This window comes from Abrus precatorius, unplaced genomic scaffold (assembly GCF_003935025.1).
Source record: "Abrus precatorius isolate BTA unplaced genomic scaffold, Abrus_2018 Scaffold6, whole genome shotgun sequence".
NCBI classification, from domain to species: Eukaryota; Viridiplantae; Streptophyta; class Magnoliopsida; order Fabales; family Fabaceae; genus Abrus; species Abrus precatorius.
Genome location: NW_020874406.1, coordinates 3,275,460 through 3,347,548, shown reverse-complemented (window position 1 = coordinate 3,347,548; position 72,089 = coordinate 3,275,460). Strand labels below are relative to the sequence as shown.

The following is a 72,089-nucleotide window of genomic DNA, read 5'->3' as shown; positions in this document are numbered from 1 at the left end:
GAATAGTTCTTTTCAACAAGGCATGAATGCATAAACAAGAATTCTGAAAAACATCAAAGTTTTTGTTATACCATACATTGCAAGCAATAAATCCAAATAGAGAAGGCTAGAAAGGATTCCTGGGAAAATTATGGTAAAAAATATTAAACATAATCCAATTATTTAAGCCAAGACTAAAAAAAATTGTCCATATGTCCGTGGGAAGGATTTTATTCTAAATCTGGCCAGCATACCGTAATCTCTAAGTACATGCATCATAGACTCAAGAGCCTTATTACATCTAGAACAAACAAAAGAGTTAGCCATCCTATGATTCATAAGCAACTTTTCAGAGGAAAATAGTAATTTTAGAGGGAACCTCCTATTTCCAAATAAATTAAAGGTCTGGTTCTCATAATTAATATTCTGGTTGTCTTTAGAAATCATGTTATAAGCAAAATTTATTGAAAATATATGATTACTAGTCAGCTTCTAGAAGACCTGATCCTACCCATTGGAAATAACAAGAGAATCTAACTAAGCAATCAAATCACAAATGGATCTAGGGAGAATCTACCTAATCTTCTCCCAATCCCAGTTGCCTTGGTTGGAAAAGAGAATCACAGGATCCTCCAAACTATTACTATTAATAGGCTAAATAGCAAACCTAGACATATTTTGATGGTTCTGAAGCCAATTATCTTGCTAGAACCTGGCAATCATCCCATTTTCCAAAATCCAACTAAGCCCTGAGTATAAGTCCATGGGAGAAGTAATGAGTCTCCAGTAGAGTTTCATTATAAAACATTATAAAAGCCTTATTAACTAGATAGATATCCCTAAAACTTAAACCCCCTTCACTTTTAGGTTTACAGATGGTCTTCTAACTGATTAAGTGATATTTTTTACTATTCAAAGATCCCCAAATAAAATTCTTGCAAATCTTATCAATTTCATTGCACACAAATTTAGGAAGAAAATTGGCTTGCATAAAATAGTTGGGACTACTCAAGATGCAGTACTAGGCAAGTATATTTCTCTCAGCCATAGATAAGGAGTTCATTTTCCAATTAGATAACTTCTTCCTAACCTTATCAATTATAAAGCTATAATCATGCCTAGTAGGATTAAGATGATTAATAGGTATATCAAGATACTTATCAAAAGAGGGAAAGCTCCTAATACCTAGTTTCCTACCAATATCCTTAATCAGGCCCAAATCACAGCCTTTAGAGAAATACACAGAAGATTTGTTCTTATTAGTTGAGAGGTCTGAGCTAGAACAGAATTGATTTAAGACCTTAGAAACAACATCAACATTCCTATTATCCGTTTTACTAACCAAAATAATATCATCCGCAAATAGGAGACGAGATATTTTAGGCCCTTTTTTAGTAAAGGAAAAAAGGTCCAATTGTCATCATTCACCTTATCTTAACACATAACAAAAAGGTAAGGGGAAATGGGGTCCCCTTGCCTAATTCCTCTATTAGGCTTAAAATTCTCAGTTATACTATTATTCCAATTAATAGACATAGAGGAGGAAGAAATACACTGACTAATGATGATAGAGAATCTAGAGCTAAAACCAATTACCTATAAAGTATCTTCTATAAAACTCTACTTAAGTCTATCATAGGCTTTTTCAAGGTCAATTCTAATAATCATGTAATTATTTTTGTGCTTAAATTTATTAAATGAATGGACAAGCTCATGCAGAATTATAGTATTGCCAATACCCTGCCTACCTGGAATAAAGCTGGTTTGATTGGCTGAGATAAAATAAGAAAAAGTTCTCCTAATTTTGTTGGCTAATAACTTGGTAATGATTTTATAACTAACATTACAAAGGAAAATAGGCCTAAACTGCTTAACATGCTTAAGGTATCAACTTTAGGAATCAAGGAAATAACAGTATCATTAACTTCAGATATCTTAGCAGGGTTTTTAAAAATATTCAAGATAAAATTAACAATAAATGGAGCAAGAAAATCTCATTGTTTTATTTTTAAAGAAAACAACATGAAACCCATCATGACCAGGGGATTTGAGGTTTTCTATACTGAATAAAGCAGCTTTAATCTCTTCAACTCTAGGATCAAAATTAATTAACACAGTATCAGAATCCTTGAGGGGAGGAAATATAGAGATAGTAAGGAAGGGCCTACTATAAGGACAAGGGTCAGAATATAGTTCCCTAAAATACCTAAAAAATATATCTTGGAGTTTAAAGGGATTAAACTCCCAATCACCCTTATCATCTCTCAGGGCTTTAATATGTTTATTTTGTCTCCTAATCACAACAACCTTATGGAAGAACTTATTGTTCCTATCGCTTAACTTAATCCAACTAAATTTATAATGATGAAACCAAAACATTTCTTCTAAGTCAAGAATACTCTGGTACTATGTCCAAAGAGTTTTCATAAGATAAACTAGGACGAGATTATTCTAGACAATAAGTTTGGAAGAGATACCCCTAAGTCTATTTAACAGTCTCCTTTTTTCCTTAAAACTATTACCAAAGACATTAAGGTTCCATTCAGAAATATTATTCCTAAACCTATTAATATTTTCAGACCAAGGTTTGGAACTAATCCAAGAAGTATAAACCTGATTATTAAAGTCATCATGAGTCATCCAAGGGACTAAGAATTTGAAAGGTTTATTATAATGCCAATTACAATCCTTACTCCTAATTTTCAACCAAAGAGTAGTATGATCATATTTTAAAATAGGAAGATGGATTACAGAGTTGTTTTGAAATAACATTCTCTAAGCATCATTAACTACAACTCTATTTATCCTTTCCGTAATATTACCCTTCTGCTAGGTAAAGGGATTCCCCTTGAAACCCAAATCTTGGAGCCCACAGTAATTAAGGCAATCAGCAAATTGGTTCAACAAGCTAAGGTTAACAGGTCTCCCACTAGATTTCTCTTTTTCAAACAAAGCGGAATTGAAGTCTCGAGCTAAACACCATGGCAATTTATTGTATTACTGAAATTGATAAAGGCCCAACACTGAGCTTTAAGGTTTTTCTGAGGACTAACATAAACAGATGTAAGTGATAAAACATATTTTATGTCTAGATTTCTAGTTTTATTTTCATTTATAAACACTTTTAATATACTATGTTTTTATAGTTTTTACCATTGTTTACTTATTGGAATAAATTAGGCCTATTACAAATAAATGCTTTAATTTCATATTTTTTGGTAATTCTGACCTCTGACTACTCTTTCAGCCATAACTTTTTCTACAGATATTATTTTTTGGCAGATTCTAGTTACACTGGATTCTACACATCTAGGGCTTTAAAATGTATATAGATTACTGGATTTGGAGTTGTTTTCGATTTTTTATGATTTTTAGAAGTTAAGACAGATTTACTGAATATTTTTGCAGGATTACATTTGGACCTTTGTTATTTAATAATTGCATTTGAGCTTTTAGATATTATTGAGGCCTGAATTTTGGCCAATTAGTTTACCCTAATCAGAACCTATAAATAAACTAATGAGATTCTGAATTAGGGTGTGCACGTTTGCGCATGCGATTTGATACTTTATTTAAGCTTTTGAGATTAGGCAGAAATAAGAATCCTTGTTTTTACTTTCTCTCGAACTCTCCCGTTCTTTTCTCATTCTTGCGTGGGTTAAGTGTTTCGATGGAAGGCTAAACCTCTCATTCAATCCGCGAAATCCAAACGTTGTAGTTCCGACTTGAGTTCTGCACTAATTGCTTTGAGTTTGTTCTATTTTTCTCTCTAATCTCAGAATTATTTATTGCGATTGTGATTAACTTTTCTGTTGCTAGATTTCAAATTAGGACTCAATTGATGCTCTAATTCGATAATTAATGCAAATTAGGTTAAATGATTATTTGATTTAATTCGTAACTCTATTCAATTAAGTTATTCAATTGAATTAATAATTGAATTGGGTGATTGTTCAAACGTGGATTTAAATCTTTAGATACTGTGATAGTCGGAGTTACACGTAATTGGTATTTTGTGAATTGATATTTCTTAATTCATTTTTTACTTACTTTAATTATGTTCGTAATTTAATTTGATTAATTGCAATTTTCAAAACCCCAAAAACCTTATTTGCATTTTTTAAAAGAAAACATAAAATTGAATTTGACTGAAAATGTGTCTCCGTAAATCAACCTAGGTTTGCCTCTATACTACAAAATCTTTAGAAAACCTAGTTGTTTTGATAGCGACTCGGCAATCGTCTATCAGTAAGCACCTAAACTTCCTAATTATTCCTAATTTTAAGATGAACAAAATACTTATTTTTATCTAGGACAATAACCTTGAATTTCCTAGTATTCTAGTAGCACCAAATACCACCCGAGAACCCTATAGCATTAACCTTAACAAATCCATTCAGGTTTAATTTTTTAATAACCAAATCAGCTTTATTTAGGATAATTCAAGGCTCAAAGACAGCAATCAATCCATATTATGAATTTTGATCAAATCATTAATGAGCCTAGGAAAAGTTTTCCTTCCCAGCACCCCTACAATTCTAGAAAAGGCAATTCATAACTTCAGGAGTTGATTTTGGCAGCATCCTCAGGATGTTAAGAAGAATCTATATCATCCTGTGCCAATTTACTTTGGATTCTATCAATGTCCAGTTGTATTATCCCATCAAGAGGTTTATCAGTTGGTTCCAAGAAGGGAGAATCTTGATTTTACCAAGGAAGCCCAAAATTTAGACCTATAAGGTCTAATACAGAATGACCTAAGTTCCTATCTTGCTACAAAGTTTTATGATAAGACCTCATTGACCAAAGGGTTTCCTTATCCTCTTGACTATAGTCCCTCTTTAGTTCTATCATATCAACCTTGACATGGCTTGGCTTCTCAAACTAAGAAGCTAAAGCTTTACCTTTATTAATCATTTTAAGGCTAGGTCTAGATTTAGGTCCCTTCTTAGAAAGGTCGGTTAGGTGTGAGTTAGGAAGAAATTTACTTGACTGCCTATTGTTATAATAGGCCTTAGGACTAGAATCCTTATTTTGAGAATGGTCAGAGGTAGTGTAAGTGGTCAACTTAGTTACCTGGTCCAACTCTTAATTAAAGGCTCCTAATATCTCAAATCTAGAACCTGATGACATTTATTTTTATTTTTTATTTTTGAGATATATCCCAATATTCAAGGCAGAGTTATGTTTTTGCCTAAATGATTTTTTAGATAACATCCAAGACCCATATAGATCTTCCTGAATAACTTGCTCCTTATTACTATTGTCTATAACCATGTCCTTACTCATGTTGGAAGTATTTTCCATTAAGTCATTCTTACCTAAAGAATTGATAGGCATGTTAGCCTCATGTCCCGTACTTCCCTGACAAGGCTTAATATTTTTCACACACTGTTCCTGATGATGGCCATATTTATCATAGTCAAAACATATCAAATGTAATCCCTCATATTCCACCTTGAATTCTTGGGCTAAGACTTTAAAAGTAGGGATTAGTTTCTTTTTAAGATCAATCTCTATACAAATTCTAGCGAACTTACCCTTAGATTCAAAGGCAGTATAGGGGTCCACTTTTAACATAGATCCTAAACAAGACCTAACCTACTAGAAGAATTTATTATTATATAGCTCAAACGGTAAGTTTGGAATACGAACCTAAACAACAATCTTCCTAATGTTATAATCTTTAGTCCTAAACAAGGGTCTCCACCTCTGAACTAACAGGTAATGGTCTAAAATCATTCAAGACCCCTCAAAAAGGGCCAATTTATAGTCTTCCATATTTTCAAACTTAACTAAAAAAAAATGTTATTAAGGTCCAACACTAAAAAGGTACCATTTTTTCCCCCAAATACTACTCAGTTTTTGGTTCAAATAGCTGAAACTTATAGATTTTCCTAGGAGTTTAACTGTTAGGGTGTACCTCTAGGGAGCACACCATCCCTCATAGTCATCTAAAATGATCTTGATTTTGGGGCACAAGTTTTGAATATCCTTAGAATTATCTTCATTCTCCTTAGATTCAGAGACTATATTGAAATCTTGTAACACTGATTTTATCATTTCATTATCATTTAAGATCTATATTACTTGACCCTAACACTTTATCTTTATATGAACAATAATAAGAGGATCTAGGGCTAGATAGCGCTTGGTTCGGCATCAGTTCCTTAGAACTAAGATCTTCTTGTATGCACCCCTCTAGCAGCTCAAACGACATAAATGATCATAGTTTCACCTTTTTAGTACTCTTCCATGAGATCCAACTCCTCCTTGAACCTCTTTTCCCCTTCATTTCACTCCATCCATCAAGACTTTGCAAGAATAAAGGCCTAGAACCAGTTTGCACCAATATTTGAGACTTCAAACACCTTCCAAGTCTTCCTCATACTCACGATTGCTTCAGAGGCTAGGACAAGAGCTCTAGTGACGCGAATTCTTTTCTTAAAATTGTGAGACTCTTCTTGAAAAAAACTCTAAAAGACTCAGTATTTATTATATTTCTTTAATTATTATCATCATTTTTATTTTTATAAATTGGGTACAACTCTTCACTCATATCGCAAATATTTACGTATCACTTATGCCCAAGAACTTATATCTGCGCTATTTTTCTTTTTTTCACATTATTTTTCATCAGCATCCAATACCCAATTTGTGTTGAAATTGTAATGAACATCGTAACTGCACCTTCACAAATGTTGCAGCTTCTTATGTTCACTTACAGATGCACACTTGATTTATTTTGTTATTTTCTTTATTCACTTAATTTATCACTTTTCTATTTTATTAAGCATAATAAACTAAGAGACGTCTTGACAAATTACTCTCAAGACTTTGAGAATAGTAAGATGAATGGAATAAAGTGATAAATTGGTGAGTAAAATGTGTGTGTGTGTGTGTTATTGAAGAGTGTGTACCATTGATATGATGCATGTGAATGCATTTTCTGATGCATAAAGAGGCTAGCAAAGTTGAAACAAAAAAAAATTATGCTTTTGTTAGTATGAATGTGTAAAAGAGATATATTTTGGAATTTTGTAATTTGATATATTGGGGCACATTAAGGTGAACAAAGATGTTCATGGCACATTTCGCTTAAATTTTATATATTAAATCAAGTTCTGATACAATCAAAATTTATTGAATTGTGATTTGGATCAAAGATAAGGATACACAAATTTAAATTTTAGAAGTTGGATTAAATTTGTTATTTTTAAACACTTGAAGTATTACGTAATGGAGGAATTTTGGACTTTTTATGAGTTCATATTTTAATTAATAAGGATAATAGCAAATAATAAAATACTATTGTCCAAAAATTTAGAAATCATTAGTTGATAAATTAATTCACTATTTAATCTCAATGTACCTCGCAAATAATATGATTACATTGTGGAAAATAAATTAAATAATATTTAAAAATATTAAGTATACATATATATAAAATAAATCTTTTTAGATTTTCATTGAAAAATAAAAAATTATTTTGTCAAACATTTCATTCTACTTTTGTACCAGATAGGATATTACTCGGTCTTACTTACAGAAAGAGGAAACTGAATACCTACTCGGCCTACGAAAGATGAGTACCTCACAAACCATATTAATTATAAATTAATTATCAGGATCAGGGCTAACCCACAAGGCCCATTAGCCATAATATCTCCTATAAAAAGAAGGTAAGAAGTACAGGTAAGGGGACTTTTTAATAAAATAATAGTATTCACTGCTTGGAGCCTAGACCTGACGAAGCATTGTACTGCCTTTTGCAGGTACCCTCCCCACGTCACGCAACGTCAGCAAGATACGGAAGGACATCACCCTATTCAGGCAGAGACTCGAAGACTGGTGTTTCTATAGAAGGAACATTTTGGCGTCCACTGTGGGGCACGGATTGCCTTGCTTTTTCAATCATCATGGTATTAACAAGAAGCCAACAAGAGGGGCAGATTTATCAAGGAGGAACTTCTCGTTAATAGGAAGGTGTGACACCCAATCAACCGATCCCTGAAGTTGTGGCCGCCAGGGGAGGCGATGAAAGCCTATTTTCTATAGTAAGACAGCTCCAGGCCGAGATGAAGGAAATGCAACAGGCCAGAGAGAAATATGCTCTTGAGATATCGGCCTTAAGAAGGGAGAACGCTAACTTGAGAGAGGAAATCAAAACCCATATACCCTCTCAGACTACCGTTCCGCTCAAGAGCAAGGAGAGTCTTCGGCATTACCAGAAAAACCCAAGGGAACTCTACCAAAATCTAGTTCGGACGGACCAGGGGTTGATAGTCATATTTTAGTACATCTTTCTCTCTATGTTTTTGGTTTAATTGTGCTTCATTAGTGCATTATTTTGATGTGTTAGTTTAGATTTGTGTTAGTAAGTAATTTAGGATTTAAATATAAATATTTCTTAATTTCTGCCATAATTTCTTATTTTGACACAGTTTCTTGCAAAGACCATATCTGGAGCTACACTACTCGGAATTGGACAAAATTGGTGTCCCTGGAAAGATAAGACAGAGATCTAAAACTTCTCTGTTGGGAAAAAAATCCCAGTTCGAGCATCTTCAAGTCACAAATTGCATCACAATGTTGCGGCCCTGCACTAAAATTTTCAGAATTTGATTGTATTGTTGATTTTACTTAGTTAGGTGTTTAGGAAAATCATTAGGGAGTTGGGCCTTAATTAAGCCCAATTATTTTATCTTTAAATAGAGGTTATGACTCTATGTACGAATCCTTATTTTTCTTTTCCTGCAATTTTTTTTAGAATTACAAGTCTTTATTTTAAATTCTTTCCTTTATTTTCGTCTCTCTACCTTCCATCTTTTCATATTTTTTGGTTTTGGCCGAAGCAAACATGATCATGAAGCAAGGCTAATCCATCAATCGGTTCAAGATTTCAAGAACAACATTGCGTTTGAGTTTCGGGTTAGGTTCTATCAAATTCGCACTTTTCCTCCTCTTTTCTGATTAGGATAATTACGTTTTTCATGATATTGATTTTTCGTTTGCATTCTAAACAGAGAATGAGAATTTCAGATTTGAAATAAATGAATTCTCCTAATTCAATAAATCAATTGTTCTAAATTTTGTTAGAGCATTGGATTTGTAATTGCAGTTCTTGTTTTGATGAAATTCATAATCTAGATTTAGATTTTGGGTTATTAATGTCGTATTGAATTAGTGTTGATTAAAAATTCGTTGGAATTATATTCGTGTAACAATGAGAATTGCGTTGTAGTAATTGAGATCTTGATTTGGTTGAATTTCATATTTCGTTTCGCTATAATTATTCCTTGTTCTTTTCTTTTCTGTTGTTTACAATTTAATTCAAAACAATCATTCTCTAAGATAATCTAAAATCACATGATGGAACCAGAAACAAAATGTATCTTATGTCTTTGTGAGATGACCTAAGTTTACTCCTTGTATTGCAAAATTTTTAAGAAAATCTAGTTTGTTTGATACCATTACGACGTGGTTATCAGGGGTCCAATTCAAAAAATTTAGATAAGAGAGAAACTTTCAAATCTCGACAAGAAAATAGAGAAAGAAGGAATAAGCTTGAGAGGCCGCCCAGGGGGCCCAAATATCCCTCCTACACTACACTCAACACTAACTGGTCCAGGGTACTTCATCAGGCCTTGGCAACAGAAATCCTGAGTATGCCCAGGCGCGCCAATACCCCCCTTGGACAGATAAGAGCAAATCTTGCCGGTATAATCGCAATAGAGGCCATACGACAGAGGAGTGCACGGCTTGAGAGATAAAATTGAAGATTTGATCAAGGACGGGCACCTTAGAGGATTTGTGCAGACAAACCCCACCGGTCATTCCGAAAGGGGGAGAGACCCCTACCCCAATTCATCAAGAAGGTACCATAATAAGCAACCCGAAAGGCAACAAAGTCGGTCAAGGGAACCTCCCACCACACGATACGATGAATGTGAGAAGTATCCTAAGAGGGTTATTAATACCATTGCTGGTGGGTTCGCAGGTGGAGGACCCACCCATTCGGCTAGAAAAAGACATTTGAGGCAAGTACGCTGTGTCAACAATGTGTCATTGGGTAGTGGAATCTGGATCTCGCCCATTACATTTACGGACGAAGACTTTCAGGGAATAGATCCAGTACAGGATGATCCCATGGTCATAAGTGTGGACATCCTTAACTGCACCATCCAGAACATACTAATTGGTCAAGGGAGCTCGGCCGACATCCTGTACTAGAATACATTCAAGTAGCTGGGCATTCCAGAAGAAGAACTCGGAGAATATCAAGAACCCCTAGTCAGTTTCTCCGGGGAACGAGTAAAGACTCGGGCATGTATCGACCTTTACACCTCATTCGAGTCAGAACACGAGGGAAAGCATATCAAGGTCACTTACCTAGTAGTACACGCGAATACCTCGTACAATATACTACTCGGCAAACCATCCCTTAACAAGTTGAAGGCCATTGTGTCTACTCCTCACTTGGCTATGAAATTTCCGTCAGAAATGGGCCAAATTGTTACAATCTATGCTGACTAAAAGACAGCGAGGGAATGCTATTTCTTAAGCCTTTGCCTCAAACCAATTCAAGACAGTAGATAGGATGTCAATATTGTATCCCCTCGGTTTGGGAAGGCCTTGGAGATTGAGCTGGATCCTAGGGTTGATGAGGGGTGTCGGGTTGAACCCAACGAAAATAAGCAACCTTTCTAGCTTAGACCCAAGCCTGAACAGGTTACTTATCTAGGGGTTGGTCTGTCTGTACAAGAGAAGTAAGACTTTCAGAAAATATTGCAACGTAATGCTGATTTGTTTGCCTGGTCAACTTCTGACATGCTGGGCATTGACTCTGCATTTCTCTGTCATCACTTATCAGTCTATAAGGGGGCCAAATCGATAGCACAGAAGAAGAGGAAGATCGGGGGCGATAGAGTGAAGGCAGTGAAGGAGGAAACTGGTAATTTGCTGCAAGTCGGCTTTATCCGAGAGGTCAGATATTCCACTTGGCTGGCCAATGTGGTCATGGTTAAAAAAGCAAATGGTAAATGGAGAATGTGCACAGACTTCACGGACCTTAACAAGGCATGCCCAAAGGACGCGTATCCTTTAAAAAATATTGATACCCTGGTGGATGGTGCAGCCGGCCACAGGATACTCAGTTTTTTGGATGCTTACTCTGGGTACAATCAGATCCGGATGTACTCCCCCAATGAAGAAAAGACAGCATTCATCACGGACTTGACAAATTTTTGTTATCAAGTCATGCCATTCGGCCTAAAGAATGTAGGGGCAACGTATCAGAGGCTGATGAATAAAATTTTTGAAAGACAAGTGGGAAAATGCATGGAAGTGTATGTAGACTACATGGTGGTTAAATATACTACCATGGAACAACATATTGCTCATTTAAAGGAGGTATTTGAGGAAGTCAGAAAACACTGGATGCGGTTTAACCCCGAAAAGTGCACGTTTGGGGTCGTCGGTGGCAAGTTTCTGGAGTATATGTTATCCGAAAGGGGAATCCAGGCAAACCCTGACAAGTGCCAAGCCGTAATCGAAATGACCAGTCCCTGGAATGTTAAGGAGGTCCAAAGACTTGTCAATCGTATTGCTGCTCTTGCTAGATTTTTGACCATAATGGCAGACAGGTCTCGGCCTTTCAATGACCTACTTAAAAAATCCCAAAAGTTTACTTAGACTGACGAATGTGAAACGACCTTCATCAAATATAAAAATATGTTAGTAGCACCGCCTGTGTTGACAAAGCCGAAGCTAGAAAAGGATATGATTATTTACTTGGCCGTGTCAGATAATGCCATCAGTTCGGTCTTACTACAAGAAACACCTGAACTGGCCCCTGTATACTTCATAAGCCGAACACTCCAAGGCCCCGAATCATGCTATTAGTTAATAGAAAAAGTAGTGTTGGCCCTAGTCCACACAACTCGTCGATTAAGACATTACTTCCAAAGCCATCGGGTGGTGGTATGTACAGATTGCCCAATGGCCAAAGTGTTGAGAAAACCAAAGTTGGTTGGTCGGTTGGTAACATGGACAATTGAGTTATCCCAATTTGATATCCATTTCAAAAACCAACGCCCTCTTAAAGTACAAATCCTTGCAGACTTCATCAATGAGTTCACGGCCTAGAAACACACCAGCTTCGACATGTGGAACCTGCATGTTGATGGATCATCAAACTGACTAGGTAGTGGAGCAAGAATTATACTTGAAGGGTCAAGCACCGTAACTATTGAACAATTTATTCGGTTCGGATTCAAAGCCTCCAACAATCAAGCTGAGTATGAAGCTCTGCTAGCGGGTCTCAAATTGGCAAAAGAAATTGGAGTAAAACGCATCACTTGCTGGAGCGATTCAAAGATAGTGGCAGAACAGGTCAATGGAACATATCAGGTGAAGGATACCATTATGCTCAAGTATTATCAAGAATTCAAAAATATAAAGGATGAATTTGATGAAGTACATGCTCGACACACACCGAGGACCATGAACGAATGAGCCGATAGGCTTGCCAGGCTTGTTAGTCAAAGGAAACCTGGGCAGCTACAAAGTGTGATTCAATAGGAAATCCCTCAACCTAGTATCACCAAACAAGATTGCATGGACATAGAAAATATGCCTCAAAAATCGGATAACTCTGATTATTCAGTATGTCACTAGCAGCAGCTTACCAAAGGATCCAGCTTCGGCTAAGAAAGTACGAATGCATGCAGCTAAGTACCTCCTTCTAGGCAACAAATTGTATAGAAGAGGAATTTCAACGCCTATGCTTAAATGTCTCAATGAAGATCAAGCTAGCTATGTCATGAGGGAAATTTATGAAGGTATCTGTGGCACCCATTCGGGTGGACATACCATGGCCACCAAGATACTTAGAGCCGGATACTTTTGGCCGACACTCGCCCAAGATTGACATTTGTGAAGAAATGCATCCTCTGTCAACAACATGAATCTCATTTACACCAACACGCTGACAACCTTCACCCCATTAGTTCTCCTTGGCCCTTTGCTATTTGGGGAATGGACCTTCTCGGTCCTTTTCCCTTGCCAAAAGAGCAAAGTAAATTCCTAATTGTCGCCATGGATTACTTCACCCAAGTGGATTGAAGCCGAACCACTTGCCACCATCACGGCCAATAATGTCCAAAAGTTCACTTGGAAAAACATTATTACACGTTTCGGTCTTCCTCATGCCTTAATTACAGATAACGGGCTACAGTTCACAAATCGTCGGTTTAATGAATTTCTAGAAGGGCTCCACATCAAACATAGGGTCACGTCTATTGAACATCCCCAGACTAATGGTCAGGCCGAGGCTGCCAACAAAGTCATCTTACATGAACTCAAAAGAAAATTGGGTTCGGCAAAAGGCGAGTGGGCGAAGAAGTTGCCCAAGATCATATGGGCTTATCGATGTACGCCCCAAACGACTACAAAAGAGACCCCTTTTTGGCTCACTTATGGAACTGATGCCATGGTGCCAGCGAGATTGGAGAACCATCATTTCGGAGGCAAAACTCTGAGGAATCGGCCAATGACTAATCCCTAGTTGTCAACCTGGATTTACTAGACGAAGTACGCGGTCACGTAGCAATAGTAACCGATGCTAGCAAAAGGATGATGGAAAGAAAGTTCAACTCCAAAGTCAACCCAAGATAATTTTATGTAGATGACTTAGTATGGCGAGTAACAAGGGAGGCACGACGGGACCGACGAGAAGGCAAGTTAGCTACAAACTAGGAGGGACCCTTTAGGGTAGCGGCGTGCCTTGATAATGGGTCGTACAAGCTGGAGACACTTGAAGGAAAGCTAATACTGAGGACTTGAAATGTCACGCATTTAAAACATTACTTTAGTTAAACACTTGTAATAATATGTAATCAGTGCACTCTTTTCCTCACCCAGGTTTTGTCTTCTTGAAAGAAAGTGAAAAGGGGTTTTCCTGGGAAGGTTTTTAATGAGGCACACATTATCAATAAAAACTCTTCTGAAGCTATTCGATTATTTTGGATTCTCATAATTATTAATTCTCTCCCGAGTACCCCTACTCGGTCAAGGATGAATCACTTATTAAATTTCCCTCCCAAGTACTTCTACTTGGCCAAGATTAAATTAAGTAATTCCCTCCCAAGTATCCCTACTCGATCAAGAATGAATCACTTATTAAATTTCCCTCCCAAGTATTTTTACTTGGCCAAGGTTGAGTTAATTAATTCCTTCTCGAGTACCCCTACTCAGTCAAGGATGAATGACTTGTTAAATTTCCCTCCCAAGTATTTCTACTTGGCCAAGGTTGAGTTAATTAAGTCCCTCCCGAGTACCCCCTACTCGGTCAAGGATGAATCACTTATTAAAATTCCCTCCCAAGTACTTCTACTTGGCCAAGGTTGAATTAAGTAATTCCCTCCCAAGTACCCCTACTCGGTCAAAGATGAATCACTTATTAAATTTCCCTCCCAAGTATTTCTACTTGGCCAAGGTTGAATTAATTAATTTCCTCCCGAGTACCCCTACTCGGCTAAGGATGAATAACTTGTTAAAAACCCAAGTACTTCTTATATCCCCTACCGCATACCCCTCCTCGGTCAAGGATTAGTTATTAGAAGAAATCGTTATAATAGTCAATCGATTATACCTAATGGGTTGACGTTAGGGTTGCTCATACAAATATTACTAGTCGGCTAATAATAAGAAGTAGTTTCAGAAAATGTTGATATGCATTGACCGATGAGCATTACAAAATATTAGGCACTATCAGCCCCTGGTAACAAAAAAAAAAACCCTATATCCCCCCTTCGGTGCCCTGATGGAGCGGGGCATCCTCTTCAGCCAGGTTCCTGTGCTGGCTTGGTGCCAAGGCGTCGGGTTCCACCTCCTCGTCCACTTCATCATATGGTAGGAACCTCCCACCAAAGAAGTCTCGCGTTAGGTCAAAACTAAAGCCCAAGGGTATCTGGCATAACTCCACAACCTGGCGAACAGCATGATTGAAACCGGCTTCGTGCTCTGCAACAATTTTTATATTACACTCATCGGTCAGAGCCATCAACTTTGTTTCAGACCTTTGCTTCTCTTTGTCCAATTCCAAGCCCTTCGCCTTCAATTCTGAACTCTTTGCCTTAAGTTCAGAATTTTTCGCCTCCAGCACCTCCTTAGCAGCCCGCAGCCGGTTACCCATGCTATAAAAGTGCTCTTTCAGCTGAGCCACTTCCTCCTCCAGTGACTTATTGGTCTCAACCAAGCTTGATCGGACCTCTTCGCTCTGGGTCAAGCTTGTTCAGCGGAGACGAGTCGGCCTTGGACCCTTTCTAGCTCTTGTAAGAGTTCCAATGCAAAGTGCAATACCACTGCCAGCGAGTCCTGTGGGTCTGGTTATTTATAAGGACTCAGGCCGATTCTGATAAGGAATCTGGACACCCTATTCGGTTGACCCAAAAACCTTCAGTAAAGAACGATTCTAAGATGGTGTCAGTCAGCATGACGGTGGGAGAAGAGGAACTTTCTCGACCACTTGACCCAGCATCACGAGTATGCTTGGGTTTCTTCTTCTTCTCTGACTCCTTCTCCTTGCCTTTGTCTTTTCTTTTCTTTGATCAACCTTCGGCAAGGGCACGGTCTTGAAGAGGAGAGCGGGCTTCAGTTACTGGGCGCAACTGATCTATTACAGGGTGTCGGTGGACATGGGCTGGAGTACCTTCAAGAGCTTTCAGCTTAAGACCATGCCGATACCCCAATCTGGCTCCTCTTTGTGACATTAACCCTGCAATACAAACAAGTTGAGTCAATATAACCTAATGTTTAGGCGAAACAAAAGCAAAAATATGAAACATACCGTTCAAATCCACTCGGGGTTGGGGGGACTTCAACAATAGAACTAAGGAGCGGGCAGGGAGCTCCCTAGGCAGAGTCTTTATATACACTAGAGCCGACAATTCCTCAGTCGATAACATTTCCTCGGGATAAACGTCATATCGATGAGGTACCCGGGTCCAGTGGAAAGGAAAGAGGGGTCAGTTTTCCTTGTCAAAAAAATATTTCTTACCTATAGGGTTCACGGTTACCTTAAAGTAATCAGTTTTGAAACCCTTAAAGGATGCAGTATAAGGTTTGAATAAGGGCAAATCGGCCTGCCTTATCAAAGACACCCACTTCGCCTTATCAGATGGACGCATACAAAAAAAATTGCAAAAACAAGCCTACCCTAGGTTCTATGTAATGAGATTTATAAAGGATCTGGAACGCTTGCATAGCTGCCTACCCATTTGGATGTAGTTGAGTAGGTGCAACGTTCAACATCCTCAACACTCCCATTTGGAAGTCGTCAAAAGGGAGTCTAACACCTAACTCCCTGAACATATACTCATATACATAGAAGGTGTCAACCCCCTCAACCTCTTCCCCTAAAAATACTAAGTCTGGGTGATCGGTCCCATCGCCCTGACAGGTGTTTATTGCTATAGGATACGAATCTGAACCCTCCCACAAGGATATGTCACAAGTATCTACAAAGGTTTGAAGACATTTATTCTTTTGGAATCACAAAAAGTAGGTGGCCACTCGCCATGCACCCATTCAGATCCAGGTATGGAACATGGGGGGAAAACAGGTCTCTCTCTTGGGGGGCTCGCATTCGGCAGAGGTTCATCCAACTCAATACCTTCTTGGGATGATTCGGCCTGGTCTTCATCCTCCCTAATACTAACCTCAGACCTATCCCTATTCGGTTGTGAAGAAACTTCCTCAAACCTATCATTCGTGAGGCTCTCATCCTTGGCAACAGTAGTCGACCTCACATGATTCGACAGGGAGTCCTCCCACACTAGTGAACTAGCCATGATGATAATAGGAAAAGAGAGGAGTGAAAGAAGCTAAGCGTACCTTTCGATTTGAAGAAATAACTATGCAAAAGCGAGAAAGGCAATGCACAAAAGATACTTTTCGGTGTAGAGCAAAAACGTGTGAATGGAAGGATGGTCCACCACATATTTATAGAATATAGGGCATCGGGCAAGCAAAGGGTCACACCTTCTCTGAACTGTTAGATCTTCCTTAGATCTGATGACTAGGAGCATGCACCCTTTCATTTCAAAGGCTCTATACATGAGGAAACCCTAGAGATTGAAAACCCTAATTCATTAAAGCTGACATCATCATTCTTTTTCTACTAAAACTGAATACTTGACATGAACATATCAAGAAAGCCGACTACCACGTCGTCCCTTGACCGAGAACTTCACCAATGATTCCAACCCTCTCGTCTTACATCCTCAGGCTCAGGGAGCTAGTGTACTGGATAGGACATTACTCGGTCTTACTTATAGAAAGAGCAAACCGAATACCTACTCAGCCTATAAAAGATGAGTACCTCACAAAGCATATTAATTATAAATTAATTATAATTAATAAATTAATTATCAGGATCGGGCTGACCCACAAGGCCCATTAGCCCATAGTATCTCCTATAAAAAGAAGGAAAGAAGTACAAGTAAGGGGACTTTTTAATAAAATAATAGTATTCACTGCTCGGAGCTTAGACCTGACTTCAACATTGGAGTGTCTTTTGCAAGTACCCTCTCCACGTCACGCAACGTCAGTAAGATACAGAAGGACATTACCTTATCCAAGCAGAGACTCGAAGACTAGTATTTCTATAGCAGGAACAACTTCTTTTTTTCATTTTATTTTTTAAAAAGAATAAAAATTAGAAAATGAATGCATAACGATTAATGATAATAATGTATCAATTACTCTATCGTTCGTACTTCACAAAATTAAATTTACAAATATTTCAAATAATTTTTTAAATTTAAATAAAAATAAAAATATCTTCTATAATGTATTGTAAAAATTCAAATCTAACATTTTAAATGTAAACTCTTTTATGATTTTATTTTTGAAGTAGTACAAATAATTGATTCGTTTGAAATTTTAAGATACCAATAATATATATTATATTTTATTATTTGTATGTTAAAAAATTACAAGAGTATCAATTGAGCAGCACTACTTAGTATCTTGTACATGTAAATTATTTAATATTTTATTTTATTTTAAAATACTAAATATTTTTCTATCATTTCTTAGAAAAAATAAAAAATAATTTTTAAATTCACTTACTAATTAAAGATAATGACGTATAAATTACTCTATTGTTTGCAAATTATACAATCATAAAATAAAAAAATTTATCTAATTTTTAGACAAAACTAAAAATAAAAAATAAATCTTTATCTTAATCATTTAACATCCTCAAAGGGCTTATTTTAATTTTCATACACCTTTTAATAAGGTTTTTATTCTCATACCTTTTAAAAAAAATTGTTCAGAACTATCTAACCTTGATTTTCATACAACATTAGAGTATATGTAGGACCAGTGATTTAATTAAGTATGTCAGGCATAATGATTTTAAAACTTATCTTTCTTCCCCTATTTAAAATGAACAAACAAATAAAGTATCGAATCTAAGAATAAAATAAAATATTTATTTTTGTATAATTTAAGGTAACAATTTTGACTAATCTGGTTAAGAAACCATTTTCTATATCTTTGTTTTCCTCTTTCTCATTTTCAATTTTGCCATTTTCTATATCTTTTTCCTATCTCGGCCCTCTCTGCTACACCAGTTTACCAAATTAGAAAAAGTTTACTCTCCTCGCATGAAAAGAGAAAACGTCAGCTTTCATTAAAGGAATACGATAATTTAGAGGAAGAAAATTGTTATACCAAAAGTTTGCATTACTGCATTTGTTTCATCAAGCTTTATAGATCTAGTTATTCCTCAAACTCTCCTTTTTGAAGTTGTATTTTGAACCTTTCAATACGGTGAAGGAAGGAAAAAAAAATGGGCATTTTGTGTGAAACTTGGTGTCTGAAGAATATCCACTTTGGAATCATTTGGTATGAGTTTTCATTTCAAAGCAGCGAGCATGAATTTTACCAACTTTTATGATCAGAATGAAATGTTTGCATATTCTCAGTGAGGGATGGAAATTGGCATAAAAAGTTTTATGTACTTGTATTACCAGAACGACAGGCTCTCATATTCTCACTAGGGCATAAGAACCAACATAAAAAGTTGATGACGACATTTATTTTGTGTCTTGAGGCTTTCAAACTGAATAACTGGGTGACTATGTTAAAAATGAGAAATATTAAAATTTGTTTTAGGCCTACAAAAATGGTGTCTCTGGGATTATAATATTATTTTAGTGAAATTATTATAATTCTATTCAAAATTTATCTTTAAATCTTTTGAATTGTAAAATTATTTATTAAATAATGTAATTAACTTTATTTAACATTTATTTCAATTGTGAATAAAATCAATCTATTTAGGAATGTTTAGAAGAGTTTAAGAGCAAGTTACGAAAATAGTTTTTGACTCTAATTTTTTTAATATAACTTGTAAAAAATATTTGTAATATTATTTTAATTAATTTCTTAATACAGTTTGTGTCATGTGACTTTATATGATAAAAATTATTGAATAAATACATAAATAAATTACTTATCCAAATACACTTGTAAATCTTTTAATTATTTTTTATCTTCAATAAAATGATATTAATTTATCTTTGAAAAACTTAATTAGTAGTATATAATATGATTACAACCCTTTATTTTCATGAATCAAATAATAAAATAAGAGTCTTATTTTAATAAAAAATAATCTTAATAAGTTAATATTATTTGTTATATTATTATTAATATTATTATTATTAAGTAAAAAGAGTGAGGCCTAAAGCAAGGGTCTTGGGGCCGGTCTTGCTTTTTGGAAAGAAAAATAATGGTTTAGGACACTTTTGTCAGGATATTAAATTGCTTCCGTCCTTAACTTTTTATAGGAAATATTGTGTCAAACTAAAAATCTTTTCAAAGTTATTACAAGAGTTATTAACCACGTAGAACATAAGTAAACAAACTAATAAATAATAAAGCCATTTAAAAAAAAGTTTTATTAACTTCAGTCTTTATAACTAAATTTAAATATTTATAAATAAAATTTTTTTATGAAAAAATATATAATTATTATATTAAAATTATAAAAATATAATAAATAATTTTTTAATAAAATTTTACTATTATTAACTACTTATTCTCAGCTTTAAGAACTGAAGTTAACAAAATTTTTTAAACAATTATTAGTTAATATTGAGTTTTATAATAGAAATTTAAATAACTTTTTCTTTTGAGATAATATTACCTAAAAAAACTTATAAATAATACTTGGTGATTAAGCCTAAAAGGCTTGTGTAAAAATATTAAGAATGTAATACATTTTACATCTAATTAGTTGAAATATATCATAGATAAATTATTAACTAGATATTAAAGATTTTACAGTGAACCAATATAATTCTGTGTTTTTTATTTTTTATTTATTTTAATTTCTTTAATGTTAAATATATACTAAATTGAAGAAATTTTACTTTTAAAAAATATTTAAAAATAAATCGTCCATTTGTAAAGTAGTTAACCTAATTAAAAAATTTAACAAATTCAAACTAACATAATGATAGACGATGGTCAAGTCGCTACTAAAATAATTAAGTTTTTTCTAAGAATTTTGAAATATAGAGTTTAGTTTAGGTCAATTCACAGAGACACACATATTCAGTTAAATTTAATTTCAGGTTCTTTAATAATGCGAGTAATAGTTTAAGGTTTTATGAATTTCGAATCAATTAAAATTATAAATGTAATTAACTTGATGAAAAACAGAATAAAAATTATTAATCCACATATTCATAAATGCATGCAATTTTAATTATCACAATATCTCAATATTTTAATCTAAGTTTGAACAATTATCTAATCTAATTATTAATTTAATCAAATAATATAATTAAATTAGACTAAGAATTAAATCAAATTATCATTTAACTTAATCTAAATTTAAGTATCAAATCAGAATATCAATTGAATTCTAGTTTGAGTTTTAACCTACATAAAAGTTAATCATGATTATGAATCGCAAATCTGATATTAGAGAAGAGAATAACAAACTTATAGCAATTGGTCCAAAACTTAAATTGGATTAACATCATCTAGATTATGCATATTAAATGAGAGGTTTAGTCTTCCATTGAATGGCTAATCATAGTGTGAACGAAAAGAATAATATGAGAATTCAGAAAAAGGAAAATTAAGTATTCTTAGAAAAAGTTTTAAAGCCAAATCTGAAAATTCAAATTTAAAATTGTCCAACCCAAATTCAGAGTCTCATTAGTCTATTTATAGGCTTCGATTAGAGTCAACTAAATAGCCTAAATTTAGGCATCAATTGTATCTAAAAGTTCAAATACAAATATTCAATAACAAGAGTCCAAAGTAATGTAGTATACAAAATCTAGCACATCTGCCTCAACTTTAAAAAAATCATAGAAAATTGAAAAAACTCTAAATCTATCAATCCATATTAGAATCATCCAAAAATAATATATATAGAAAAAAGTTATGACAAAAAAAGTAAGCAGAAGTCATAATAGCCAAAAATACAAAATTAAAGTATTTTTGTGTAATAAGTCTAATTTATTTTAGTTACTAAAAAATGGTAAAAACTCTAAAAATAAACATATGAAAAATATTTTAAAATCAAAATAAAACTCTAAATGTGAACATAAAATATGTGACATCAGTCACATCACTTAACCTAATTCAATTTCACTATTTTTTTTTTCGAACCTAATCAAACACAACCTATGATTATCCTACTAAAAGAGCTTTTAGCTTTGATGTAGTGCTTACTCTTTTTGACACTTAATACTCTTTGAAACAATTTTAAATTAATGAAAACCATAATTGTTTGATTTTATTATTTTAATATAAAGAGCATTGTATACTTTCTTTCAAGTATCATAATTTATATATATATATATATATATATATATATATATATAGTACCATACTTCTATCTAGGTTGGCTTATATTACTATGGTTTCATGGTTAGGCGTTTCTCTTCTGACTTGGAACCTGTAATTTACTTTAGTAATTTTATAACATACTCTATAAATTAAATGAAATGGATCATAAGAATTATCTATTATATTATCTGGTGATTTAATAAATATTTTAATTGCTTTTATTGTGTTTTTATTATTTAGACTCAAAAAAATTAGAGAAGCTGTTAAATAAAGCAAGACCATCTTAGAGATTTGTTTCTAATGCAACTATTATAGAATCTTTTGCTTTTAATAATTTCATATTTCTTAGAAGTATTAGTATGGAAAGATCTATCCCTAATCTATAATTTAGTTTAATTGCTAATTGAATTAACTCTAGATGGATAAAGTTAAATTCATCTTTTTTACTGAGTTCTTGAATAAGAATATTCAACCTTGTGTATCTATTCACTATTATTAAAGGATCAAAATAATTTTTGTTGGTAGACATCTTTTTCTTTTATAATTGGGATTGACCAATTATGTAAAGATTTTCAATTTCATTTATTGTAATTTGTTGTGGAACTATTCCTGATTTTGGGGCTCCATCATTAGACATATCTCTTTTAACTATTTGATTATTTTGATCTAAGTTCAATTTACTCATAGTTCTTAGTAGATTAGTCATTTTTAACCCTTAATGTGATGGGAACACTCTATCTGACCAATGGTTTAACTGCCATTATAGGACCATTATTTGAGCTTACCAACGTCTAAACAGCTTTCACTGCTGCACCTAGGTTTTAATTTGAAAATGGATTCTCCACTAATTTCAATGAGTAAATAAACCTAGTCTATAATCTCTCTCCCCTCTTAAAATCAAAACCTATTAGGCTCTAATACTAACTAGGGAGTAGGGATGGATTGCACAACATTCTGATTTTAATGAAAATATAACTAAGTATATTGAAAAGATAAAATAAAACTTACAAAAACAGGTCTTGTATTAATATTGAAAACTTCTTACAAATATTGCGGAAGTCTGGTACAAAATATTGAAGAAAAACTATTACAAAAGCTTAAGAAATAAAGTTTCTTTAGCTCAAGAATTATAGAAAGGTTGTGTTTGCTTGGTCGATGCCTTCTTCTTCTTAATACTAGCTTTGATAGAGAATTTTCTTCCTGTTTAAATATTCTTTCTTATTTTCTTAGTCATAACTTGTTTGTCATTTTTTGTCACTAACACTTCTTTTCATATTGTTTTGGTCCAACTTTGTATGAAGATCATAACTTGGTCCAGCTTTACTGACAACTTGTTTCATTTTGTGCATCTTGTCTTTCACGTTCTTACCGACACTTTGTTTTATCTATCTTGAAATGGGAGATAAATTTTGTAATAAACATCTTCATTATCATAACCAAAAGATGTTTTCAAAGATATTGTTTGAATTATCTTATTAAATTATTCTTCGGTCCCGGCTGCACTGAGACTAACTAACAACTGAGTCTTTTGTTGAAGAAAATCTTGATTACTTTTTTATGTTAATGCCAATTGAGCTGTCAAAATGGGCCAAAGCCATGAGCCCTATAATTAGTGGATTTACATTAGTCCTAAGCCCCAAAATAACGAAAATAGTGTGCTAGAGTCAAGGTTAGGGGTGGATTAGCTCACTTATTTTACAAAGTAAGTAATAATTATTATATTATTTTTTTATAATATTTATTAAATTATTTTATTTAAATGAATTAAAAATTACATTTAAAATATAAAAATAATTTTTATTCAATATATTAAAATTTTATCATAAAAATAATATCAAATATAATTATATTATAAAATTAAATTAAATTTAGCTTTTGCATTTTGTCAATTTTATTAATTAAATTTAATATAGTAAGTTAATAATTTGTGATTTTAATTAAGAATTAGTATTAAATATTTTTAAGTAAACAATAATTAAATGATTAAATAATATTTTATAAAATACTATTTAATAATTATTTTAATAAATTTAATCAATTCTAGTCTGTTTATATTTTTTTTAGTAATTTTTAATAATTATAGATTCATTATAGCTTAGGTTTATACACGATATGGTTATTTTTAATATAAATATAAATATGTAAAATTTTAAATATACACTTGAAATTTAATAATTAGTAAATATTTATATAAATCAATATATAAATAAGAAATTAAATTATTAGTTAATTTATTAATTTATATGTAATATGTAAATATGTATTTTAATTTATCACATACATACTATTTTTTTTATATTCTATTAATGCTATGGTATAGTTAAATTTACGTATATTTTTGAATTTAAAATAATAAATTAATGAATAAAATAAAATAAAATATCATATATATATATATATATATTACATTTAGTTAAAAATTTTGTATTAATTTTTATCACAATTTTTCTATTAAGATTAAAATTTAGAAACAAAAGTTATTTTTTTGCATCTATAAATTTTATAATGTAAAATATTCTATATTTACAATTTCTACGATGAAAATATTTTTTTTTAAATATATTAACTTTTATTCAGTAGATTTAACAAATTTTGTTAATGTTATTTTTTATTGACAATTTTATATGTTTACTGTGACTTTTTTTTTTTTGAATATAAGATGTTCTTACACAAATATAATATGATCCTTAGAATATATATATATATATATATATATATATATATATAATATTTTTAATAGTTTTATAAAAATAAATCAAGAAAAATAATAATATAAAACTTTTATAATATGAAAAATTTATAATTAATACTCAAATAATATTTTAAAATTTATTTATAAAATTATATAAAAAATTGTTACAATTATTTAATAATTATGAATAATACAAATAAAAATTATATAAAACTTGTTAAATTATATAATAATCATCATTTTTATTAATTTTATTTAATAACAACAATTATTATAAATATTCATTATTATATAAATTTTATTTTTCTTTTTTAAAGTAATTTTATTAGAATACAAGTTTATAATAAAAAGTGATATAAAATAAATATTTTTATTAGATATTTTAATAATTATCACAATTTATATCAAATTTTGTTAAATCTAATTTTTTAAGAACATAATAAATTTTTTTAACTCACAAAACTCTGACCCTAACCCTGACCTTGTGGACTTTTAGCTCTATGGGCTTATGAATTGATGGGCTTTTTAGCCCGCAGAACTTTTTGACCCTAATTCACATGGGTTAGAGCTAGGGTTAGGATTTGGCTAAATTTTTGACAACTCTAAGTGTCAAGTTATTTAAATATAAAGGAGGTATCATAAATGGACTTGGTACTTTTGAATATACTTATAACCATTAGTCTATTATTTATTTGTAGAGAAGCTCAAGAATGAATTTACTCTCTCTCTCTCTATATATATTGCAATTATTTAATACTTTAAACATTTATAATAAAATAAATACTTACTAAAATTTAAAAAGTAACAACAGCAAACTAAACAATAAGAATTGAATATATTTAGTTTGTAATATTGATATTTCTAAAAACATAACTTTTAAAAAATATGACAATTAATTATATTTAATTTATAAAAAATATAAAAAAATATAAAAAATCTTAGAATTAACATGATAAATTTAAATAATTATTGATATTATATTTTTAACTACTGATATTCATAAAACTAATTTTAAAAAATAAAATAATGACAATTGATTAAACTTAATTTGTGAAATTTTTTAATATTTATTTAAAATATTAAAAAAGTAATGAAAACTAATATGATTAAAAAACAAGATACATGTAAGTAGATAAACTTTAAAAAATAAACTACGTTGTAGCTTTAATATAGATTGAGTAATGTATTAACTATATCATAAATTAATATAAATTTATATTTTTAAAAAAATTATTTTGAACTAACAATATATATATATAGGGGTAAGATCTTTTCACAGTAGTGTAAGTCTAATAATTTTTACACTTGACATGAGTCTTTCATTTAACTTACATCTAACAAGTTATAAAGTTCAGATCAAGTATAAGAGATTTTAAACTTATATGACTGTAAAAGGATTATTCTCTCTCACTCTCTCTCTCTATATATATAACTGCAAATATTTAATACTCTATATATTTATATATTTATGATTTGATAAATATTTAATGTCTATTTACAATTTTTTTGACAATTATTTTGAACCAATAAATATATGTAAGATTAACTATACTATATCATTAATACAACATAAAAATAAATTAAATATATTATAAGTTGACATGTACAATTATATATTATATATAAATTGATAAATAAAATGATGATTTAATTTTTAATTTCTAGTTTAGTGATTCATGTAAATATTTATCCATTATAATATGTTAAATGTATATTTATTTTAATTTTTTACAAAAATGATTTTAAATAAAAATTTACCTATATCCATATCTACATATCCATATAAAATCTACTAAAAATTATCATTCAGAATTGTAATTTCATTTCCAAGTCTATCAGAATTGAAATTAATTCAGAATTATAATTTTATATTTGGCGTACTCAAAGAAATATATTGTAAAATTAGAATTTTAATTTAAAATCAAATTCTATAGTGTGATATAAGATTTAAATTTTTAAAAAATAATTCAATTTTGCATTAAAGTTTTATTTAATAACTATTTAAAAAATAATGTGTTAATTAAAATATAAAATAATTATTAAATAAATTATTAAAGATGATAACTTAATATTTCTTTTTTAAAAATCATGACACAATAAATTTATTTTTTATGTTTAATTTATCATTAAAATATAATATTATGTTATGAATTATCTTTCTTATAAATTAGATAAAAGCATATGAATACTCACAAATATAATTTAATTCACAAAATTGAAAATTTAAATTGAATATAAATGCTTTCGAGAACTCTCATTTTGAGACCATAAGTTAAAATAAGTAAAACATTACAATAGATTATCCTACGCTTACATCATAAGTATCATATATTCTTTCTCTTTCATGTAAAATGTTGGAAACCTAAAAAAAAAATTTGTTTAGCAAGACATAATTGATTATAACAATTTTCATCAGTTACATGATATAATTACCTAAAAAGTATACTTTTTACCGTGTCTTTATTACTTTGTTGCATCTAGCACTAATTTACTCTTTTTTGTTTCTTTTGTACTCTTAATAGTTCTTGAATTAATTTCTAATATTTCCTCTGACGTCTAACAATTAAAGAAAAGTATTAAACAATTTATTATACAATTAACATAAACAATATAGTTTGTAGCAAGTGAAAAAGTGCATAATAGCAATACAATATAGTTTGTTGTAAGTGCAGAATAGCAACGCAACATATTTTTTATTTAATTTTTTTAATATATTTTCATGTTTTTCTTTTACTTTTAGGAGAAATATATCTTTCAATAAAAATTAAAGAACTTTTCCTAACAATTACTGTAACACCCAATATTTTTTTAAGTATTAATTAAAGAATTATGTGATATTAAGTATGATTGGAATAGATTTAGATAGAATTTGAAATTATAAAAAAAAAAGAATAGTAAGGTGATGTGAACAGTAAACTCGAAAATAATAGTAATTCAAACGTGAACAGTAAGACGGTGTGAACAGTAACTCTGGTGTGAACAGTACCCAAATTTTTTTTTCTAAATTTTGCCTATAAATAGGGGACCTTGCATGAAATTTTCATTCTTCACTTTTCAAAGGTTCTAGAGAGACCCAAGGTTATATACTACAATTTTCTCTCATATTAAACCTCTTAAACTTAGATTTCTCTTCAGATCTGGGATCGTAGAATCAATATAAGCAATTCAAAGTAAGTTTCTCTAAGTTTGAATCTAGATTTACTGTTAATTTCTCTTCATATCAAATTTCTTATAGGTATCCTATGGTTTTTAGGATAAACTTTGATTTTAGAGCAAAATCTTTGGTTAAATATTTGAGAAATCCTTATCTTAAGGTAAGAGGGCTCTACTATATCATTTTGTTATGTTTATTACATGAGTTCTCATAGATATTGTTATATGTGTGATTATATGTGGAATAATGCTTGTTGTGAAAATAATCGGTGAAAAGTAAGAATAATTGGTTGTTTATATGATTTTATGATAAATATATGAGTTGTATGGTGAAAATATGTTATTATGTTCAAATATTGCATGATAAGGTATATTGAAGGTGGTTGATATGATGTTGTGATTTTGTAATATGAAATGTTCAAAGGGATTGATGCTTCATGTTTGAATATATTGTAGTTGATGTATGTTGTGAATATGCCACCGGTTGATGTATATGATGAAAGATATGTAGAAATATAATGAAAAATATGTGTGAACATGTGAATATACTCAAAAAAAAGTATGAGATGAAAATGAATATGATGTAAATAGTTACAGAGATACACTGAGGGGTGAAAGATGGAGACGATATGGGATATCTTGGAGAAATGAACATGATAAGGTATATTGAAGGTGGTTGATATGATGTTGTGATTTTGTAATATGAAATGTTCAAAGGGATTGATGCTTCATGTTTGAATATATTGTAGTTGATGTATGTTGTGAATATGCCACCGGTTGATGTATATGATGAAAGATATGTAGAAATATAATGAAAAATATGTGTGAACATGTGAATATACTCAAAAAAAAGTATGAGATGAAAATGAATATGATGTAAATAGTTACAGAGATACACTGAGGGGTGAAAGATGGAGACGATATGGGATATCTTGGAGAAATGCAGGGTAGTGAGTGACATTTAAGGTTGTGCATGAAATATTGTGTATGAATGCACCACATGGCCGCACACTCATTTTTTGACTTGACTCTTGACCATTACCTTTGCTAAGGGGTTATCTATTGCATGTGTTGTATCCATATTGCATTGGGTCATCCAACGACTATTTACATGAAATTGTAAGACCTAGGGATAGAGGCATCAGATAACCATGGTCACAGGCGCATTGAGGGCGTATAATGAAAAGAAATTGTGAATTTATGAAATATAATATGTGTTTATGTGTTGAGATAGGAACTTACTTTATGTGATACTGTGATATGCAATACCATGATATTTTCTTTAATTGTAATAAGATTTGTGTTATGTATGAGTGGTAGGGTAAAGACTCACCCTTACACAACATTTTCAAGAAACCATGATGAGTAGTACCAAACTCATAGTGTATGGATGGATGAGAACTGCTGTAAGACTTAGTTATTTTGAGTTATGTAATGAATATTTTCAGTTCTATAACATTCTTTTGAAACAGTTATAAAACTATTATTTTTTTGTTGCAGATTAAAAGTTTATAATCTTTGTTTTCTAAAGTACTTATGAATTAATGAATTTTACACTATGATTTATATTATTTTCACACTTCTTTCTTACTTCAATAATGTTGTTTTACTTTCTTGATTGTTTTATAAAATATTATGTATTCAAGAAAAAGAATACAAGGCGTTACAATTATAAATTTAAAGTAAATGATTATATATATATATATATATATATATATATATATATATATATCATGGTACCGATTGATGAAAACATATTATGTGTTTTTTCATTAAAATTTTATTATTTTAATATATTTTATTTATTTGTATATTGTTATATGTTAACTATATTTTGAATTCGTTATTTTTTTTTCTAAAAATGTTATAAACATGTTTTTATAGGAAAAAGTATTGCTTAAAAGTTTAAAAGTACATCAAAAGAAGAAATATATACACTATTAAAAAGAAATTTATGTCAAAAAGAAAGATAATTTACTTTAAAATATAATTATTTAAAACATATTTGTTTATATTTAAAATATAATTCTTTTTAATTTATTTTAAATAAAATAGTTTAATAAAAATTATAAATGAACACTTGTATAAGATATCAAAGGGTCCTTTTTTTTAATATGGGTTTTTTTTAAGAAATTACCAAAATATGAGATTTTTTATAAAATGATGAAAATATGGTGAATGTATAAAAACGCCAACAACGATTTTAATTATCAGTGAGTTAGTTATAATATAAAAACGCCAATGACGATTTTGAATAAAAAAAAATTTGCGAAAGTAAAATTGTAAATGGTGATTTTAGAAGTTGAAAAAAATATGAAAGACTGGTTAAAATCACCAATGTCGACCTTTGACTGTCAGAAATTGCTTTAACATTTTTAAAAACGTGAATGGCGACCTTTGACTAATCACAGATATCAGAGAACGTTACAAAACGCCATTGGCAATTTTGGATTGATGAGACTATAAATACTACAATTTGCCTTTAGAAAGAGTCGTCCCTAAAGCTTTTGTTTCTAAAAGTGTAAAAGTGTGATTAACAGCTTGTGTTTATCAAAAGAAAAAATGAGTGTGGTTGTTGTAGTTTATTTCAATGGTGAGATTATATCAAATACAAGTGAAGGTGTGGCATTTGTATGTGAGAAGCCAACATATGTGAATATTCCATATAATATATCATTTGAAGATTTAAAGTATTGGCTTTGTCAATACGTTCATGAAGTTTTGTTTCTAAAAATAGTAGAAAGTGTTATGTATCGATGTCCAGTATCAATATTTGGCGATTTTATTCAATATCATACAATTCAAATAACTAACGATGAAGGTGTTCAACAAATGTTTTAGATACATCAGCAACGTCCTCCTCCAAGTGGTATGATTGAGTTGTATGTTGTTTTTGTAACACCCTAAATTTCCTTCACCCTATAAATGATTATTGAATTATACCAATCTCATGAAATAATATACAAGTAGAGCATATAGACTTTAGGACTAGAATTTTCTTTAATAAAATTTTTTACCGAAATAAGTCTGATCGATAAAGAATCGAGTAATATAAAAAGAAAATAAATATGTAAGTTTTTTTTAACATATTTAGATTATCTAGAATATTTTTATATGATTTATAAGAGGTTTAGAAAGATCTAAAAATGGAAAATAAATAAGATTGCAAAATTTGACCAAAATGACCAAACTACTCCTAAAAACCCTAGAATGGAGGCCCCTTTTGGACAAGCAAATGAATGAGATAAATTCTGAAATTTTTATGGTAAGTTATTGGACCAAATAGGGTTGTGGATGTTCAATAATCAAGCCAAAAATCCAAGCACAAAATTCAAACCAAATTCCTCAAAAACAGCCCACATATGATGTGGAAAATGACCCATTTTGTGCCAAAAACTTGCAAAATTTGTAACATACCCAACCCAATTCAATTTGCACATTTTCTTGGCTTGAAAGAGAATCCAATTGACCAGTAAATTAAGCATGGAAGAAGTTGGAATGAAGTAGCCAATAAGAAAGAAAGGTAAGTCAAGCAAGTCAAGGTTTCATGATTAAGAGTTTGAATAAGGTGCAAGATGTTATACAATTTCTAAACACTAGCAAGTGCACTAGAAATTGCAGCAAGTAATGAGTAATTTTAAGATCAAAGTATTGTCTCTACAGGAAATTAGGAATTCAATTATCATTTCACAGAACAATAACTAGTTGAGCCATACGAATTTAGAAGAGTTTTAACATACAAAAAGTAAGAAACAAGAATAATTAAAGGGTAAGAAACTTGCAGTAAAAACAGAGTACGAATTTGATGTTGAGATTAGAAATGAATGAATGATAGTTAGGAATTTATTTCACCAGAATATCAATATCAATTCAACTATGTCTTTGAACATTCAAGTACTTGCTTAATTGACAATCAGTTTGACATATTAATAGTCAAAGGTTAATCCATTAACTCATTGACCCTAACAATCAACTAAACCACTCTAATCCCTTAGATGAAGTTTAATTTCAAGTTGCATTAAGAATCAGAACAATAGGACTGCAGAATTAAGTTTGCTTATCCCTAAGAAATCCCCAATTCTGGTAGTTAATTCAGATCTAAGAATCAATTCCAATTTCCATTGGTAAAAGTTCCTCTGTTATTAATCAATTGAATTTTCATTCAAAGATCACGTAGAAAGCAGAATTAACAACTCAACTAATCCAAGAACTCAAATTTTAGAAGCAAGAATTGAATCAATACATCAATTTAAGGTCCATAAACTTCTAACTATGGAGAATTAAGATAACATTGCGACAAAGAAAGAGAAAGAAGGAGAAGAAGGAAAGAAACGCAGAAGAGCCATCTTCACGATCCCCAATCCAATTCCTCTTCTTAGAGCTCGTTATTCAACCCCAATCCTCTCTCTAACTCTGTCTCAACGAAGAAATGTAGTGAAAAATGGAAAATAAGCAAAAGACCCCGAGATCTGAGCTTGCTCTGGTATTTATAAGAATTCCTGCCTCGGCGCGTCGTCACTTTGCTCCACAAGAGTAGCCACACAGAGGCTCATATAGTTCTGGAAGACTGGAACATTCACTTTCGCTGATAATAGTAGCAACGCAGGAGGTCGAGGAATGAGTGTGTTCACTTTCATGAGTAAAAGTGGCCACGCACAACTTGCCTTGATACACTTCTCTCTGGAACATCCACTTTCGCTGGCAAGAGTAACCACGCAAAACCTTGCTGATTTTGAAGTCCTCTGGAACACTCACTTTCGCCAACAAGAGTGACCACGCACAACCTCGCTGATTTTGAACCTCTCTAGAACACTCACTTTCGCTGGTAAGAGTGACCACGCCCAGACTATATTCCTTATTTATGCTCTGGAACAATCACTTTCACTAACAATAGTGATCACACCCAACTTTCATTCCATTAATCTTGTTCTTTGAGTTCAGAATTGCCACTTTTCCTCTATCATTCCATTGATCTTCCATCTTCCATGCACTTGGCTCAAATTTTCCTACAAAAACATGATAAAATTCTTAAATTCTACACAGAAAATTCATAAATGTTAAAATAACTATGTATTTAAAGAAAACCTTCAATCATACTATTTTTATGAGTTTTTCTGCTTTTTCCCACATATTTTCCTTATCAAATGGGTTAAAACTACATTAAAATACTAGTAAAAATATGGATTCATTACTACCCTAAACTTGAATTTTTGCTTGTCCTCAAGCAAATCAAACTAAACCAAGGGTAAGTTCCTCTGTTTTCAAATTCAATTAACAAACTGCTTTTCTCAGAATTTCCAATTTCTAATTATGTGTTCTTCTGCAAAATTTTTGAACAAGTTGTTCATCCAATTACTCATTATGATAATCACACTGCATTAATCATACTCTGAGTAAGAATTGCTATCTAAGTTCATATATTTCAGCAAAGTTCATGTGAGCAACATTGAAAAGCATGATCACAACTCACTAGAAGTGTTTCCCTCAGCACTCAACAGTGTTTAGTCTACTGTTTTTTCTCTAAATCATCAATTTTACTACACTCTACCATATGCTTGCTCATATTCTCAATCTCCTCTGCTTAATATAGTCAATCACACATCTAGAGGACTTTTTTAAGGTTATAATAGGGCTAAGGTTAAGGTAGGTATTGAACAAAATTAGAAATAATACATGCAATTTCAAAAGATTAGAGACATTTTGAGTGAATGAATTTAAAACTAGCATGGAACTGCACTATTTCTCACTAATTCTCTCAATTATGCAGCACACAAATTCATTCGTGCAGCAGACTCCCAATTTTTTTTCTTGCTTTCTTTTCTTGCTTTCATTCACTAATTTCTTTTCATTTGATTTTCCTTTCTTTTTCCTTCAGTACTTTGCTGTAAATCTTTCTTTTAAACTCACAACTTTGCTATTTTCACAACTCTGCTGCACTTTGCTATTCCTTTCTTTCTTTCTGAAATCAAAACTTAGATAGCTTGTTATTCCCCACCCCAAACTTAGAACATTGCTTGTCCTTAAGCAAATAAAATCTGGATGCCACCCCAAACTTAGTTTTAAACTTATCCTTGATTAGACTCAACACGCCTCTCTTCCTTTGAATGGTAAATTTGGTTTTTCATCCAAGCTTATAATGAGGAAAAATCAAGAAAGGGATATTAAGCTCAAAGGGGTAAACTAAGATAGTCAAGCACAAAGAGAGGTTTATTTAGGCTAACTAGGCATGATCAAACAATGCCTCCATCATATGTGTGAAAACTGTAAAAATTGCATATTCAATCAAGAAACAAGGCAAGTTCTAGAGGGTGCAGCAAAATTATGATTAATCATACATGAAAGAAATGTATGCAGTTCAAGTCTCACTAGGGATTTGTAAGTGAACATGTTAATCAATGAACTCACAAGTCACCTTTTCAGAATTATATGCACAAAGTGGCAATACTCCCCCATTTTGAAAATACAAGTGTGATTTCATTTTGAGAATGGGAAAAAAACAACTTAAAAGGAAAATTCAAACAAAATTCACAAAATTAGACTTCATTTGATTAACAAAAGGCAGTTCAATATCTATTCTAATATTTTTGTGTCTTTCAAAAAAATTTTAGTGTATTGTGAAGCTAACACATGAATAAGAGGTAGAGAATTAACCCCCCTTTCATGGCAGCTTGTGCAAGTGTCAGCATCCATTGTGTGTGAGTGTTGTGTGATTGTGACATTTTCTGTACAAAACACCAAAAATTCCATCAATTATAAAAAAAGTAAAGTAATTAAAATTGCAGAATTCTAAAACTAAAAGAAATTGAACTTCAGTACAACTGAAAAGTATTAAAATTACAAAATTTAAAACTGCTAATTGTTTAAAATTTACATAAACTGAAGTGAAAAACAACAAAATACAAATCCTAATCGACTCTTCTGCTTCATTCTCATCCTCTGAGGTTTCTTCCTCCTCCTCTGATTCTTCTTCTTCTTCTTCCTCCACCACCTCTTCATAAGCTTGTTGTGGGAAATGGGTCTTGTAGATTGGCAGATCCTTGAAAACTGAGGAGCGTAGGCACTGAGTATTCTCTGCCAAGTCTGGAGTGTGATACGTTTCATCCCTGGTCATTCCCATTTTGTGACCAATATTTAGCATCACACTGTCCAATAGCATTATGCCAGCTTTGGCACTGCTATGCAACTCAGTTTGTCTCTCAGTTAATTGATTCTGCCTTTCAGCCATCAACTTCAAGGCATCCTTCATCATCATTGGCTTCTCCTTTCTGAATTGAAAAGGAATGGGATCTGCTGCGGTGCAGGAAATGGTAGCATATATTTCCTTCACCATGGACATAGAAATAGGAGGTACAAATCTTATCCTTTCCTGGTACTTGCCAAACTCCACCCCTGCATCCTCACAAAGTAAAGTGATTACTGAGGGAAAAGCCAGTGAATCCCTCTTGGTCTTCAGGATGTTGATTATGCATTCACTAATGATTTTCCCACATCTATGTACATATCTGTGACTATGGCAAAAAGCAGTTTATCCCTCTTCATTGCCAATGTTGAGCTGTGTTTGACTGACATAAAGGAACTCAGGATGAAAGTGCTCCATACTTTGGCAAAAGGCAGCAGATTCTTAGTGACTATGCACTTTGGCTTCTTTGCTTGATTCAGCTTCCAAGTTGTTCCTAACCTTCCAATCTTCTCCAAGATCTGCACATAGTCTATATCAGGACTATTTCTAAATGAGCTGAACTCCATCTGTGCAGGTTGCTTTGTAGAGTTGATGTTCAACATCCTGTTTATGTTAGCAGGGGTGAAGTCTACTCTCATTCCCTTTACCATTGTATGGAATTTAGGGATTTGATCTCCCTTGAACTTCATAGCATTGGCATAGAATTCTTGAGTAATCTCCCTCCAGCCCATGCCAGCTAAAGAACATAAGGATTCCCAATCCCTCTTCTGAATTTCTTCCTTGTATTCTGGGTAATTGTCCCCAGCAATTTCAAATGCTCTGTCAGGGACAATCTTTCTCATCAGAATATTAGCCCTGAAAAAGTTCTCATGAGCAATACTTCTAAATCTGGGGTCACATACTTCAATTGGTCTGGAGGCTGAAGCTCCATCCATTCTAGCCTTCTTTGATCTTGGAGTGTTCTTGGAAGCTCCAGTTTGAGTCTTTCTGGAAGATCCAACTGGAGTGTTGTTGGAAGTTCTAGCCATTTTTCAGTTTTCTGCAATAAAGAACCAATTTGACAAGTTAATTTTTTTATACTCAGAGGTACAAAATACAGTCTGCTGGTATATTTCTAACAAGTTAACATGCAATTTGCTGTCAGGGTATTTCAATATGCAGGTATATAAACACAGTTGCACAGTATTGAGTAATGACAGTCAAAGGTATTTTAAATTGATATCTTTAATATATAAGTTCAGAGTGCACACTCTCACAGAAAATTGTGGTAGCACAGAGGAATATTTACAAGTCTCAACCAAATTTCAACATAGTTATGCACTCTAATTATCAATTCAACCTTTTCAGAGAATTTTGTTTATGTCTACTCAGATTCTGCAGAGTTTTGGTTCATATATGGTGCAATGTAGTTTCAATTATCCCAACAAAATTATCATACATGACAGGGAACACCTACTCAGAGTATTGTCCATTTTATTGTTGAAAATAAAAATGAGAACAAGGCCCCATTACCCCAAAATAATTTTGGATTATTTCCCTAAATGGCAAGTTAAGAATGCATGTACTATCATAGCATAACATGGTAACATAGAGGGCTAATTCTAGGATTTAACTGCTTTTCTACACAGTTTTTCAACCTAATCAATTTCAACAGAATGCTATTTTATCATGCCATTTTTCAACATTCAATCTAATACACATCATCAATTAATTTCAGAAATTCACATTCAACAGTTCTAATTCAAACTTTTTCACTGAAGTCTTTTTAAGTCAAGTTAATTCCTGCAGAAGAATTGTTCATGAAAATGGAACAAAGCAGATTCGAATCTTCTAAGGAAAATATAGACTACAGCAAAACCTAGTCACAATATTTTCTATTTCCATTATTGAATCAAATAACTCTAAATATTACTCCATTTACCCTATTCAAAATTTTCCCAAATTATCAAACACAGAAAATAGTGCATAAGAGCATATTTGAATCTCCTAAAAAAAATCATACATGACAGGAAAAACTTATTTTAGAGTGTTATCCTCTCTATTGCTTAATCAAATAACCTCAGAACAATGTCCCATTACCCCCTTTGACATTTTTCCCAAAACATTAACATAGAAAACCCTAATCCACCGTTTCAGAGAGATGAAGGTAGCGTACCTGGCAAGAGGATGCAGAAATGTGTGAAAAATGTACTTGATGTTGTTGATCGATACACACAAGGAGTGAAGTTTGTAGAGAAAGCTCAGAAAGAGATGAAATTTTAAGAGTGAAGAGTGTGTGCGTGTTTGCTTTAAGGAGTATTTATAGCTACGCTTGGCACGTGACCACTTTTAAAATCAAAAGTGAACGTTGTATCATTAAAAGCATCCTATCACTATTTTTAATCAGAATGAGCGTTCCAGAGAGTTTTATTTTTTTGAGTGAAAAATGCGTTATCACTATTGCTGGGCAAAGTGATAACGCGCAAGCTATGTGACAACTTTTTTCAATAAAAGGGATAACGCACAGAGGGATAACTTTACTTACCTGTGCGTAGCCACTTTTTCCAAGAAAAGTGAATGTTCCAGAGAGGTTATTTTTCCATTTGCCTCTGCATAATCACTCTCATCAATGAGAGTGAGCGTTCCAAAGGAGTGTGTTAACCTTCCTGCCTCTGCGTGATTACTTTTATCAGCAAAAGTGATTGTTCCAGAGGGGAACATCAAATTGCTTCTCTGCATAGCTCCTTTCCTGCAAAACAGTGACTCCTCTCATTAGTTAATTTCCTCTCCATCCTTAAATACCTCACCTATCACATTCTAATCCTTTCAATACACACTCACAACATCAAATCCTACTTCATGTATCAGATTCACCTCAGAAAACAAATGCAATAGAATCAATTTACAGAATTTGCAGAATTTTGAATAACATGAACAATGACAATTCTAAAACAAAATAGAAAGATTAAAATGGGTTAGAAATGTGAGTTGCCTCTCACAAAGCGCTCTTTTAACGTCACTAGCTTGACGTTAAATGTTCCTCACTCAAGAGGAACCAGTTTGACACATGAGATATTCCTTGCAAATTCTTCTCCATAATAGACCTTCAATCTTTGGCCATTGACCTTGAATTCTCTCCCCGTCTTTTGATCCTCAATCAGAATTGCTCCAAAGGGAGATGTTTATTTGATCATAAAAGGTCCAGACCATCTTGATCTTAGTTTTCCTGGAAATAGTTTCAGCCTAGAATTAAACAACAATACTTGCTGTCCAGGTCTGAATTCTCTCTGCAGAATGAACTTGTCATGAATTCTCTTGGTTCTTTCTTTGTTCAGCTTTGTATTCTCATAAGCTTGTTATCTTAACTCCTCTAATTCATGTATATGCAAAATTCTCTTCTTTCCAGCACTTGGTAGATCAAAATTCAGCCACTTAGTAGTCCAGTAAGCTCTATGCTCCCACTCCAAAGGTAAGTGACATGCCTTTCCAAAGACTAATTGGTAGGGTGACATACCAATTGGAGTCTTAAAGGTAATCCTATATGCTCATAGAGAATCATCTAGCTTCTTTGACCAATCTTTCCTTGTATTAGTCATTACTTTCTCCAAAATCTGCTTGATTTCTCTGTTTGATACTTCAACTTGTCCACTTGTTTGTGGATGATATGGAGTAGCAACCTTGTGCTTCACACCATACTTCATGGGTATTACTTCAAGGTGTTTGTTGTAGAAATGAGCACCTCCATCACTTATCAAGAATCCGGGTACTCCAAATCTTGCAAAAATATTCCTTCTTATAAAAGAGATCACAACCTTGGCATCATTTGTTCTTGTGGGAATGGCTTCTACCTACTTAGAAACATAACCTACTGCCATTAAGATATACTCATGAGCAAATGATGTGGGAAAAGGTCCCATGAAGTCAATTCCCCACACATCAAACAATTCCACTTCTCGAATATTTGTCAATGGCAGCTCATACCTCCTAGAGATGTTGCCTGTCCTTTGAAATTTATCACAACTTTTAACATATTTCTTGGCATCCTTGAAGAGTGTAGGCCAAAAGAAACCTGCCTGTAAGACTTTTGCAGCAGTCCTTAAACTTGCATGGTGGCCTCCATATTTTGAATTGTGAAGCTTGCTCACTTTGTGGGATACATCTCCTAATTAGACAATCCACCCCAATTTTGAACAAATATGGATCTTCCCACATATAGAATTTGCTGTCATGTAAGAATTTCTTCTTTTGCTGCCAAGTTAGTCTCTTTGGAATGGGTTGAGTAGCCTTAAAATTTGCAATATTAGCAAACCAAGGCATATCTTCCACTGCAAGTAGCTTTTCATCTGGAAATTCTTCATTGATTTCTAAGGAGTTAGGGGTTAGACTTTCCAATGGAAGTCTGGATTGGTGGTCAGCTAGCCCATTTTCCTTTCCCTTTTTATCCTTAATTTCCAATTCAAATTCCTTCAGCAATAGAATCCATCTCAATAGTCTTAGCTTGGCATCCTGCTTGGACAACAAGTATTTAAGTGCAGAATGGTTAGTATATACTATTACTTTTGATCCCATCAAATATGATCTAAATTTGTCAAAAGCAAACATAATAGCTAGGAGTTATTTTTTAGTAGTTGTGTAATTTACTTGTGCAGGATTTAAAACCTTGTTGGAATAGTAAATGACATGCAATTTCTTATCCTTTTTCTGTCCTAAAACAGCACCTATTGCACTATCACTTGCATCACACATCAATTCAAAAGGCAAATTCCAATCAGGTTTTGCAAGAATAGGTGCAGAAATGAGTTTCACTTTCAAAATAGAAAATGCATGTAAACAAGAATCATCAAATACAAAATCAGCATCTTTCACAAGTAAATCACTAAGAGGTTTTATAATTTTTAAAAAGTCTTTGATAAACCTCCTATAAAAGCCTGCATGACCTAGCAAAACTCCTAACCCCCTTAACATTAATTGGTGGAGGGTGTTTACTAATGACTTCTATTTTTGCTTGGTCCACCTCCATTCCTTTTTTTGAAATCTTATGGCCAAGGACAATGCCCTCTTGTACCATGAAATGACATTTCTCCCAATTCAACACAAGGTTAGTGTCTTAACATCTCTATAAAACAGTGGATAGATTAGCTAAGCAATCATCAAATGAATTACCAAAAATAGAGAAGTCATCCATAAACACTATAATATTATGCCATTGTATGATATTAGTGCTTTTGTGTAAAAGAGTTAGTTGATACTTTAGACATAATTGACTCTTATATATCTTATAAAAAAAACTTGGGTATTTTCCTAAGAAGTATCAGATAACAGAGATTGAACTATTAGGAATAAGGACGTCTCATTGGAGATTGAACTCTTATTGGAGATTGAACTATTAGGAATAGGGACATCTCGGTTTTCAAAAATATAGAGGTTGAACCATAATTTATGAGCACAATTGTAGAGACAGAGATAGAATAGGAACTCGACAACAGCGAAAGTGATGAGTACGAATTTGAAGAAGAATATAGAAGTGGCGAAGACAACGATGAGGATCTTGACGATGATAATGATGAAGAGGAGTCCTATATGGGTGGGCAACATCCTTTTGGGGAGCCATCTTTCATGCATGAATTAGATCTTAGTGTTATGAATGCTACTGAGTTTCCAGAGTATGCAAATTTAGGTATGTAATATTTAAAATTATGTTAGTGTGATTAATTATATTTCTGTTAATTAGTTTATGTTTGCTATTAGTAGGTAACACAGAGATAGATGGTGAATTGTATATTAGAAAGCAATTCAGTGACAAAGAAGTTGTTATAAGAGTAGTAAAGCATTATAGTATATCAAAAGGAGTAGACTACAAAGTATTCAACTCAGAATCAAATATACTTTATTGTAAATATATAAGGTATGACTTAGATTGTAGGTGACTTCTCCGATGTAGTTTCAGGAAGAACGAGTATTTTTGAGAAATCTGAAAATACAACGATCCACACACTTGTACTGTTGGAATCATTTCTCAAGATCACAGAAAGTTAGATACAGACATAATTGCAGAATGTATAAAGCCAATGGTAGAATCTCATCACTTTGGGTATACGATAAGTTATTGAAAAGCGTGGTTGGCAAAACAAAAGGCAATTGAAAATGTATTTGGTAAGTAGGAAGCCTCATTTGAAGCTTTGCTGCAATGGTGCATAATAATGTGTGATGCTGATCAAGGTTCTGTTGCGAAATTAGATGTTGTACAGGCTTATCACAATGATAAATTGGTTCCCAATGTTCAAATATTTCAGTGAGTGTTTTAGACTTTTAGTCCCTGCATTAGAGCATTCCGCCATTGCAAGCCACTTGTACAGATTGATGGGACACATTTATATGGAAAATACAAGGGAGTTCTACTAGTTGCTGTTGCACAAGATGGAAATCAGAATATACTGCCACTTGCATTCGCTGTTGTTGAGAGTGAAATAGTAGATGCTTGGAGTTTTTTCTAGAAAATTTACGAAAATATGTTGTTACTAAAAATGGCATTGGGTTGATTTCTCATCATCACGAGTCAATTATAGCAGCAATCAGAAGATGTAATGGCTAGTGGGAACCTCTAAGAGCATTTCACATGTATTGTATTAGGCATGCTGATCTCCAACTGTAATTGCCAATTTCATTCATATTTGTTAACAACTGCAAGAATTTTGCATGCACTACTGAATTACTTTTATTTGGCATCAGAACATGTCCTAACAAGCAAAGAATATACCCACGAGCATGTTATTGTAACCTAATGTTGTAATTACAAGGAAGCAAACTAAGGTGTTGGGATAGCCACTTTAATTTAATTTCTGATCCATCAATGTCGTTTGAATTAGGTCGGCCTCCTATTAAATTTTCACACATATCCTATATAACAACAGTAAAAGGATTTGTAGAACCAATCACTGCTACACCACTGATCTTAAGTCCAAGTAACATGTACACATCCTCCAATGTAATTATGCATTCTCCACATACTAAGTGAAATATGTATGTTTCAGGCCTCCAACGTTCTACCAGCGCATTTATCAGTGAACTATTTATTTGCATTTCACAAAGTTGAGAAATTTGATCAAATGCATCATGTTGTAAAATTTTCATAATTTCAATCCTTGGAGGCGTTATTGACAAGTGAGGAGAGTGTAACATTCTCATTACCTGTTATAAATAATAAAAAAAACACCATTATTACCAAAACAATTATCTATATTACATAAATCCTAATAAATATTTAAAAATTATAAAATTCCTATAAAATCAAATTTTATTATAATAATATAATTGACAAAAATATTTACAACAAAATTACAATGTACTTCACATCATATATAATCAATTTTAAATTAACATGATACATTAATGATAACACATTTCAAAATGAAACTTATGAGCTTTTGATTTTAGCCTTTTTTCAACACAAATTCAGCATTTTTTAATTTTAATTACTATAACAATATAAATTATTATAAAAAATCCAGATTAACTTTTTACTTACAAAAAAAAAAACCAACTACTATATATAACTAATGTTATATTTTATTTATTAAAAATTAAACCATAATTAAAATACACATAAAAATATATTAAATAATAGAGAAAAACTTACATTTAAATTTTGAATTTGTTCCAAAATATGTTTCCTTGAATCAACAATTGTATCTTTAACCATTTTTTTTGCAATTCTAATTTTTCAACTTCTCCTTATTTCTCCAGAGTCTCACTTCTTCTTCTTCTTCTTCAACTTTGTACCGCCCATTTTCTTGCATGCAGCAAATATATAGGCCTAAAATCGCCATTGGCATTTTAAGATGTTCAAAATCGCCAATGTCGACTTTATAGAGTCAGGTTGTTTGTATGACAGCATTTAAAATCGCCAACGGCGAGTTTACTGGCCCTTGCACCTCCTGCACCCGCTTGCATTGATTTGACGATACAATGCTTTTGACCAAACTAAAATCGCCAAAGGCATTTTTAGCTTTTACTGTGAACTCCTGAATGAACTATTCACGTAAAATTACATTTGGCATTTTTTTTGTTATGATTCAAGCACGCTGCAGTTCTGTTCTGACCTTTGCCATGCAACTATTCACGTTAAAATCACCTTTAACATTTTTTGTTACATTTCAGACACGTGTTAGTTCCACTTTGACCCTTGCCATGCAACTATTAACTCAAAATTGCCTTTGGCATTTTTAGTTATGCCATATTCTTGTACATGTGTAGAAAAAGCCATATTTCAGTATTTATAATTTATTAATATCATATTTAAATAACTTTTCCAGATATCAAACAATTATGATCATATAGTTCATGTTGTATTTTTATGAAAGATTAAATATGTATATATTAATGGATTTGGATCCTCTCACGTGTAAAAAATATTGAACATCATTATTTGTATTTATCTCACCATTTATTTATTTAACATTTTATTTAAAATAAAAGATATTATATTAATAGCATATATTGAAGGATTAAGCTCTCGTACAATAATAAAGTTATTGCATAAAATATTTTACAGATGACTCTAATTCAAATTAATTTTTTGATTTTTTATATTTTTTCTAAAGTCATTTATAAAATATTAACACTGGATAACATTTTATATTTCTTTTATTAAAAATAAATTTGATTCACATGACTATTACAAGTAGTCAAATAAATTAATACCTTTTAAGTTACATCAATGGTTAACGTGTCATATCCAACATAGGTAGTTTTTTTTTTTTTAATTTTAACTTAAACATATTTTTAGTTTGTGTAAATATTATTAAATATGATTTTAGCTCTTTTAAAAATTTTAACTTAAACATATTCAAAGTGATTACGTGATATCTCTATTGAATGAATACAGTGTGTCACGTTGATTCTATTCCACGTAATATTTATTTTAAAAAAAATCGAAAACAATAATAGCAAGTGAATGCATTCGGTTACGTACATTCTCATTTCTCATTTCTCAGTTGTTGCATTCATTTTTTATCTTGACCCATGCAAACACACACAAGATAGATTTATAGAAGAAACCTGTGAAAGTGACCATCTCCTTGTAACCGTGTTTTGTGTGATTTTGATAGAAAACAAAACGACATCGTCGTTTCGAAAATGGCGACCATGACGAGCTTGATCGGACTTATAAACAAGATCCAACGTGCATGCACGGTGTTGGGGGACCACGGCGGCGAGGGATTCTCTCTCTGGGAGGCTCTTCCCTCCGTCGCCGTCGTTGGAGGACAGGTTTGTTCCTCTTTATAACTTCTTTGTAAAGTTCCACTTTTCTTTTTTAGGTTTTGTATTGTGATTGACTGTGTGTTTGTTGAAAACAAATCAGAGTTCAGGGAAATCATCAGTGTTGGAAAGTGTGGTGGGAAGGGATTTTCTGCCACGTGGATCTGGTAATCATCACTTCCTCGTCGTTTTTTTCCTGTTAACACATATTTTTCTTAATTTTGATGCTTAATTAAGCATTTAATAAAAAAACTTATCTCATGATATTTGACAATAAAATTTCTTCAAATAAATTGGAAGGAAGCTATTCAAATATGTTGAATTAAATTTAATAGAGTTGTGAGTTATTTTTATAAATTTTTTATGAGCTCGTTCAAACGGTTTCTTTAACATTAAAAATTTCAACACTGTATTGACATAATAGTGTTTATAATTATTTAATATGCTCTTTTTTTTATCATTAATTTAATAAATACCATGATTGTTTAAAGTTTATATTTAGCTTCTCTAAAATGAGAACATGTAAAGTTGGAAAGTAAGAAACAATTCTCTTTTGAATTGTATTCAAGTATTTAGTAAACATAACTAAGTTTAAATTAAAAGTAGACAGATTCTCACTCTTTACGTATTCTAAAATTAGAAGAGACAATCCTTAAAATTTAATCTTATTATCTGTTTAATAAATACTACTTCAATTTCATCAATGTCGTGTGTGACATGGAAAGGCACCGAAGTTTGAGCCTCATCCAAAAATAGGTCTGTTATATTTTCTTTTGGCATTTGATTAGATGAACAAATTCTTTTGAACTTTTTTAATTTATTTTTTAAGCATTTTTTTTTTCAATGCAAGAAGAACTTTTTTCTTAAAAAATGCACAAAAGGACCCTACGTCATTTATGATTATTGGATCAGAAAAGGTGAAAAACTTAAGAAATAATATTTGTTTAGTTTTTCTTGCCTAGTCTTGTACGCAAGAAAAGAGATATTTTGAGGGAGAAAATTGCATTATAAATGGATAGCAGGTGATCCTTTTTCTTTTCATTTGAAAGCAAGGATTATTCTTTATTTTATCAATGATAGAGAAGAATGGTTGTTTATTCATATGAATGTTTTTATGATATTATTTTTCATTTTTTTAGGTATTGTCACACGGAGGCCACTTGTGCTGCAACTTCACAAGACAGATGATGGGCAGCAGGAATATGCTGAGTTTCTTCATGCACCGAGAAAGAGATTCTCCGACTTTGGTAAATGATGTTTTTGACTTAAGAAGATGTTTTTTCTAATTCGGTAAGATTTGCAGTATTGATAAGCTGACATTGGTGAAGCCACTTGTATAGACTTCAATTGATGTAATGTTAATATGCCATCTCAAATTTGTTGAATATATGGGATCATGAACTTGATATTTTGTACTTAATTCAGTTTAATGAACCACACCCCTTCCCATAGAGGGTATATATGTAACCAGAGCGGCAAGATTTGTTGCTTACTATGATAAACAAATCCATCCTATTTACCTATGATTTACAGTTGAATTAATCTTTCTTCAAAACCAGCTGTCGTTACAATCATAATGCAGAATTATTTGTCTTTATAAGAGAAGGGCTGTGTTTGTAGATGAGATTTATACTCTTTCAAGGCCACTTATGACATGGGTATGCTGTTAGTTTCTATGTCCATTGTTAAGGATGGCTTATACTATCTCTATGACAATTAATTGCATTGTAAATTGTCAATTAACGGATTCTCTTACTTTAATTTCCGTACTTAACTCAAAAATGCATTACAAATTCGTTTTGTCTCTACTCTCTAGATATAATGGTGATAACTCCAATATTGGGTTGTATTATTAATGAAGAAGAAAATACGGCAAAATCAATTCTGCAATAAACAGAAACATTATATGACACATTACACATCAATTTGCTCTCCATAACTAATTTCTCTTTCTAATTCCCATTCTTCCCCTTCCTATTTCTCCTACTATGTGTCTTCCGAATTCAAGGCCCGTGACTGAGTTGGACTGGACTTGTCCACTTATGTTAATGGGACCTAACACTATCATACAAGCTAAGTAAGCGGGAAATTTTCATCTTGAAAATGCGCACAATGTGCCGCAGCAGAATCACCAGAAAACAGAATAAATCATGAACTGAGATCAAAGATTAGCGTTTTATTTTGGCTTTGCTGCAAACTTCAAAATGAATTGTGAGAAACTGCACTAAGGTGGGTGATACAAAATGAATGTGTTATTCTTAGGGACAGTTTTTTTTTTTTTTGAGTAATTTATATTTTTAACAATGATTATAATCAGTACTTTTATTTTAAGAATTATTATCTGATATAGATTTTCACTATAAAAGTACAACTAATCTTGGATGTCCTATTTTGGATTTTTTCATATTATTATCAATAACTAATATTGATTTTTCTGGTAAATCTTTGTGACTTTTGGTTCAACATCATTGAGAGGACAAACCTAGTATTTGCCAATAATTGCAAACAGGTTGCTTCCCAATTACTTCCTGACAATGCAACATTAAACTGGAAACTATTTTTGTACTAGTCCTGCACGTTACACTAATATAGGGGGAAACAGTTGGGAGGTCTATGAGTTTGCAGCATGTCAGTAGTGTTAATACTATATTCCTACTGAGTAGTGCTATCCAAAAGAATTGTTTCTCCTTAGATAGAATATTTGACTGCCAAATTTCCATGTGAAAATGGAACATGTCCTCACTTGGAGAATGAGACATAAACCAAGAGTAAGACTTACATGTTCATGATTATGTCCTGGAAGAATTGGGAGTTCAAATAATCCTATCTCCGTCAGCAGAATTTTGTTTAGAATCAAGTGAATGCAGAATGGGATCTGATTTATTACTTTGTGTATCATTATAACTTTCAACAGAGATTAGGACCCAGAATATAAAGAAAAAAAATTTTGGATGGGTGAATTTTGTGAAGAATAATAGAGGATATAGAGATATGGCAATGCCTCTGAGAAAGGAATATTCCCAGAAAAATTTCCTTTATGACCATTTAAGGTTAATCTCAGCCCACAGAGACATGTTTTGTGGTCTAATAGATGTGCACGGTAATCTTAGCTCACAATTTTACCATTTAGCCACCATAGCAGTGTTTTTGGACACCGGATTCCCTAGACTGAAGAAACCCCTGCCAACTAGATAATAAGATGACCTCAATGCTCAGCCCCTCTTGACCAAAGGAAGTCCCTAATAATTTAGGAGTCTTTTGAGCCAGTCAAACTGAAATGCAAAAGAGGGAAAGGATTTGAGGAGGAATTGTTGGATTACAGGTAATTTAGGTATAGAGGGAGAGAACAGAGACAAAAGAGACGTTGGGTAATATTTTGATGTATTAAAATGAGATGTACTTGTGTTGATAAAACTTGAAAGCATCACCCCTATTTATACTAATAATTCTAACTGAATAAGAAAACAAATCATGAGATATTAAGAAATATAAAAACTAAGAAAATAGGAAAACTAGTCTTAAAAGATAATCTGCAAGATATTCTAAACTATTTTAGGATAGAATTAAGATATTATCTGATACTCTAAATAATTTTAACATATGATATTGAAATTATAAGATATTTCAATACTCCCGCTCAAGCAAAGTTTGTTTCAAATAAACCCTTTCAAAATATAATATAGCAGGGTGACCAATGGCAATTTCTGGTGAGATATTGGAGAGTGGTCTAGACCTCACAAACTTGAGAAACAACTATGAGCATGGCTAGAATTAATCATCCTTTTCCTTCTTTCCTAATGAATGATTTGTTCTTGTGTGTGAGAGCATGTGCAATGATGACTTCGGCTAGGATTTTGGGGTTCAGTCGGTCTGAATGGCAGTGCTAGAAACAAATGACAGGCATAGCGAAGGTGCTTAGGATTTTTGAAATGAAGGCTGCTAAAGAAAAAATACCGCAATGAAGGAAGATAGGATATTGACAATGAAGGCTGGACACTCACATTTCAGCAATGTAGTCTGACAGTATCAACATATAGGCCCACAATAAAGGTTGGACATTTACCTTAATAATGAAGGCTTACAATGTCAATAGGTCTGCAATGAAGGCTAACGATGTCAATAAGTTGGCCCACAATGAAGGCTGCACACTCACATCTCATGTCAGAAATGAAGGCTAACATTGTTAATTAATAGGTTTGCAATGAAGGCTAGGCATATGATGGTTGATAGCACCAAGGATGGTTCACCCCTTTAAGAATAGACACTAACAACAACTTCATTTTATCAACACTGACCAAATAGTATCCTTTTTCCGTTTGGTGGATTCACCCATTTATCAGTATTTGTTACGCTGCACCAAAGTATACAGCTAACCATTTGCATTGCTCTACTCTCAATGAAAATACCAAACAATTTCAAAAATATGGAAGGAAGATCATGACCTAAACTAGAGTAAACCAAACAAAGAGGAACTGATGAAAAAATCTAGACGATCAGCAATAAGAGGCAATATTGACAAGGCAACATGTGGGCAGTAGGAACAACAAAAAAATGAGCATAAAAGAGCTTAAGAGGTTCTGAATAAGATGATGTCCTTATGAACACTTGAAAATCAAAGAGCATTGATGGAATATGTGTCTCAACTACACAAAGGGCTGGATATTTATATTGATAACAATTATATCAGCAATGATTACAAGATAATTACATAATATGCAGTTAGCTAATTACGATAATTACAAAAATACTAATTTCTCTAATTATATTTACGATTACAATTACTATTATTAGTAAAAAGTTATGATCCATTACTTGATTTAATGGTTTAGTTGATATTAACTATTCATAATGGAAGGCTTGTGTTGCTTATATGCTAGTACATATAAGCATAGAGAGACTGCAACAAATCATTCAAAGAAAACATAAGGATATAAATCCTCTAGTGAGCACATTGTGAGAGATAAAGAATTCATAGAGAATTCTTCTTTGTAATTTTGTTTTTTCCTTATTAAAGAGATTCTTCTTTAGTTTTACACAGTATATATTTCTACATCAAAGATGATTTATCACATCAACTTGGTATAAGAGCTATGGCATTTGCGAAGTTTGATGTTGATAAATTTATTGGCAAAAATAACTTAAACTTGTGGTGGTTGAAGATGTTCACTCTCCTCAGGCAACAAGAATGTGAGTTGGCATTGGAAAGAGAATCAAAGTTTCCAACCAAGCTTACATCTACCCAGAAGAATGCAATAATGAAAAAGACAGTATAATGTTATTATTGCTAGGTGATGAAGTTTTGGGAGAAGTCTTTGGAGAAAAGACCTCTGACATGCTTTGGACAAAAGCTTGAAATTGGTACATGATAAAGCCTCTCCATAATCGTTTTTGTCTGAAGAAACAATGATATACTATGCAAATACATGAAGTTGAGTCCATCATAAACATATTGAAAATTTCAATCAAACTGTTCTTAGTTTGAAAAACATTGATTGTGCTGTGGATGATGAGGACCAAGCTGTTCTTAGTTCTTTGCCAAGAGCTTATGAAAATTTTGTAGCTACAATAATTTTTGGAAGAAACTCATTGTTGATGGAGGAAGTGAAAACAATCTTACAGTCTTGGGAATTAGAAAGGTGAATTACCAATTCATATGGTGGTACAAGCTTGGGTGAAAGTTTAATGGTAAGAGGAAGAATGGAGAAAAGGAAGAAGAGTTTTGAAAGAAGTAAGTGTAAGTTACGCAATAAAAATAAAAATAATAACATAAGTCATAACTGTAAAAAAGAAGGGCACTAGAGAAGAAACTTCTTGGAGCTCAGGAAAGATAAAACAAGTAATTCGGAGTTTGGTGGAGCTGTTATGGCCTCAAAAGAATTGGATGGTAGAAATGTTCTCTTCATTTCATCTAATGTTAATGATGATCATTGAATTCTTGATTCAGCATGTACTTTTCATATGACAACTATTAGAGATTGGTTTGTCATGTTCCAAGAGGTTGACAAAGACAAAGTTCTGATGGAAAATGATGGTGCTTGTAGCATAATTGGTAAAAGTACATTGCAAATCAAGATGGTTGATGAGATTGTGAGATATGTGCCTGAACTTCACAAAAATTGAATTTCTTTGAGCACTTCAGACTCTCGGTTGTTTATACTGGGTTGAAGGTGGAGTCTGAAAAATTTCTAGAGGCTCCTTAACAGTTTTTAAGGAAAAGTTGAAGAATGGACTATATATCTTGCAAGGTAGCACGGTGGTAGGTGCAACCACAATTTCTTCTATTTCTTACCTTGACCAAACTCATTTGTAGCATTTGAGGTCAGGCCATATGAGTAAGCGTGGAATGTATGAGCTTAGCAAGAGAGATTTGGTTGGTGGACATCAAACTGGAACGGTAGGTTTTTTTTAATATTGTATTTATGAAAAACAATACATATTCACAAAATGTTTGGATTTATGTCTTGAAATAGAAGAGTGATGTATTCCTCAAGTTCAAGCAATGGAAATATTTGCTGGAGAAACAGACGAAGAAGGTCAAATGACTTTGGAAAAGATTGGAATTTTGCAATTGGGAAGTTTGATAAGTTTTGCGCAAATCAAAGAATAGGTCGTCATGAAACCATGGGACATACATCACAACAAAATGATGTAGCAAAACGAATGAACAAAACATTGCTTGAGAGAGCTCATTGCTTGCTTTTAAATACAGGTTTGCCTAAGCAATTTTGGGCAAAAGTAGTTAATACTACATGTTATTTGGTGAACAAATCTCCTTCTACAGCTGTTGATTGCAAGACCCCAAAGGAGTTGTGATCAGACTCTACTAAAATTTATTCAACTTTGTGTGTATTTGGGTGTCTAGCTCTTGCTCATGTTAATAAAGGGAAACTGGAGCCAAGAAACAAGAAATGTATATTTTTGGGTTTGGGTTATAAAGATGGAATAAAAGTGTAGGTTATGGGATCCTAAGGAGTTAAAGCTCATGATCAGTAGAGATATGACCTTGATGAGAAATTCATACTTAACCCAAGACCACATGAGGACCATGATAATAATGTTGAAGTTTATGGTGTTACCAAAAATGTATATGTTGAAACTGTACCTCTTAAACAAAACTTAGAGGAGACACATGATGAAGTCACAATAACAAAGCTTTATATATTGGCTAGAGAAAAGCCAAGAAGACAAATCAAAGCACTAGAAAAGTATGGTGATTTTCTTGCTTTTGCACTCAATATGGTAGAAATATAAAGCATTGATGAAAAGGCACCCAATTTATTCCATGAGACAGTTAATTATGATGAGGCATCACAGTAGATTGGTGCCATGAAAGAAGAGCTCGAATCCCTCCACATCAATCAGACTTGGAAGCTTGTTGAAAAACCAGTTGCTTAGAAGATGGTTGCAAATGGATACTCAAGAAAAAGGATGAAGTAAGGTTTAAAGCAAGGTAGCAAAAGGCTTTACACAAAGACAAGGTATTGACTTTAATGAAGTTTTTTCTCTTGTTGTGAAGCATAGTTCCATTCGAGTTCTTCTTGCTTTGGTGTGTCTACATGACTTGGAGTTAGAACAATTAGATGTACAAATTGCCTTTATAGATGGTGATTTGGAGGAAATGATTTACATGTGACAACTCAAGGAGTTTGTTGTATTAGGAAAAAAAGATCATGTTTGTTTGTTGAAAAAGTCTATGTATGGGTTGAATCAGTAACTCAAGCAATGGTATACACAATTTGACTTGTTTATGATTGATATTGAGTATACAAGAAGTGAGTATGATAGTTGTTTTTATCATAAGAAATTATTTGACAACTCTTATATTTACTTGCTTCTTTATGTTGATGACATGCTAATTGTATGTAAGTGCCCAACTAAGGTCATTAAGGTGAAGGCACAATTAAGTGGTGAATTTGACAAGAAAGATTTGGGTCCAGTGAAAAGATTTCTTGGTATGTAGATCATACGAGATCAGAAAGCTGGAAGATTGTGCTTATCTCAAAAGAGCTGTATTGAGAAAGTTCTAAAGAGATTTGGAATGCATAATGCAAAGACAGTTAATACCCCTTTTGCAGCTCATTTTATGTTGTCTACAAAAATGTCACTACAAACAGAAGAGGTGGAGCTCATGTCTTTAGTACCTTACTTTAATGTAGTTGGAAGTATGAGGTATCACATGATTTATACTAGACCAGATATTGCACATGCAGTGAGTGTTATTAGTTGTTATATGGGTAATCTAGGGAAGGCTCTTTGGCAAGCTGTGAAGTGGATTCTCAAATACTTGAAAGGTTAAACTAACATGGGATTTAGTAGAGGAATAAATGAGGTGTCATACTCATATCATTGGATTTTGTGACTTGGACTATGCAAGTGATCTTGATCATAGGAGATCATTGACTGATTATGTTTTTACGCTTGGAGGTAGTGCTATAAGCTGGCGTGCAACTTTACAGTCCACTGTTTCCTTTTCAACTATAGAGGCAAAGTATATGGTAGCTATAGAAGCCTTGAAAGAAGCTTTATGGATCAAAGGTCTTATTGGTGATCTTGGTGTAAGTAAAAAAGAATTTACAGTGTTTTGCAATAGTCAAATCATAATTCACTTAACCAAGAACCAGATATATCATGAGAGGAAAACATATTGATGTCAAAATGCATTTTATTCATGATGTCATAACATGAGTTGATGTGTTGGTAGAAAAGATTGCTACTTCTGATAATCCAATAGATGCAATGACAAAGGCTCTCTCATTGATAAAGTTCAAATGTTGTTTGGGTTTAGTTGGTATCTGAAGTGCTAGTTGACACTCAAAGCTGATGGAGCATCATTGCTAAGAGATGGAAACAAAATGGCTTAAGGAATTCAAGTGAAAGTGGGGATTTGTTATGAGTGGCTTGAATAACAATTACTATTAATAGTGAAGAGTTATAATCCATTATTTGATTTAATGGTTTAGTTTATATTAACCATTCATAATGGAAGGCTTGTGTTGCTTGTATGCTATATCAGCAAAGAGATTGCAACAAATCATTCAAAGAAAACATAATGATACAAAATTTTTAGTGAGCACATTGGTGAGAGATAAAGAATTCAAAGAGAATTCTTCTTTGTTCTTTTCTTATTAAAGAAATTCTTCTTTAGTTTTGCACAATATGAATTTCTACGTCAAAGACAATTTGCCACAACAATATTTAACACTCCTCCTCAAACTGGAGCATGTAAACCATATGCACTAAGCTTGTCACATATGTACTTAATATGGTCTTAAAGGTTTGGTGAATACAAATTCTAGTTGATCATTTGAATTGACAAAAATTTTGGTGATGACTTCGAATAGGATCTTTCATGAATAAAGTGACAATCTATCTCAATGTGTATTGTTCTTTTGTGGAAGACCGAATTTGAGGCAATATGCAAGACTGCTTGGTTGTCACAAATAAGTGTTCTTTGTGTGACTTCTCCAAATCTCAGTTCTTTAAGAAGTTGTTTTAGCCAAATAAGTTGACACATGGCTAAGGCCATGGCTCAAAATTTTGCTTCTGCACTGGAAAGAGAAACCACATTTTTCTTTTTACTCTTCTAGGATTAAGAAAATAAATCTCTAACAAAATAAATTAAGAAAATATGAGATGTATTTTCATCATTTGTCTATTGAAATTATATATGGCAATAACATTAAATTTCATAATAGTAGAAACTGAACTTTGATTTCCTTTTCTGTCCCATGCAGCTTCTGTGAGACAGGAAATTTCAGATGAAACAGATCGGATAACTGGGAAGACAAAGCAAATTTCAAATGTTCCAATTCATCTCAGCATATATTCTCCACATGGTATTTATTTTCATTACCCTTTGATAACATCATAGAAGCAGTTTAATTTATATCTTTTAAAACTTTGTAACATTGTTCTGGGTACTTTTTATCATTTCCTCCCTTCTTATTATTCTTCTCTTCTATATTTCTCAGGATGTTTTCTCATACTTTCTTTTTCAATTGAACCAATGTCTTGGATTTCCTTCTTGTCAGTTTGTCCTAAGGAACTGTATAATTTATGTTGCAAGTCTTGTTCTAAACTTCTTACGTCATGGATATTGAATAATATTCATAGTATCAAATCAAGGACAGATTGGTCCTATAATGCAGCAGTAATCTTATATGCTCTCAGTGGGTGCTTCATATAGCTTAAAGGATTGTTGTGAGAAAATATTTTTTCTTGATTTCTTTTAAGTCATGATCAGAATGAAAGATAGATTCAAAGTGCCAAATCTCTAATTTCTGGTCTTTAGTTAGTGATCAACTCTGTGAACAGCATTAGCTCTAAAGCTAGTGAATGTGTAGTGAAAGAAGGGGAGCCGCGGGGTGTTGCACCTGAGTGAGTGAGTCTTAATGTCTGTCTGGGGCTGATCACTTGGGCTCTTTCCCTCCCAATTGCTTATTCTGTCAAGAGTCAACTAGCTACGCCACAAAATCTAGAAAGGGAGCAACTGTTGGAGATGGGCCCAACAAGACCCCAAGTTTGGAGGGTGAAGTAAACAGAACAAAAAGCAAGGGAATAGAAGGAGGTTATGAGTTAACATTGTTAGCATCCTCCTTATGAAGATCAAAGGTGGAGCTCTATGCTAAAGTCAGTTTGGTTCAAAACGTTTTGTTCTATTGTTTTCTTCGTGGTTAATATCCTGCAAACCAAAGCTATTCATCACACAATTACAATGATTTGTTTGATAAGGTGATCACTTTAATTGTGTAAACTGACCACATTTGAAGTCTTCTAATTTGGTCTGCAATTTTGTTTGTGTTAATTCTGTGGGGTTCAGGCCCTGGGCCTCTGGTGCAAGAAGAAATTTATTAAGATAATGATTTTGAAAATCACTGTATACTTTCATGTAACTACAATTACTCCAAATTGTTAGCTTTGATGTAGTTTCCACTTTCCAGTTCAGTTCAAATTTCCCTTATGATCTTTTATATTTTCTGAGCATTTTCTGACCAGAAAAGATAACATCCCCCTTTTTTTTAAAAAAAAAGTTGTCTCTTTTGAGGTAAATGACTTTCTTTTTGGCGAAAGATGAAAATTTTATACTTGAAAAAAATCATAGGCTTACACCAAGAAGAAGCCAGTTTCCCAATCTTTTAGGATTCAAGGTGAGAAGAAGACCGATAGAGGTTATAACTGGAAAAGTGCATCAAATGGAAGATAGTCTGATAAAACTGGGTAGCGGAGGAGACCTGAGAAATCATTTGGAGAAACACTAGAGATGATCTAAATGCTCTTACTGAAAATTTGTTTTTGATAGAAGCTAATGGCATTTATTGATTCATGCAGCTGCCCCTACGCTGTAGGATAAGTCACTGCTGTTATATTTTCTTAATATGCTGTTCTTTTAGCTTGTTGGAAATCTTAACTTGATTAATTTCTTTTGGTTATAGAAACCGTTTCTAATATCAACCCTTCTCAGTGACAATATGCACAGTTTCTTCTTTGCTAATAATTCCCACTTTCCCTAACACTTCGATTTTAGTAGCATGATGATTTTGCATGGCTTTGTCTGCAGTTGTGAACTTAACCCTCATAGACCTTCCTGGGTTAACAAAGGTTGCTGTAGGTAAAGTTTCACAAATTTGCTGGTATTTTCAGACAAATTATATGACATTCTGAGAGGACCCATCCTAGTTTTTAAAGAATAACAGAATTTGTGCTTCTTTCACAGAGGGACAATCAGAAACCAGAAACTATTGTTCAAGATATTGAGAATATGGTCCGTTCTTATGTTGAAAAGGTAATTGTACTCTTGATGTAAAAAGAATAACCATATATGATTGAAAATTGTATTAAGCAAACATGATTATGACCTTGACTAAATCAGAGTTACTAATGGAGAGAAATTAATTCCATATACTATAAACTCCATTCATAGAAGATAGCATCTATGATTAGACTTCAATACTGGAAATCATAGACAAAAGCTTCATTAGTAGGTTCCTTCACAGTGATTAGAGACAGCATGAAGATCATTTCTCTTAAAGCAGTCATCACCATTTGCCCATTAAGTTATAGTTAGCTATAAATTCAGTATTAACCTGATTGATGCATGACCCGCTAGCTTTTATTTGAATACTGGAATTTGAAACTGTAATCTATGATGCACAATAATGCAAAATTGGCAATGTATCGTAACTGTACTGGATAGACTTGTATTATACAACTGCCTCAGAATCAAAGCTTCATTTACCTTTAATATACATTTTTCTTTGGATAATAAGGAGATTGCTATCATAATTTGAATATAAATTTTTTATCTAATTTTGATTAAGATTATGCTTTCTTAATGAATTTTTCATGAGAGTAAATATCAATAGTAATACAATGATGATAACAAACAAATTAATAAATAAAGAAATATAAGCAGTTTATAAAAATAATTATATTTTGCTTAATATATTTTTTCCTTACCCAATACTTGTACCTGTACCGGTGCAACATAGATTATAATTGGATTTAAGGACACACTGTTTACTACAACTAATGACAATAACAATAGTGTAATTTCTGTAAGTTGTAACAAGTATACCAAACCAATAAATATGCTTCATCCAAATTCAGTCTCTGGAGTGAATCATATCATTTATCTTCTCTAGATCTCTCGGATGCAATCTAATTGAATTTTCTGATTGTGCAGCCCAACTGCATTATATTGGCCATCTCTCCTGCAAATCAAGATATTGCCACCTCAGATGCAATAAAAATTGCAAAAGAAGTTGATCCATCAGGTCAGGCTTTTTTATATTTGACTGAATTTCAAGCATAGTTGATGCTTCCTTCTTTTATTATCTTTCTTTCTCTTTCCATTTTAACTAGGAATCATTTAGAAAATCCTTGGTTATTTTATTCTTTTTTCAGGGGAAAGAACATTCGGAGTGTTGACAAAACTTGATCTTATGGATAAAGGAACTAATGCTGTTGATGTATAGTTCTGTAACAACTGCACTGTTATCTTTGGTTTGATGTTCAATACCGATTTGTTTTCCTTGTTCCTAAGATCAAGCCTATCACCTAGTGAAAATTTAATGTATTTATGTGAATCTTAAAGGTTCTTGAAGGAAGACAATACAGGCTACAGCATCCTTGGGTTGGAATTGTTAATCGTTCACAAGCAGATATTAATAAAAATGTTGACATGATTATTGCTCGTAAAAAGGAGCGTGAATACTTTGAGACTAGCCCTGAATATGGACATTTGGCACATAAAATGGGTGCAGAATATCTTGCCAAGCTTCTATCTCAGGTACTCTCTGTAATATTTTCTTCACATTATTTTCTTTATCATTGTAGTTGTATTGGTGTTTTTTTATGTAATTGTAAGTAACTTCCTTTCTTTTACTGGCATTTTCACCTCAGCATTTGGAGCTTGTTATTAGGCAACGAATACCCAGTATCATTGCCTTAATAAATAAAGCCATTGATGAGCTTAATGCAGAGTTGGATCGAATTGGCAGGCCTATAGCTGTGGATTCAGGGGTCAGAACTTTGACCAATGCTGAAATCAATCATTTTAGATCTGAAACTTGCTTTTTGCTTGTACTTATTAATGTTACATTTTTATAGGCCAAACTATACACCATTTTACAGATGTGTCGAGCATTTGACAAAGTGTTTAAAGAACACCTGGATGGAGGGTAAGTGCTCTGGTTAAGCTTTAGCATTTGTCTGTAAATTATCCATATTTTTTAGTGATCTTGGTCATTTATTTATATACAGTTTTCTACTAAAATTTCACTCGTACTTTATGCCGTAATATTGCTTTCCTTGTGTGCATTTATTCCTTCATCCTCATGCAGAAACTTATTGTTATGATACTTTTCTTAATAGCTAGTCTCCTTGCAATTTACTTTTATGCTATAACTGTTTGATAATGAAGAATGTTTGAGGATAGTTTATTAAGTCAGGATAGCAATTTCCGATACCCTTGCATGGGTTGCTAATTGCTGGAAAATGGAGTACACCCCTGACATTTCTCAAACAAAGTCTTAGCTTTGATTTAGTAATGATCCTTCTAGAAGTAGTTCAGAAACATCAAATTGAGAGACTAGAATTTTTATGCTAATGAACCAATTTTGTTTTCTCATTCTCAACTAATGCTTCCTTTTATGAAAACAGAATATATGAACTCAATAGGGCTCTCTTTGACAGCAAAATCATAAAATTTCCACTAGCTGAACAGCATTAGCATATCAAGAAAGTACTTCCATCAGTTCCATGTTATAAAAGTTGAAAGGCAGTTATCTCCTGCTTGAAAATTCTCCCTCTTAGGGGGGGGGGGGGGTTGTGATATTTTATTTTTTTAAGGGCATTATTAGTTTGATGAAAGTTTAATTTGGTTCTAGATGAGATGGGTTTTATATTTTGTATTTTACTCCTGTTCTCTTTCGGTTGAGTATTTCTTTTGCTCTATGTGTTGCGCTAGTTAGAGGTTTTGTATCCTTTCATTTCTTTATCATTTGTGGGTTGATGATTTTGAAATTAAAATGTTTTATGGATGGAATCTCCAAAGAATTACATCTGTTTGTCTTTTGAATTTCAATAAAATTTTCTATTTATGGGATTCATAAGGAGTTTTTTTCATTTTGTGATTGCTTGTGTGCTTTGAAACACTTACTAATCCACTTAATTTTGGAATGAATAAGTACCATTAAACCCTTTCATCATGAAGATATATCTTGAAATCCTGGGAACTAAATTGTAGATTCAATTTTTTAATGTTTCAGTGATTTTTGAATATTGGGATGCAACCGAGAATTTGGTGAGATCCAATGTGTTATGTAGATATAAAATAACTCGTAGGACTCTACTATTTTTCTTAACAGCTTAAATCTTTTTGGTTGATTTAGGTTTTTGACATGTACAAGTCTTTATAATCACTATGTTAGGAGTTTGATTCGTGTCTCATTCATTCTTTTAATTAAATTATATAGGTCTATGCATTGTCCATACTTCAACCCAAATGAGGGCTGATTTTTTATGAGGTCTGTTAGAGACATAAAACTATTATCAGTTAGCTTAAGCCTTTGGCTTGATTTGTTTCTTGACAATGCACAAGCTGAAAATGCTTGTCACTGTTTTTGTCATTGATATTCTACCAATAAAAGAAGGCTATTGCTTATATATTTTTTAAAATGATGGGTACAAAATTGCTTAGTACTTCAGGGAAAAAGTTAAACTGACTCACTTTACAAGAACAAAGTAATTAAAAAGAAAGAAAATCAATTGTGTTTAATGAGATACACCTTTATATTATCTCAACTGGGGTTGGTTCAACTGGTATATGCTTGATTCCCTTTAAGCAAGGTCTTGGGTTTGAACCATGTGAATGGAAAAAGTTCCTGCAGGGAGAGCGAGCCCACCATGCTATGGATGTTCCCAACTCAAACAAGATTGTCTTGTGTGGAAGATACCTGCAGTCTACAGTTAAAAAAAGATAGATCATTATAGTATTCTATTTTTAATAAAATACTTTTATGCATCTATTTTTCATTATTGTTTTTAGACGTCCTGGTGGGGACCGGATATATGGCGTTTTTGACCACCAATTACCAGCTGCTTTGAAAAAACTCCCCTTCGATCGTCATCTTTCCTTAAAGAATGTTGAACGAGTTGTTACAGAAGCAGATGGTTATCAGCCTCATCTAATTGCTCCAGAGCAAGGCTACAGAAGACTTATTGAAGGATCTATTAGCCATTTCAAAGGCCCAGCTGAGGCCTCTGTGGATGCTGTAATCCTCTTGACTTTATTCATTTATCTGTTTAATATGTGATTGAAATAGCAGATATTAATATGCTTGAATACAATTGTTTATGTATGATGTAATTTACATCATTGTCTGGACATCCTGCTCGTACACCATATTTAACATTTAACTTTTAAGTGAATTTTTCTCCTAGCAAGTATTGTTCTTTTACATCCATGGACAAAGTTTTTGCTGAATTCTTATGAGCACACCCTGTCAGTGCGGGAGAGTGAGCTTATCTTCTACTTTGTGCCAAAAGCCTAAGGCTATTTGCATTTGTACACTCCAAGCTTGATATTCCCCACATGTCATATGTCTAGCCTAGTTGTGACTTGTCTTCATGTTTTAGCATAGAAGGCCATTGGTATACAACATTTTCTCTGTTCTTCCACAGGGGCTGTGAGATCACAGCTTCTGATACCATGCTGAATTTTTACGAGCAGACCTTTCAAATTTTTCAATGTTATGAGAGAGTGAGCAAGTCTTCTAGTAGACTGTGCTTGAGAGATGCTACTTTATCCAAAATGCCAAAAGCTATTTGAACTTATGCACTCTAAGCTTTATATCCCCCTTCTCTCATTTCCAACTAGTGTGAAACCTCTTCATTTTCCAACAGTTTTAAAGTTTCAAGCCCAAATGATTACTGATGTGAGCTATGGCGTTATCTGAATATTTATGAGCATGTAACAATATCTGTGTGTATCTGAATTCCTAATTAACTTTGTTGTGTTTTTTCATTATTCCTTCTTATCAATCCAAACTCAGGCTATAGTTCCTAAAACTCTAATTGTATGCTGTAAAAGTCCTGCACTCAATATCTTTTTACTTTCTCAACCTCTTTCAGATGATCCATCAATTCCCAAAATGGAAACACGGTTATCTTTAACTCTAAAATCCATAAATTAAAAGGATACACCCTTCCTCAAGTCTATCACATATTGATTATTAACCTGTGTTTTTTCTTTTTATTCTTTCTACTGTTTTTACCTATTAGTGCATGTTTAGTTCAATTTGTTTTGAAGAAATATAATCACTTAGTTGGTTAGCTTTTTGAGTGAGATTTAGAAAAGTACACAATTATTTTCCTAGAATTCAAGCAAAATTCCAAGCAAGCACTAGTATTCAAATAGTAATGTGTTTCTTCTATTTATTAACTAGCATTACTTAGTTGGTTATTTTATCAATGTTTGCTCCACGTACAAATTGTTTTCTGTCTTCTACTTTCAGGTCCACCTCATTTTAAAAGAACTTGTACGGAAGTCAATTGCAGCAACTGTGGTATGCAACTTTTTTAAGATATAACTCTTTCAGAAAGGCCCCAATTTTCAAACAACATGCATTCTAGTGTGATGATATTTATCTTAGTCAACAGTTAATTAATCTTTGTGTGAGAAGTAATGTTAGTGATCCTTTGCTTGTGAGAAAAGTAAATAAATGCTCCAGTTCTAGTATCACCATCAAATATTAAGAGCGTTCTTCTTTTCTGTTGGAACAAAAAATGAGGAATTGGAGGTCAAAAAAAAAAAAACTGGATGTCGGAGGAGAAAAAGGTTATAGGCATAAGGAATGGTGTCCCTAGAAAAATCACATAGCACCTTTTGGGGATGGATTTGGCAAAGCTCAAGTTGACACAGAATAGCTTATACTTCTAGAGTAAAAGAATGTCTTTGAATTTTTATTCATATTATAGTCTAAAACTCTTATAATAGAAACACGTTATGTAAACTTAAGCAATATGGTTATTCTTTTCCCTCCTTTCAGGACTTGAAATAAAAAGTCTAGGACTCCATCATATTGCTCTAATATTGTAGATTGATAGACTAGTACCAAGAATTGAGGTAAAAGATGATTATTATTCAAGAAAGATTGAGGTTTTGCCAAGAAAGACTCTTACAGAACTAGAAAACAAAAAGATGATCTCTACCAATTCAGTGCAATTTGAGAGGCACTGGTTCTCTCCTAACTTGTCAATAGTTCTATCTTCTACTCTCTACATATTGTCCAATACATTTTATAAGCTCCCTTCATTCTAACTAAATCCTTTGGGCCCATTATTAACAAGTCCATTTTGCCCAATCCGCCAGGTATAGACCCATTTTATTATGGGTTTATTTTCATTATTGTTATCATAGATCATTAAAATTAAGGAAACTAACTGTAAATCCTCATTAGGAAGTTTGAAAGAATAAGCCAGAAATGGTTAACCTTCTGTCATATTAACAAAACCTGTCAAGAGTACTGTTTATTTACATATACAGGAAATTAACAATACCTGGAATGCGCTCCTATTTCACTCAGGATTCAGGAACAAGGCATATTGCCTCAAGTAGAGAGAGAGATCAGCTTGTCAATTGTGAGATAGTTAGAGCCTTTGGCTTAGGAGGTGCTGTCTCTTGAAGAACTGTTGAGTGTGTGTTTATATTTAAGTAACTTGGGGAGTTCCTCCTTGTGTTTCCTAATAAAGATGCCAGATTTCTATCAATTTTACTCTCTAATAACTTGATGGCATGTAGGAATTGAAGAGGTTTCCAACACTTCAATCTGATATAGCAGCTGCTGCAAATGATTCTTTGGAAAGATTTCGAGAAGAAAGTAGGAGGACAGTTACACGGCTGGTTGATATGGAATGTGGCTATCTAACAGTAGAATTTTTTAGGAAGATTCACCTTGAACCAGAAAAGAACCCAAGTCGTAATAGTTCTACTCCTACTCCCAATCTGGACAACACAGATAATCACCTCCGTAAAATTGGTAAATAATTCTCTTCCTTCTCACTGCATGCGCAACACAGAATCTACATATTAAGATTTCAGAATTCTCCCTCTTGCTCCTGGACTGATAATGTAAATTATTGGTTCTACTAAATTAAGGGTAAGTTGGTGAATGATGTTGAATGAATGTTTTTTGAGATAAAGTGATTAGAGATGTGTCACAAATTGAAAGTACTAACCCCTATTGAGATTTGAGATAAAGTATGGTGGTCACTTTAACCCCTAAATTTACTAAATTCTCATTTTAACTCTGATTTTGGAAAAAGTTATGCATTTTAATCCTTTTCCACTTCATTTAACACCAAAAAGAATTAAAGTGAATACATTTTGCAAAATTAGGGAGTAAAGTGAGGATTTATATAGTAAGAGGCTAAAGTGACCAATGCTAATTATTTTAGGGACTAGAATGGGATTTACTCCACATGTATTGATACTCAATTCATGATTGTTAAAATATTGTGATTCTTATTTCAGGATCAAATGTCAATGCCTATATCAACATGGTTTGTGATACACTAAAAAATTCTATACCAAAAGCCGTGGTTCATTGTCAAGTTAGAGAGGCAAAGAGATCATTGCTTAACCAATTTTATGTTCAAGTTGGCAAAAGAGAGGTATGTATGGGTTAATATCTTGTTAATTTTTTTTTGCAAATAGATCTAATTTCTACCTCCTTCCATAAATGTATATTTTACATGGTTTATGTCAGAATATTGGAAAATATCTTATCATATCTTAGATTAATCTCTAAATTTAGTTTCCCTATTTCCTCACATATTTTAGGGTTACCATATTTTATTATCCTAGCTTATGATTTATTTTCCTAATTAGTTAAGATTATGATTAATAGAAATAAGGGTTAGAGCTTTAGATTGTATGAACATATACTAGAGAAACAATGAGATAATATTTTAGAGTTTATGAATGAAAATGTTAGGCATTCATATGCTAGACCATGTGGGAAATACAAGTAAGGGGAAGAAGAGGAATTTTGGATGGGATGACCTTGCTTGTGGCAAGGAGGATAGGAGGGAGAGAAAAATGGCTAGAGGAAGGATAAAAGAGAGAGAGATAAGGGAGAAGGTAGGCTATCAATTGGGTAGTTCAATCTTTGGATAGGAGCTGAGAGCTCCAGAAATTGTGTAAACATCCTAAGTCTTTCTGATTCAATAATAAAGATTCATCGTCATTCTTTCATATTTATCTTTTTTAATCTTTGAACCCTAACAATAATTAAGATGTCCAACATAGCCCTCCTCCTATATGTTAACTTTTGGACATGAGTTAGTTCCAAGTTTTTTAACATATACGAATAGAGATGTACATAAGAAACCCTAATGGGCCAGGCCCATTACGAATACTCATAACAGTATAAGCTAATCCTAATACAACTACTCATTACACATTTGTTAGTTGATCATCCGTCCTAACATGGGAGATAGAAAAAAGATTCTTTTGAACTTTTTTTGAATGAAATGAAAAACCACTTTAATTTGTTTCATTCTTTCACGAAAAATTGAATTCAATGAAATGAAAATGTTAGGTTGGTTATCAGACCAAAGTTTCATAGAACTAGTGTTGCCAAATCCCATCTCCTCCAAGATTTGCTTAACCCATGGTAGCATGCTAACTGGAAAAGTAATGTCCGGCCTAGTAACATTTAAGTAATTCAACTTCCCAACCAATCTTTTGTATTTCTGTGGTTTAGAAAATGGGATTTCATTTGCTGTTAGCTTCACTCCTTGCTCCATGGGTGTCTTACACAGTTTAGGTCCCTTCACACTGGTTTCAGTCAACAGGTCTAGAACATACATCCTCTGTGAAAGGAAGATCCCTTTCTTTGAGTACATAACTTCAATGTCCAAAAAGTCTTTAGTCTGAAACTTGGTCTAAAGATACATCTTTAGTTTGTTGATTCCTTCCACTATCATTACCTGTAATAACAATGTCATCAACATAAACAACAAGTAAAATGTAACCAAGGTTAGTTTGTTTATAAAACTCTGTATGATCAGATCATAGGAGATTCTATTTGCCTCTTACCTGATTTTATAGCAGACCAGTTTTCTTTTTTAGGAACCAATTTTGCCTATAAATCATTGAGCTGTATCTCAAATGAAATAATAAGATAAATAATTATTCCCTTTTTCTCTTTCTAGTATACAAAATTATTCTCTTTCTTTTCTGGTACTAGTGTCCATGTTTGTTTAGATTCCAAAGCTTGAATTTCTTCAATCAAAATAAGCACCCTTTGATACATTCAGACCTCCATCTTTAGCTGAGTACCAGCACCCTAAGGCTTAAGGGTTCCTAGAGAAATTATGTTTCCAGTCAGGAATATGGCAAACTTCAATCGAAGTTCTGACAACACTATCATCAATTGGGATTTAAATACTGCTCATTAAGATAGGATCACTATCAACAAGTTCAAAAGATGGTAAAAAGGTCCATAATAGGATACATTTGAAAATTGCATTTAAAACTGAAAATCCTTTCAGTTTTACTCCTCTTATTAAAAGAGACAAAATATAATAAAATATCATCATTAAAATCACTTTCAATAGTAACAGCTTTAACATATTGTGAAGGTTTCTTTTTTCTTCTCTTTCTTGTTTCTTCTTTAACATAAAACAATAAAAAATGTCTGTCCAATTTTTTTGTAATAGTGACAAGTTTTGTCAGATTTATGTTCCCTAGATTTGGTTGTCAGATTTTTGTTACTAGTGCTCTTTTTTCATGAACTTCAAGATCAAACTTTTCTTTGGACAATATTTTAAATTTAACATCTTCAAAGAGGTTACATGATCTTTCTTATTTTAAGTATTTTGTAAGTAGAAGGACAAGAAGCAACCAACAAAATAGTTTTACTTTCATCTTCAATCTTAATAACAATGTTTTTCAAATTCAAAATAATAGAATTGAACTTATCATGACGTGATTAAATGGTGCTACCTGCAATAATGTAGATTGTATGTAACCCATCTTGAGACAAACTTATTTGGAAGACTTGTGATTCCAACTTCAGCCTCAATTTCAAAACTATAGTTTTACTGGATATTTCACGAAGAACCTTCTTGGACAAGTAAAGTTGGTGCTAAAAGTTGTCATCCAACTCATCCCATTGCTCATTAATTTTTCATGAAAGTCAATTTCTTCAACTTCCCATCTAGTGATACTTTTATTTGGACTTGTCAAATGTAAAAACTAATTAATCTTGCCATTAAACTTCTCAAAATTAAATTTGTACTATAGACATAAAAAACTCCCAATTGAATAAGTGCTCTTAATACCACTTTTTAATTCATGTGCATCATACAAAAGCAGCTGATCAAATCTATTGAAAAAAAGAGAAGCAAACAAAATAATAAAAAGTCAATTAAGGAAAAAAAAAAGCAATAAAAATATGAACATTAGTGGTAAGTGTAAAACTCTTCAGGTGAGAAAGAAAAACTACTTGTGATCACAAGAAACATAATTTCTCTACCAAAAGAAGAGTACAATAAAAATACTTTAATGAGGATGATGAGAAAATTTTCTTTATAAATTCTTGCTCAAAATGAATTTCTTTCTTTAGCTAAATATTTCTCAGACCTAACATATTTGAAATGTGATAATGATGCTATTAACTATTAAATAAAAGTGTACTGGCATGTAAAGGAGAAATTTGGCCTCTAACTTCAATGGCTTGAAGTGGAGAGAAATTTAGTCCATTAGTGTATTTAGCCCAATATTCTCCACATTGGCTTATTTGTCAGTTTCTCAGTCGTGTGAACTTCATTTACTACAACAACATCTCAAATGAAGTACTTGATAATGACTAGTCTTTGTAACACTTTGCAGTATTTTCTTATGTAGGATGTCGCTATATCATAACTATTATTAATGATTTGTATCATATTATTTGAGTTTATCTTAAGGCATAAATATGAAACTCTCTTCACTTTTAAGAAGTGAAAATTTCTTGTTGATAGACATATAAAGGAAATCTAAACAAAGGAAAAGGTCAAGAAGCCTAAAATGGATAATGGGAGAGAGTTCTATGAGGGTGAAGTCATTGAGTTTTGTGTACATCATGGTATTGATGGACAGAAAATCATTCCAAGCAAGTCCCAACAGACTGGTGTTACAAAACAAATTAATAGAAATGTAATTGAGAGTTTGTTGAATGCTCTCAAATGTTGATATATTGCATAGACATGAACTTTGGGTCAAGGTAGCATATATTGTGATACTCGGTTAACCGTTCTCCATTTTGTCACTTGACATCAAAATTCTAGAACCAAATTGATTAAATTAATTTAATATATAAACGTTTTAATGGTGGCAAATTAGCTCCAAGAGCTATTAAGTGCATTTTCCTGTGTTATGCAATTAAGTCTTAGAAATATCATCTATATTTTTATTTTAAATTGTGCAAATTAATTCTAGCAGACAATCTCTTGTATCTTCTTCTAGTAGTACAAGTAATTTGCAAAATACTAAGAAGGTGGAGTAAAAATTATAGTTTGCTGCTTTTAAAGTCGATATTCCATTTTACCCCACGAATAGATCTACTAATATAGTATTGATGATCGTGATAATATTGCCACTTCTCTTATCCAGTCATATATTGATGATAATTCTATGGCCTAAGGATAAACCAAGAAGGTAGATTAAAAGGCCAACTAGGTACACCAATGATGATAAATTGACTATCAATGAATGAACCATTACAGCAGGTACATGGTGGTGTTGAGACTATCTGCTTTATTGAAGATGTTTTTTGTGTTGTTGATTCTTCAAAATGACTTATGGCTATGAACAAAGATTGATAATCTTCATAAGCACTTGGGATTTAACAAAGCTTCCTAACGGGGAACAACATTTAGATGTATAAGAAGTACTACATTGCTGAGGTAGAAGATCCTAGGTGCAAAGCTCAATTAGTTAAGACAAAATAAAGGGATGAACTGGATAATGGAAGTCCAGTTCATCACTCATCATTATTTTTAATATTTATTATTTAAAAATTAATATTTAAAAAAAGTGTCTAAAAAATATTAAATTTATTTTGAAAAAGTCTATATCCTCACTCTCTCTTCTTCCACCATGTTTGGCAGCACCTTCACTTTCTCTTTACCTCAAATCCATCAACAGCACCTTCTTCAGTGAAAATATTTATTTTGTTGGATATCAAGTGTGGAGCAATCAGTTTGGCTGACACGGTTTTCCTCAAAATTGAAAGCCAAGTTTGTTTTATTGGAACAATTTGATTTATGGATACTCTCAATTGTACGGACCCTATGAAGCGCTCAGCCTTCACCTGAATGCCTGAACGTGACTCCATTTCTTGGAACACACTGATATCAGTAACACGGCTTTGGGGTTCACTGTCTTAGTACGTTGTGGAGATGTGCAATCAGGATTTTAGACCCAAATTCATGACGTATGGTGGTGTACTCGGTGCATGTGCCAGCATCTCTGATCTGGAATGGGATAAGCATTTGCATGCTTGGATTCTTCGCATGGAACATAATAAGCTGGATGAGTTTTTGGGAAGTGGGGTCATAGCATGTATCCCAAATGTGGTGTTGGATCATTTTACTCTCGTGGCTTGGGAACTACTTCATGGGTATACAACCAAAAGTGGGATGGATTCCTCTGTTCCCCATATGTAATCCATAAACAGCACCTTCTTTAGCATTCGATGGAGGGTTAAGGGTTTTGAGATTGGAGATTTCGGCAGAAGAGGAGAGAGAGTGAAGAAGGTGCTGCCAAACACAGTGGAAGACACATACTCACAGAGGGACTTCTTCAAAATAAATTAAATATTTTAAGATTTTTTTATAAATATTAATTTTTAAATAATAAAATATTAAATATATGATATGATTATTTTAAAAATGTTAGATATTTTAACAATTTTTTTATTCACTAATTTTAAAAGATATTACTTTTTATAAAAAACAAAAACATAATTAAAATTGTTTAAAATTGAAGCGTCTTGTACTAAGACAACTTGGATTGGGTATATAACATAAATCAAATCAGTTCTGCCTCAAACAGTGCTGTTGTATCAACTATGTATGGCTTATGGGGCATTCGGTAAGACTGGTTTTTCAAGCTATTGGCAAAATGAATTCTTTTAGTGAACCTATTACTTCATGCACATTACACTGTCTCACCATTAGCCAATAAGGACTTGGTAATCAAATTTGAGCTACAATATTTTAGATAATAAATCTTTATAGTATGCAGGGTTATGTGTTAGAATCTTTGATGTGATTTTTATTTTTGATTATTTACTGTTCTGAAACTTCTATTATCCTTTGATTTTTAATTTTATGATTCTCTTTCTCATTATAGTTCTCACTCATATAATGAAAGATTTAAAGAATTCTAACATAAATCCATTAGTTTCAATGTGATGTTTCTTTTGATGGTCTTAATCTATTAGGATTTTCTTATGCTCTCTTTTTTTTCTTTAGTTTTAATTTCATGGTTAAGAGAAAATATACTTTTTTTTATCGCCAGAAGACTATAAATGAGTTAATCTATTTTTTTTAACTCTCATTTTAATAATAACTCTTTTATTCTATTTAAGAAAAAAAAAGAGAGAGTTTCCTTTTAATTGTATATATGATTATACTGTCACTAACTCTATTTTTTATAATTAACAACAATCATATCAAATATTTTAATTAGAGTTAGCTCATAAATTACACGAACCATTAAATAAATTATTAAAATAATTTAACATTAGGATTTTCTTTTACTCCACACATTAGTGGCTCTCAAGTCTGACAACTTGGTGATAAGAGGCTAAACAAAATTGTTGGGTGTATGCAGAAGGATCAATTGGGGGCCTTGTTGGATGAAGACCCTTCACTTATGGAAAAGAGAACACAAATTGCTAAAAGACTTGAATTGTACCAGCAAGCTAGGGATGATATTGACAATGTGGCTTGGAAATAATGAAATATCCCATTCGTTACAACGGATGTTGCCACGATAAGTTGTATTTGCATTTGCAATTAATTGATTCCTTTACCTGTAGTGTATAGCGTTGTTGTGCGTATTCTAAAAGGGTATTATTGTATTCTCCTCATAATCATCTTCCTACTTTATAAAATTAGTATAAAATGTGTGGATTTACTGTCTTAAAAACATGAAAAACATTTGATAATTTCTTCATCCAATAATTAGGAAGATTTATAAAATTATAAAACCCTCGCTTTGTGGGTTTTTTTACTCTAGCTCTCCACTGTGTTCTCAATGCCCGTCAGCAAGAATTAGAGTTTTCCTCAAAATAAAATTTGGGGTGACATTTTGCTTTGCATACCGATAACATACTGATTAATAATACTCGTGTAGATACGCACAAGCCCCCAACAGATTTTAATCATTTGTACGTTGTTCAAAAAGGTTTACTGCAAAATTAAAAAGTTATTTAATAACTTGATATATATATATATATATATATATATATATATATATATAAAAAGAAAGACACTCAATCTGAATTTGTTATGTGAAATAATAAATTATAATATGTTAGATATAAGTTAAATAAAAGATTCAAATTGAGTATAAAATTTTTTATACCTGTACAGTGTAAGAAGATTTTATATATATATATATATATATATATATATATATATATATATATATATAAAGTCGCATCGTTGAATTAGATTCTTTCTAAATTTTGAAAAAAAAACTATTATTACATTTATTTTTATTGATAGCCATCAAGGTAAGTAATATATAATTCTATGTTAATCACTAAAATGAATTTGCATGGTTGATATTTTTTATCATTTATAAAAAAATCTTAAATTTGTCTAAAATAAATTGTGTCTTAGATAACATATTTAAATTATATTTATTTATCAAAAGAAAACATGTCTTTAATTTGATTTGATATTATTTAGACTACATAAATAAGAGTTGACTTAAGTCTTAACTGATTTTACAAATGACGTATTTGCTGGTAATTAAATTTTAGATAAATTTTGGCTCTTCAAAATTATATATCTCTTTTACTAAAATTATGTCATTTTTATTGTATGGTTATTTTTTATTTAAAAATTTTTTAGATAAAAATAAGAAAAAGATTGTTCAATCAAGGTAACAACAATCAAAAGAGCAAATAATGGGATGATGTTGAAAAATAAATTTCCAATTTTTTCATAATAACTCTTTTATTATTAGAATTATGATTACTTTTTTATCGTTAAATTTATTACTATTATTATTTAAAAAGAATATAAAATCATAGTAATTATAGAATTATATTTAAAAAAAATATAAAATCATAGTAATTTATTTTAGATTCTGACTAAACAAGTTTTGGTAAGTTTAGCATGCATCGTTAAGGTCATATTTTAATTTAAACTCAAAATTTAATGTTAAGACCTTACATTTTATCAAATGAGTTCATGTTGGTCCAATTGAAGAGGCCCATATTACCGTTCTACTCCTAAGCTAATTTAAATCAAACAAATATTAATAAATTAGTCTAGTTTAAGTTAAGTTTGGTTCTTTTCCTAAAACAATATAAACCAAAAAGAAAAGGTCATTGTACATAATTAAAGTTAATTAAATCTAAATCAAATATTAATCAAGATGTGTGTGTGACTGCTACCACTCTACTGAGCTACTGAGAAACAACGAGAAATTTGATCTTTAAGGACAGATCGCACAACGTTTTGCTTTTAATAAAAAAAATTAAAAATAAAATAGTATAATTAAGCAAATTGTAACACCTTAATTTAATTTTTCAAAAAAATAAATTTTGTAATAAGTAAGAATAATAAAAATTTCATTCAAATTGTTTCCAATATATAATTTTAATAAAGTATTTCAAAATAAAGATGGATTACAAATTTTGAATCAAATCGTTGCTACAGGACCTATCAATACATCACAATTTTCAAAATAAATTCTGTAAGTCCTATAGCAGTTTCATTCACACCTTTCACTGAATCTGGTGTTAATTGTCTTAGTCACCTGAAAAATAAATGTAAAGGTGAGTCCTCTACACTATTATACACACGAACATAGGAACTCACCTTGCATATTCCAAACATTACATAATCTGATTTAAATCATTCATTGAACCACCATAAGTCATTTCACCACAACAACACGCACACCAAATCGCATATCAATCATTTACACGTGTACGCTCATTGTACATGGAATCACATCAATTTACACACAGGTGCGCTCACTGCATCATCAATCAATCTACACACGAGCGCTCATTGTACGTTAGTTACGTTCACTGTGGCACTATAATCATAGATTCCAAATGCCCTCAACCTCAGCGACTTACTCAGTTTCACACCATGGATGATTGCCGGTTAGCCCCCTGCCTCACTGATATAACGTGTGCGGTCACTGACCTCTTAGCAAGGGTA

At 32.2% G+C, this 72,089-nt stretch overlaps 1 protein-coding gene across 1 annotated transcript; it reads left to right on the top strand.

The window, feature by feature from the left end:
- The first annotated feature begins 44,003 nt into the window (after positions 1–44,003).
- Positions 44,004–69,666, top strand: LOC113868938 (dynamin-related protein 1C-like). Its single transcript, XM_027504955.1, has 16 exons — positions 44,004–44,135; positions 44,230–44,293; positions 45,266–45,373; positions 53,861–53,962; positions 55,684–55,739; positions 55,852–55,908; positions 56,809–56,899; positions 57,030–57,094; positions 57,220–57,414; positions 57,528–57,647; positions 57,735–57,805; positions 59,674–59,899; positions 61,142–61,192; positions 62,428–62,665; positions 63,160–63,299; positions 69,514–69,666. Exons 1-16 carry the CDS (start codon positions 44,004–44,006, stop codon positions 69,637–69,639), a joined length of 1,842 nt encoding a protein of 613 aa, XP_027360756.1. The 3' UTR covers positions 69,640–69,666.
- The last annotated feature ends 2,423 nt before the right edge of the window (positions 69,667–72,089 follow it).

What these genes read in the sequence shown, in the direction of transcription:
- LOC113868938 (XM_027504955.1), top strand. Translation starts at nt 44,004, where the DNA reads ATGGCGACCATGACGAGCTTGATCGGACTTATAAACAAGATCCAACGT. An exon ending in TCGCCGTCGTTGGAGGACAG is followed by an intron (nt 44,136 to 44,229) that starts GTTTGTTCCTCT and finishes AAAACAAATCAG; the next exon opens with AGTTCAGGGAAATCATCAGT. An exon ending in AAAAGAAGTTGATCCATCAG is followed by an intron (nt 56,900 to 57,029) that starts GTCAGGCTTTTT and finishes TTCTTTTTTCAG; the next exon opens with GGGAAAGAACATTCGGAGTG.